The sequence below is a fragment of the Ursus americanus genome, chromosome 10 (genome assembly GCF_024610735.1).
Source record: "Ursus americanus isolate L20-20 chromosome 10, mUrsAme1.1.p, whole genome shotgun sequence".
Lineage (NCBI taxonomy): Eukaryota > Metazoa > Chordata > Mammalia > Carnivora > Ursidae > Ursus > Ursus americanus.
In genome coordinates, this window is record NC_142136.1 from 8067348 (window position 1) to 8139436 (window position 72089).

Genomic DNA, 72089 nt, shown 5'->3' on the forward strand with positions numbered 1-72089 from the left:
TTCTTTCCCTTGTGTTCTTTTTCACAAATTAATTTATTTTTAACAGCTTTACTGACGTGTAATTGATATACGATGAATTTCCCATATTGCAGTATATACACTTTGAGGAGCCTGGAGACATGCAGACACCCATGATAGCCTCGCATGTCTTCTTTCTGTCTTCATCCTCATGTGAAGAGTTTTTTGCTGTTATTTTCAATACCAACTCGCTAAAGTTTTGCTATGAAGAGCAGTTATTACAGGCAAGAGAATGGTGCTTATATTACAGATGCTGCACTCAAGATTCTGAGAACTGACCCACTTCCTGGAAACAGCGGAAGGAACCACTGTGTTTGAGGAGGTGCCTGTGACCATGTATAGTCGACAATAATGGTAACTGTGCATGAGGTGGCATATGGAGCAAGACAGGGTGGGGGAGGAGAAAAGTCTAGATATGGAAAGAGGAAGAGAGACGAGAATGGTGTACAGCCAGATGCCCATCGAACTTTATTTTTGTGAATGTGGTGTCTTCACGCCTTTCCAGACAGCATGGATGCACAACACACTTCCGCCCATCCTGTAACGCCAGCACCTAGAGCAGAGTAGGAAATCAATAGACACCTATTGAATATTAAACGGATAGTACTATTTATTTAACCTGCACACGGTGTTACGTGGACATCTGGATTTTCCACGTTGCAACAGCTCTAGATTCCTACAGTGAGCCCAGGGCCATGGATGTCAACCACCAGTTTACCATCTTTGGTGGCAGTGTTTCCAGACTTGTTAGACCATCTTTCAGCCCCTGCCCTGCTCCAGTTTCCTGGACAGTGAACTCAGCTGCCACCTTTGTTTCACAAACCTCTAGACCAAGATCAATGATCTGAGGCAGAAGAACCCCCAGCAAGTCTCTCTATCCAGCTGGCACCACACACACAATAAATTTAAAAATAATAATAATATAATATCCTCGCACTCTCACTGTCATGCTACAATGTAGCCTTAATTATTATTAATTGCCAATGGTATGCAATTACAATGGTACACTGAAAGATCCAATTTGGTCTTAATGTCTCTTGCTTATTTTATTGCTATGTGTTAGTATTAGGGTCCCATAATTAATATTAAAGTCAAATAATTCCAAATATAATTGCTGAACTATTAACACCTAATAATAATTAAACCAATGAGTTTGAATAAGAGATCACGGTAAAATGCACCCTTTAGCTTAGATGACTATTTCTAAAGCATAGATCCTTATCTTTCGTGGTCATTTCTTTTTCTGTACTATCCCATTTATCTTCCTCATAAATTAATCTCCATCAACGTTCTCCTCTGAGAATTTCCTCTGACCTTGGCATGTTCTTTTCCTTCACCAAAGATTGACCCACTATGAACTTAGATGAAAATATATTGTTGATTTTACAAGCTATGAAAATTGTAGCCTTGCATTTCCTGTGCAGGACCACCCTTCAGTCAGGAATGCACATGCTAGTAGTTCTCAGCAATTTCTTGGTTATATTATCAAAAAGATAGTGCACACAATAAAAAGGGACTTAGCAAATGAAAGATTACTTCCTTTTTTCCAGTATGGTTAAGTCAAAATTACTATTTGATAAAAGTATTTTAAGTACTTTACCATTTTACCCCAAACTAAATTAATTCATTTTGATTTAAAAATTTATAATGATGCATGAGGAAGAAAAATAGATACCTCAGTGTATCTGGCAATTCTGATTTTCTTAACATCACATGAAGTAACAAAATTCAATGTTTACTTGGTTGACATGTAAAATTTCTGCATAATTAATAAAAACTTCCATTAATGGTTAAAATTTATTTAATGAAAGTATTTTGGTAAAAAGTGCATTCAGTATGGTCTATGTAGGACTATTAGAGCATTAGTACGTGCCTGGAATATCTTTTTTTTTAAATTTCAATATAGTTAAGTGGCATCTCTTCATTTTATGCCTAGTGATTGTTAATTAGTAATAATAATTATGAGAATAAAATTTAGTTTTATTAATGATCCATTGCAAGTGTTTGTAACACTCTACAGGCAAAGTAAAACTTGAAATATGACTATTTAAAGAAGTAAGAATGACATTAATCCCTTCCTTATCTTATGGAATGTCATAAGGGAAGGGAATATCTCTGAGTTTTTGCAGGAGAGAAGTTTCTGCTCTGGTAATGCACTGATGCGGGCACTGTACTTGTCCAGGTTTCACACATGTTACCGCAAGCCTGCAGCCCTGGGTGGTGGGCCTGGGGGGAGGCCATCTGCCTCTGCGCACTCATCTTTTGCCTGCATTTACTCTCCTATCTGCTGAGTTACTGCACAACTGTAGCCAGCTTTCCATCATCTTCATTTTTATATAGTTTTATGCTCATATATATGACTCACTCTTCACCTACTTCCAAGCCTACACTGCAACATAAAACATTCAGGAATAAAATAGCGTCAAGTACATGAAGTGAGTTTATTCCAAAATTTGGATAATTATTTGCTTTGTTATACTTACTGGGAAGCAAAAGTGAAAAAGAGAGAGAGGAAGGAAGGGGAAGGAAAGAAGGAAGGAAGGAAGGAAGGAAGGAAGGAAGGAAGGAAGGAAGGAAGGAAGGAAGGAAGAAAAGGAAAAGGAAAAAAGGAAGGAAAGAAAAGAAAAAGAGAAATAAAGGAAGAAAGAGGGAGAAAGGGAGAGAGACGGAGGGAATGGAAAAAAAAAGAGAGAAACTGGAAAGACAATCTGCATCCCCCTCGCCCCCCACCTGGGCACATTGGCTGTGCTGGACACCCTTTCAACAGTAGCAAGGCCACTGAGGACTGTGTCTCATATCTTACCATGTCATGTTCACACTGAACATAGAAATCAGCCAGAGGTGAAAGTGTAGGGTTCCTCTGGTCTTCTCTGGCCTGGGTTTGGCCTGGGCATGCCCGTGGCTTTGCTACATTCAGGTGCTTTGGAAGGCCTTCCTTTCCCAACGACACCTTCTCCAGCGCTCCTCCCTGTGCGGTGTGCTCTCTGTTATTACTCTACCTGAAATCCTTTACCTCAGGCAGCAGTGGGGGGTCGTGTACCTTGCAACATTTCTGAGGAATGTCTGCAGGTTTCCTGCTCTGATTGAGTTCCACACTAGGCAAAAAAGGCAAGTTCGTCGTGTCAGTCCCGCAGGTAGCACCCAGACCGGCTGGAAGACCAGAGAAGCATGTTTGAGAGGAGTTGCTCTGCTGCCCCAGATCCAGGAGTCAGGGTCCCACGCTGGAAATGGGGCTGTTGCCTTGAAGACAAGTACTGGTCCAGGAGCAGGCGGGATGGCGCAAGTCCTGTGTCACAAAGCCTTCCTCCCCTTTTTGAGTTGCCTTGTCCTTGATTCATTGATTTCCTTGGTTCCTGTATAGGTTTGATTACTTTCCAGACAAGTTGATTCTGACAGTTTTTGCTTGATTTTTTAAAGTTCCTGTAGAGGGATGGGTTTGGGAACTACCTACTACCCCATTTTCATTGCCATCACTTTTGCAAGACCAATGAGACCATGTACACATGTACAACTAGAAATATATATATATATATATATATATATATGCACACATATATAATATTATATATAAAAAATATAAAAATATATATTATAAATAATATATATGATGTGCGTATATATATATTTGAGTATATTTACATGGGTGATTGTCTATCTCTTCAACATTTATTTATTTATTTTAATGATTTCTTATTATATTATGTTAGTCACCATACAGTACATCCCCGGTTTCCGATGTAAAGTTCGATGATTCATTAGTTGCGTATAACAGCCAGTGCACCACACAATACGTGCCCTCCTTACTACCCATCACCAGCCTATCCCATTCCCCCACCCCCCTCCACTCTGAGGCCCTCAGTTTGTTTCTCAGATTCCATAGTCTCTCATGTTTCATTCCCCCCTCTGACTACCCCCCCCCGACTACCCCCCTTATCCCTTTCTTCCCCTACCGATCATCCTAGTTCTTATATTCCATAGATGAGAGAAATCATATGATAATTGTCTTTCTCTGCTTGACTTATTTCACTTAGCATTATCTCCTCCAGTGCTGTCCATGTTGCAGCAAATATTGAGAACTCGTTCTTTCTGATAGCTCAGTAATATTCCATTGTATATATGGACCAGAACTTCTTAATCCAGTCATCTGTTGAAGGGCATCTCGGCTCCTTCTACGATTTAGCTATTGTGGACATTTAAGTACTGAACACTCTTTTGGGATATGTAGTTCATAATAATGAAATACTTTTGTTGCCAGGTGAGCTGGGGAGACCCTGGGCCCCAGGCCTTCACTCAGCCTGTCCCAAAGATGTCTCCAAAGGCTCCTGGTCTCCTCCAGAGAAGGAATTCAAGGACAGACTCAGCACAGTCGATGAGCAGTACAAGCAGGACCGTTTGTTAAAGGCAAGTGCACTCTCCAGTTGTGAGAGTGGGTGAGCTTGAGAGAGAGAGAGAGGGAGAGCTGTGACTACTTGGGTGTAGGCTTCTAATCTTGTATTGACAGTTGTTAACAAGGAAGTGGAACATTCATTACTTGGGGTGGGGACTTCTAGGAAGCAGGGTTTTGCATTTTTTTCTTCCACATTTGCTCAGGGGTCTCCTGTCATGGCACCCGCCATCTTGGGCCCATCTGGCTTGATCTGGCTTCTTACGGCTTTGTTTGGGAGCACTGCCAGGACAGGTCTCTGCCTTTCCTGAGAGCTGACCCTGACTTCCTCTTTGCTGGCTTCCAGGTATCCTGTTAGAACTTAACCAACTGCCCACTCTGTCCATTTGAGACACAGGAGAGAGATTTGTAATTATGGAACTCCAATTACCAGGGAATTTATGGTAGAAAAATTTCTTTCGAAATAATATTTTAGTCCATTTGTTCTTTAAAATGTCAGTTATTTATTTTGGCTCTGAATTCTTAGCTTCAAAATGTAACAAATGCTGGAAGTCAGAGGACCTGTGTGATAAATTTCAGCTTGTCGTTGCTGTTTCACACCAGCCACCCTTACTATTACCTTCTCTTCATCCTTAGCAGGAAATAGCAGTATCCTTTCTTTGTGGCATAATTTTAAAAGTCCACTAATCCTATTATCAAATATTGAAAACAGTTTCTTCAATAGATTGGCAAATAATGGAGAGAAGTAGTCTAGGTGCCTGTAATGGCAAGACTCCTGGAAATAGAACCGAGTAATGCATTCTGAACAAGCTCGTCTCAGTGGTGATGATTATTCATTTATAAAAGTGGTACAAAAAATCCTGTGCAACTCATTTAAACCATAAGTAAACTTTCAATAAAGGTCTAGTTTACATAAAGCATTTTAAAATAAACTCAAAAGCAATTTTCTATATGAATCATCTCAGTGGCTTACTGCTCCTTCTTATCATTTTGAAATTGTACTGCTACGTCGCTGCTATACACCAACAAAGGGGTACCCAGCATCAAGAAATAGCGTAAGAAACCAATTTAGTCTTTCGCATCTTTCATAGACATCCTGTAAAGTCTTCTTTAAATCATACCTCATTTAGAATTATGTTCCCAAAGCAGCATTCTGAGGTTAAATATTGAATTGAGTTCCCTTAATAATATCAGAAATCATGATAGTCTATTTGAATTCCACTGTTGGAACTTTTTCAACAACATGCCATAAAAAAATTATGACGGTTGGAAGAAATAGCCAATTAAAATTCTGCTCCATCAACAAAAGCATGAAGTATTTATATGAGTAGTATAATAGCAAAATATTTGATTATGAATAGGGCATATGTGTAAACCCTGGCCCATAATAAATGTTAACAAATGCTCCTGAAAGAATATATCGATAAATTAAAAATGAATGAACAAATAAATCAATAAATAAAGACAAGAAGTATGTATTATAATTCTCACCAAATCACCTTTTTAATAAAGAAAAATCTCTTTCCCTGTATCCTTTCCTTCTACCTAACTATCCAAAGGTTATTTTTATTATATTTTATAGATTATAAATTCTTTCATATTTATTAACTTATACTGAATTGCTTAAGTATAGCAGTTTTTATCTACACTATATGTAGAGAGAAAGGATGTACAGTTTGGGGAGTAAAATAACTTCCCCCAAATAAAATATTAAATATATTATAAGGACATAGGTTTTCTTTATGACAGTTCTGTTTGTATTCACATAAAAAGAAACAAAATATTTATGGGACAGCCATTATGTACTAGTGTTTCAACTGCTCTCCTTTAAATGAGAAACTTGCAATAATCTAAGATAAAAATTATTGCCCTCATTTTATCATTTTATGAGCCCAGCTCTATTAAAGGCATTTCCCAGTGTCATCTAGTTAGTGATTAACCAAGATCCAAATGTCTCCCACTTCATTAAGAAGCACAGCACAGTCTTAAAGGAAAAGCTCATATTCTTTCCGCTTCAACAAGATGGATGCAGTAAGAGAAAAACAAAAAACAAAAAACTTTTTCTCTACCTTTGTAAAGTTCTTAGATGAGATCCCTCTATAATGAAAGGCAGATGACCAGGAGAAAAAGAATCAAAGTTTGATAATGTGTATACCTCCTGTGTACATGGGAGAGACCCTGGAAAACCGAGTAACTCCCTTCAGTGGCCCAAGCCATCACCTTAAATCCATGTCCAGCTAAAGACAAAAGATGTTGGAGGGACCAGGAGGCAAGTTGTAGGAGGTGACCAGGAAAGGAACAGTAAATGAGGGTAAGGTTGTTATGCAGATTTAAGTCTTTGTTGTCTCCATTGATAAAGAGTTTCTAGAGATTTAGAGTTATCCCTCTCTTCCAGGTACAGAGAGGAGGACACCCTCCCAAATCGAGAGTCCCATAACAAATGTAAATGTCCCTTAAAAAAGGGTTACATTCATGTGGTTTTCAGACCTTCTTTTGTGTCTGTAGTTTCGTAAAAATAATCAACTCAAGATAATCCTTATGCTAAAAAGGGATATTGTGGGGTGTCATGTTCTCCTCCTCAATGTCACACATGATGAGAGAGCACAAATTAAAGGAATTCCCATGTTAGAAATGAAAGAACTAAATGAGGATATAACAGGTCAAACTTCAATGTAATTAAGGAAGACTGAGTTGATAAAGGGTCAATTTACACTGGATCTTCTATTCTGGATCTAATGTACTTCACACAATTCAATATGAGGGAGACTTACTAGGACTAAAGTTAAGGAAAACAAATGAGAGAGTATTTAAATGTGCAAAAGTACTACTTGTTAGCTAATATACGATGGAGTGTGACAGAAAAAGAGATTTAGAAATGTGCTCCCACATGTGTCTATCAAATGAAGAATTCACTGAAGCTGGCCTCCATCTTGTAGTTCAGATGGAAGAGTGAACACCGAGGTCGTATCACCCCCAGGCACCGCTGACTGGCCAAGGAACATGTTGGTCTAGGCTTCAAGGATAAGAATGCTTGCTTATCATTCAAAGGAATCTGTAGTACAGTAGTTAATCAGCACTATGAAAATCTCGAGTATAGAACAAGGATATTTCTCAGATTCCAAGTCTCTTGAGATGGAATAGACCTCCAGGGGACCAGGCAAAGTGGCACCAGAAGTTATTAAGTAACATCTGTTAACATGACCCTCATGGGCCTCCAGTCAATGACATCCACCTTCACAGGAGACCCTCGCCCCTAAATTTGCTTTTAAAAACTCTCACTTGCAAGCCATCGGGGAGTTCAGGACTTTAGAGCATTAGCTCCCCATTCTCCTGGTGGCACACGCCACTAAATTGTCTTCTCTCTCTCTCTCTTCTCTGCAGAAGCTGGGTGTCTGTTCAGTTTTTATTGACTTGCTAAACATCAGGAGCATGAACTCTCCTTTTGTGACGTAACTTCACTTCTGTGAAAACAGAATCAAAGTTTGCATTCAGTTGTCTAGAATTTTACTTCCAAAACTCTTTTGTTTTGGTTTTTGCTTTTGACGATATTATGCTGATGTGTTTACCAAGAACTTCATTCATTCATTCGTGGCATAAGATGGATGTTTGGAATTTACTTTGTAAAGAAATACCGTCACTGGTGCTGGGGCTCTCACCCTGGGTTGGGACCTCTTACCGATTCTCCGACAGGCAGTCCCAATCTCTGTTTGAATTTGGTGAGTCAGTTCTAGCACTAGACATCTGACGTTGATTTTATATAAACTCAACCCTTTTTTCTATCATTTCTGCCCATTGCCTATTAGTTTCACACTGAAGGGGGCAGAATATGTGACCCCAAAATATGCCATTTTTGCATGTGGGTTATTTTGAACTAAAAGCAATGAGGAGTCAACAGACTCAAGAATAACTTTTACCTCTCCCTTAACTACCTAAAAGAATTTAGGTAGGGGCCTGGCTCTGAGAAAGAGCTACTACCAGAGATCACTTCTATCAATGATCTATCTGTATGGCAGGACAAGCATCTAATACCAAACATCTGCTCTTCTTATTGTTCTTACTGTGAATTACTCTCCTCTTTGAAGCCCAGGCCTCAATCCCATTCCTTAGCTCAGGATGGCATACAAGCTTCAATTTCTCTACTTGTCCTTGGGTCTCAGATTCTTGTGGGCCATACATACGTAATTAAATTAGTTTTTCTCCTGTTAATCTGATAATGAGACCAGCCAAAGAACCAAGGAGGACATAGAAGTATTTTTCCTTCCCAGCAACATATTAAAGAAATACAATTCCTAAAACAACACTTTATTTTATTTTATTTTATTTTTTAAGATTTTATTTATTTATTTGACAGAGACAGAGACAGCCAGCGAGAGAGGGAACACAAGCAGGGGGAGTGGGAGAGGAAGAAGCAGGCTCATAGCAGAGGAGCCTGATGTGGGGCTCGATACCAGAACACCGGGATCACGCCCTGAGCCGAAGGCAGACGCTTAACCGCTATGCCACCCAGGCGCCCCCCTAAAACAACACTTTAAATTACTTAAAGACAGCTATGTAAGCCTTCTCTTTTCCTTCCCATTGTCTATATGCATCTAACCATCTCTGCTTCCTCCAAATATTCTTCCATGATTCTAGACCTCCTCTAAATTTATTCTAGGAAGTTGTGACAAGCATACCTCTGCTAAAATTTCATGGAGAAGACTAAGAAAAAAGTGAAAGAGTCTTTGATCTCAAGGTTTTAAGAGTAATTTTTTTTCCTAAAGAGAGCCATTTAAAAAAAAAAATTATCTTTAAGTAATCTCCACATCCAACATGGAGCTCAAAATTACAACCCCGAGGGGCGCCTGGGTAGCACAGTCGTTAAAGCGTCTGCCTTCAGCTCAGGGTGTGATCCCGGCGTTCCGGGATCAAGTCCCACATCGGGCTCCTCCGCTGGGAGCCTGCTTCTTCCTCTCCCACTCCCCCTGCTGTGTTCCCTCTCTTGCTGGCTGTCTCTCTGTCACATAAATAAATAAAATCTTAAAAAAAAAAAATTACAACCCCGAGATCAAGAGTTGCATGCTCTACCGACTGAGCAGTCAGGCACCCCTCAAGGATTTGAGATTCTTCATTTGCCTTTGGATATACTTTTTTCCTTACTGCCTTATTAAATTATAAGCCTCATCCATGCACTACCACTTTTAACTCTTCAAATACCTGGTTCCTTGTCTTCTTAGCATTTCCCATTATTGCAAATAATCTTGCATTTTTCTTCTCTCACTTCTGTGTTTCCTCTCTGATTGCCTTTGGAATATAAACTCTATATAGGCGATGATCTTATTTCTCTCACTTCTATGTATTTAGCACCAACAAGTCTTCTTGAAACATTCAAAATTAAACACATATTTACTAATTTAATGAATCTACTGAAAATATAAGATATGATCACACACTGTCACAATACAAAAGCTTTTGCATTAGGTGCTACAAAGAAAGTGGCAGCTTCTCAGAGTTTTAATGCAGGGAAGGAAGCATCTTAGCTGTGCCGTTGGTCATAATTCCAGGGCCAGGTTCAGTGCAGACGGTCTTAATCTGTAACAGGGTAAAGAACACTCTACTGAAGCAAAGGAAATAGATTTGAGCCTGTTGCTTAGAAAGGGCAAAATACTTAAAACTAGCTTTTGTGAAGAAAGTAATAAGGTAATAAAAATATGCCCAACAGGAAAGCTGGTCAAGAGTGAAAGCTTCGCTGAGCCTATATAGCAAGAATTGGTAGTAAACCCTCTTATTCACTTGTTCAACATTCATTGAACATCTCCTTTATTAACTGTCCTGACCGATTTCTTGTTTCTTTTTCAGGGGCTTAAATCTATATCCAAACAGTCCATCTTCTTTGCTAGGCAGCCACTCAAAGACCAAGGGTACTGAAAGACTTTCTATTTGGGCATAAATATGTAGCAGATGCCATATCATCTCTTTGGAAAACAATCTGAAGCTATGAATGATTACTAAATAATTTTATGCACTGTATTTTTTACAAGCATATAAAATTTTAGTGAGTTTATTCTCTCAAATACTTCAGAGACTCTAAAGTAGAAATCCTTCTTATGATAATGGGGCTTTATGGTTCTTTCTGTGAACATAAATGTATCTCTTTGAAGGCTCCCCTAAAACAAATTTACCAGTATTCTTCTACGTGATGTATATTTACGACTTTATAATGCTTAAGTAAAGAAAAGTTTGCTCAGGCTCGCTTGTTCTCGCTCTCACTCCTCTCTCTCTTCCAGATTCACAAGCTTTAGGAAATGGGGATAAAAAGTTATACATGTTGCTTATATCTCTGCTACCAACAAGAATTTAGAAAAACATTTTAGTAAGAGAAATAGAAACAGGGAATACAACTTGAAGAGATGACCAGACAGGAAGGCTCGAGAGTATGTCAAAATTGAAAGAAAAAGTAAATAAAAAGACGAAAGCAAAGGTCCTTCTGGTGGGTAGAAGGAATCAGGTGTGGATACTAAGGAGAGAGGTGAATTTCCTTTCTGAACCCAGATATTTTGATGTTGTGTCTTCTTTTCATTGTACATGATTTACTAGCAATTTAAGATTTCATAAAGATCTCTGCTACTAATTCTTTTTACCGACCTTGGCTCCTCTGAAAGGAATGCAAGGACCAATTTTACACAATTAGGCCCTTATTACCTCTGAGCACTTCTCTACTCTTCCCTTTGTTCAAACACTTTTCCAGCACACTGGCCTTCTTGCTCTAGCTGGTGCATGAAAGTCAGACCACATAAACTTACTCTCCCCTCTACCTGGAATACTCCCCTGCCAGGTAGCCATATGAATACCTGGAGATGCTCCTGTTCCTTGAATTTACGATGGCCTTTGTATGTATTCATTCTATAGTCAATTCCCCACTTGCCTCTAGGTACTTCCCCCTAAACTCTAAGCACCTTGCTTATTGCTGGAGGCACTCAATTAGCATGTATTCAAGGAAGGAAGAAATAAATGAATAAGCATCTTCCCCTCGTATCCTCTTGGTGACACATGTGTTACTGTTCAGAATGTTCTGGTCATGCCTTGGGGAAGTATGCATAGCAATTGGCAGTCAATCAAGGAAAAATGTTTCCAGCAGCCTTAAAACAACTGCAAATTTATTGCTGAAAATTCATCATAGGATCAAACCCCCAAAATGACAATTAGTACACAATTCATAATAGTCATTAAAAAGATCCACGGAACACTCAGTGAGTAGAATTTCCCTTGTGTTTTGATAAGAATAAAATTAAAGCAGACATCTCTTAAGGCATAAAGGTCAGTGGCGTATGTGAATTTATGCAATTATAAAATAGTGATTATTGTGCCATTCAAATGAATGGAGGAGAAACAAAAAGAGCTGTTGCATGGAGATAGCATGTCTTATTGGCCAGGCTGTAAGGAAACCATACTGTTCTATGCTCTTGGAGGAATGCACAGTAGTGAGCCACCATTGGAGGGGTATTTTGCAATATCTAGCAAAATGAATTTGTTCTTTGGCCCCTTAACACCGCTTTGAGGTGTTGTATCTCAAAGATATACTGTCCCAAATGTGGAACGTCCTCTGCTTGAGACAACTCTTTGTGGTAAAAAGACTGGAAACTACCCAACTGTCCTTGACATATCGAATAAACTATGGCGTACTTAAAATGGCATACAATGTAGCTGTAAAGAGAATGAGAAAAATCTCTTTACGTTCCTATTAAATTTTCTGCAAGATCATTATCAACTATCAAATGAAAAAAGCAAAGTGCAAAACTATGCATAGGATGATTTTATCTAAGAAAGTACTTACATTTCAAAAATGATTTCCAGATAATCGAATTAATGGCAGTCACTTAAACGTACTTTTCTCTATACATTCTCCCATGAACTATATACATAAAGAACAAGAAAAAGAACCAAAAAACTATACAAATTCTGTAGCAAGAAGGCAGGGAAACACTACAAATTTCAATTTCCAGAACACGGTCTCTCACGCTCCTCCTGTAACATTTTGCAGAACAGGAGCATTTCAGAAAAATTGCACAGAAAAGAGAAAAAGGAATTAAGCCCAATCAGCCCCAGGAGGTCCACCCTAAGCGTGGAAATATTGGAAAGGATCCTCAGGTGACTGAGGCACCGACTGTAGAGAGCACAGCAATGGGGTAGGTGGTCTCCAAAACACTGTCCTGGAGACAAGGTGGGATGAGGAAAGGGAGAGAAGCCCCAGGCAAATGGAATATTGAGTGAAAACTCTGAGCCAGAGAAGACATTTAGAATCCTGGAAGACAAAAGAAAACAGAAAAAAAAAGGGGGGGGGACACACAATCTTTGCCCTCCTGACTACCACCCCCTCACCAAGGTCAAAAAAAAAAAAAAATTACAAGCCAATAAAAAATTGTCACTCAAAAGGAAGGGAGGACACCAAGATGGAAGTTTCACTTCTCTGAAGATCATGTATTTGTAGTTTTACCTTTAGAAACATGCACATGTTTTACATAATCTGAAACAAAATTAAATCTGTTTCAAAAAATAATCCTTGAGGGGGTGCGTGGGTGGCTCAGTGGATTTTGGCTCAGGTCACTATCTCAGGGTTATGGGATCGAACCCAGCATGAAGCCTGCTTAAGATTCTCTCTCTCCCCTCCCTTTGCCACTCCCCCATTTTTCCCCATCTCTAAATGAAATTTAAAAATCCTTAAGTATCAAAAGCAAAATAAAATTATGTTGTCTCTTTATTTCATTGGTGACTTAATCAAACTAAATGATGTCAAAACACAGTAATTCAGCTATATATATCTGGTGAGATGTGCCCCCCAAAACAACAAGTGAATCCAAAGAATTCTTAAGCTCTTTCATTATCGATACCTTATAATGCAAGTGCGGTTAACACAGAGAGGATAGAAGAGGATGGACACATAGATGGTAGAGGAAATAAGTATATGGTTACGATTCTCAGTAGAAGCAACAGAGACACAAATGTAAACTCGAAGAAGTAAGAATTCAACAGTTTTAACTTTGACCTTAAAATTTCAATATGAAAATATTATGCCTATTTCCTTAAAATATTTCCTAGCTCTGCCTAAGGGAAAGCCGACAAATGACGACCAGCCCAGAAGCAAGAGCAATCCTCGTGGGTTCTAAATAGAGAACGCTGATTAGTATGCGTGATCCACGCCACTATAGTAACTTCAGCCAGCTGAGCTAATTTAAAATCTCAATGTTATATTTCCATTTTAAAATCAATAATGATGAGTTAACTTTATGTATATTAGGTTCAGAACTTAATGTATTATGCACATCCCATTATAAATTTGAACCATTATCAAAATCATGTTTGTACAAATATTTACGATTCAATTTCAATGAGGTCAATACACAAGTTTCTTTAAAAGTGCACAACCTTCAATTTTTTAAATACAATAAACTAGCAAAGAGTATCTTTAAAAAAAAGTGCACGAGACGTATGTTGCTGCCTTGACTCTCGTGTTTTAACTCATATTTGCCTCTGTTTTATCAATGAATCCCAGCTGAAGTGTCTGCTAATAGCAATTACCTCCCAGATTGAAGTATCTACACTTAGAGGACTTATCTGTGTTTTCTTTTGTCTTGTTTTTCAGTTTTAATAAATACAGGCTAATGAAGGAAAAGAGCACTTGGTCTGTGCTGTCAACAATGAATCTAATACTGAGACAAGCCTAATCCTAATTTGCTTTTGAAATAAGCATAGTCACACTAGGAAGCTATGTACTTATTCTAGCATATTGTTGTCGAATAGAACATTTTTGCTGTTTCACTAAGGAGTTGATTTTGAAGCTAGTTTGTGGGTCACGGCAATCAGTATTATTCCATTGTATATACACATAGCTGTTGTTACCCAGAGGTATGCTGTTGTTCTGCTTTGAAATAAGAAAAGGAAACAAAACAAAACAAAACTTTCCGTAAAGAATAAAGGGATAAAGGACCTTAATATTACATCTGCTGATAGGCTTACCTACTTCTCGATTCATTTCATGTTATATAAGGACACATATTTCTAGCCGCCGTGTTTATTTAAATGAAATTGCAAAGGAATCTTCAAAACCATCTCGATGAGTAGCAAGTCGAAACACTTTATATAAAAACAAAAGGGCTCGAGAAGAAAGTTGAAACACTTTATGTAAACATACCCCAGCTTCAGAAAGCCAACAACCAAAAACCAGGCAAGTACCAGAGTGTCACTATTATTTAATGGTGAGGAGTGACCACTGACCTTGGGACAGGCTACCTGGATTTGTACCCAACCTCCAACACTGACCAGCTGTGAGACTTTGGGCAAATAAGTTAACCCGTCGGTGCCTTACTTTCTTAGTTTGTAAGTAGTGCCTTCCGTCCCAGGTATTTCAAAGCTTAAGTGAATTAATAATGGTATGCAGAGCACATTTAGAGGACGGGCTACCGCATGGCAAGTATTAAATAGGTTAGAGTCTCCCTTGTTTCCTTTGCTTTGTTCAGTGGCCATGTCTTCATTGCCTTGACTGTGTTCTCTTCTCAGAATATGCTGGACGTATTGATCTTTCTAATTAGAATGTTTTCTAATGAGGGGTAAGAAATCACCTGATGAAGTGCTTATGTTTGCCTTCTGAGTTTCATTGCAGAAGACAGTCCGTATTTCCCAGTTGGATTAATTATTAGATTCACCGGAGTTTTGCAGGCCAGACGCATTTTCCCAGAATTGCTCAGTTTTCTACTTTGCTGCCTGATATACACAGCAAATGTTGCTGCAACGTCGATGGCCCCTTCGGTGATCACATTCCTGACTGCTCACAGCCACTGGCCCTGCGCTCTGCACCCGTCATCAGAGCCAAGATGCGGGGCGCCTTCTCCAAGGCAAGCCTGGCACCTTGCCACTTCCCTCCTCACTGACCGATTTCTGAATATATCCTTGACCTTTAAAAATAGTGGAGATAACTGCTTTTTCTTTTATAGGTATAATAGCATCTAAAAGTTATGCTCTTGAGTTCAATTTTAAGATTCCCTTTTCGCTTTTAAGGGCAGCTGATATTTTAATAGATTCCTTCTGTTTTATTACTTCCTTTTAAATCTGCTCATCCATCTCTACCTGTTCTTGTTTGCGTTGAGTTTTTCTTCCTATTTCCTCCAATTTTTATTATGAGTTGAAGACCTTTTTATTTAACAAGTAAGTTATGGTTAAATAAATCTAGAATTGAGAATTAATATCCATGTGGTACTGGCCTCATATATTCGATTCCATAAATTTTGTAAGTGTTATATTGTACTTAATGGGTGTATTCTAATGGCTTCACATACCTGATTCTACACATTTTAAATGCATTTATTCTGGGCTTAATGCACTATTGCTAATACACACCTAACAAGCTTTTACACAGTTTGAATCAATACAGGATTGATCTATATGTCTTCAGATTTCAAATTATTTTATGCTCTTTGAATGCAGTTTCATATTCGAGTGGTACTTTGATAAGCATTTACAATCCTGTAAAATAACTATTTTTCCCTTATTTTCTCTAGAATACCACGAACAACAAATCAGTGGAGAGAAATCACAGGAAGATTAGGAGGGCTCACAATCGGTAGTTCTTTACAAACGTGCTATCGTTCCTCCAGGAAATCATGGGTGATGTTCCGGAAAAAGAATTCAAACTGCACGGGACACATTGGTGCATCTCAAGGGTAATTTTTTAAAAAGATTTTATTTGTTTATTTAACAGAGAGAGAGAGCACAAGCAGGGGGAGAGGCAGAGGGAGAGAGAAACAGACTTCCTGGGAGCCCAAAGCGGGGCTCGATCCCAGGACCCCGGGATCATGACTTGAGCCGAAGGCAGGCACTTCACTGACTGAGCCTCCCAGGCGCCCCTCTAAAGTGTCATTATCAGACATCACGCTTCTCCTTCAAGTGTGTGGAAACATCCCTGAATTGCACTGGGCACTGGGAGCAAAGCCACTTCTTTACGTGGTGTTTTCTTCTCTGGGTCTAAGGCAGTTTGTTTGGACTTTAAAACTGGATGCTGGCCAGATGGGTTGTGCACTTGTTCTTTGTAGGCACAGCTTTGGCAAAGCCCTGGTCCTTGGCCTCAGCCCAGAATCTAAATCGCTAAGGTTCTCTGTCTGCCATCCGGGCTTTGAGGGAGTATCATGGGGAATCCACCCTTCCAATTTTTTTCAGGTTTCCCTGATGTATTTATTTCCTAGGCTGTTGGAACAAAGTACCACAGATGGGTGGCTTAAAACAGGAGACTTATTCTCTCATAGAGAGGCCAGAAGCCCAAATTAACATGTTGGCTGGGCTATGGTCCCTCAAACCCCTCTCCCGAGGCTCTTCCCTTGCCCTCTGCAGTTTCTGGTAGACTTCGGTGTGTTTCAGCTGTGGGCGCATGACTCCAATCTCTGGCTATCTCATCATTGGGCAGCCAGCCTTCTGTGTCTGTCTCTCATCCCTTCCTAGACCCGGCTTGTTGCATTAATGTCCACCTTAATGAGCTCATCTTCCTCAGCACATCTGCAAAGACCCTACTTCCAAATAAGGTTATAGGCACAGGTCTATGGGTTAGGATTTCAACGTAACTTTTAGGGGGACATGATTTAACCTATAGTGCCCAGGGTACCAACTGATTATTTTATCTCTAGCAGATTTTGAAACTTTACAGTGCAAGAAATGGCTAGCTGTACTTGCATACCAGTAACTTGATTTAGGTGATAATTTGTTTTGTATGGTTTTGTTTTATTTATGAAGATGGGTACATTCACTCAGTGGTAATATTTTATTGATCTCTTATAGGCAAGGTTCTGGGCTGGGTAGTGAAGGGTATACATGTAAGCTAGACCCAGACTTTTATTTATTTTTTTTAAATATTTTATCTATTTATTTGAGAGAGAAAGAGATTGAAGGAATGAGTGGGGAGAGGGCAGAGGGAGAAGCAGACTCCCTGCAGAGCAGGGAGCCCAACACGAACTCAATCCCAGGATCTCAGGATCTCCATGACCTGAGCTGAAGGCAGATGCCTAACCAACGGAACCACCCAGGCACCCAGACACAGATCTTTCAAAAGAGCTTACATTTTGGAAACAGGAAGAGGAAAACAAGTTTACAATACTATGGATTCAAAATAGAAAATAACAGTGCTCTAAAAGACAGGGATAACATGCAAGGAGGAAAGCAAATATGCAGTTCTGAGCTTGTAAGCATCTTCTCCGCATGCTTCAAATACCTCGGCGTTGGTGGCCTGGATATGCTCCTGACTTATACCAGTTCTTGTCAAGGCGTAGCCTGGACCACTGCTATTCCTGCTTAGGTGCGTGGCAACATAAATTACAGGAAGTGCGACTAAGCATTGTGACAACTTTAAAATAACTTTGGTAACTTTATTTTGGTGAATGCAACAATAATCATAATTGTAATAATAATTATGATCATAATTATTTATAATAATAATTATTATTATAGTTATTTATAATAATAATATGTGGATTTGTGTTTTGTATGTTTTTTCCCCCTTTTCTTATTCTAGTAATTTGGTTTAATTGGATTTTGTAAACATATAGAGCCTCGATGTACTGAAATTTAAAAAAGTAAGCAAATTCTTCTCTTCACCTACTTGAAATGCTCTGAAGCGAGGGCTCTTCCCTTGGAGCAGGACAATATTGAAATGCACAGTTTGGCGGGGCTTCGGGCCAAGGCTCCTTGTCACCCCCCACCCCCACCCCACAGACCCCTTGCTGCAGAGTTAAGGTGACTAGTAAGAAATTTAATACTTTCTGTTCGGATTCAGACTGGCCTAGATTGTCGAGGAAGTTATCCCAGGTATAAAGGTAATTACCTTCTGAAAGACAGAAAGATTCCAGCCTCACAATGCCCAGTTTCACAGCGGCGAGGACATGGCTGAAGGAACATGGGACTAATTGCCAAAACCCTGCTTCCTGCTTCCAACTCTCCCACTTCCGGGAGGAATGCCCTTGAACTCTTCTGCAACTTCACCCCCTAGAAATTGTTCCCCATCTACCACAGAGTATTTTTGCCACAAAAGGAGGAGAGTTGGCATATGGACATTTTCTGTGGTAGTCAAAGTTCTATACACATGGAGCGAATTACTATTTTATGGCCAGTGTGGTGTTGATTCTTCAGGGATATGCCAATAAGAAAAATGTTCTTTAAGTGAAATCTTAGGCAAAACCAAAGACGTGAACTTTACTTGAGTCTTTCTATAAGGATTTTTTGGGCTAAGATGTAATGGAGAATCTTTACGAGGTAACTATTTCCAGTTTTCCAATACCCTGACTTGGGGATGGACTTTGACATATCTTTCTACCACCCGTCAAGGATAAACCGTAAAAACATTCAAATACTTTGATATTCTGCATCTCTTTACCTTGTTAAGACTAAAGAGAAATTGAACGTGGTTACATTTTTTCTCAGAAAGGCTTTCAAAATAAGCATGAGACAACTGGTCTATTTGCAGTTCTTCTCAAAGCAGGAGCTCTGTAGTAAATATTGACTCTGGTAGTTTCTTGCATCTATGAAGATGTGTTTGGGTTTGTAGAGGTATACTTGTAGATAGCTGAGAAGAATTTTCCTTAGAGTTTTTTTTTGGTTTTGTTTTTGTATTTTTTACATTTCTCTCTAAAAACATACAGGATGCTTTGCTAGGTCAGCTGATGACCAGGAATTTAAGCCCGCATAATTCCTGTCCCTGTATGAAACAATACTGGCATACTTTCCCATGCTTTCCAATACCAAGATCAAGCAAAAATAGCTTATCTTTTTGCTCCAGGAATGACTTGCTCCCGGAAGATAAGATTCCAAAGGAACTAAACTACTTACTTATAAAGACTAAGTTTGCTCATCAAGGCTTGCTTCAAGATTCTCACCTCTTTGGGGTACCTAGGTGGCTCAGTCATTTAAGTGTCTGCCTTTGGCTCAGGTCATGATCTGGGGGTCCTGGGATTGAGCCCCATGTTGGGCTCCCTGCTCAGCGGGGAGACTGCTTCTCTCTCTCCCTCTGCCCCTCCCCCTGCTCTTTCTCTTTCTCTCTCTCTTTCTCTCTCAGATAAATAAAATCTTTAAAAATATATATATTCTCATCTCTTTAATGTGCCTGTAAAACCAAAATTATTCTATTATAAACTGTACATTTCCAACCTCTGCTACACCTTGAAATATCTACCTTAACATTGTCTATCCTGGGTTCTAAACTATCGATAACTACAAATGTTTATTAGCACTTCCATAATTTCTTTACTGAGACACTCTCCTAAGACTCGATGCGGTTTTCTTCCTACCGTCACAAGTCTAACCACCAGGTTTTTCTTCTGGTTGTTTGGGTAAAGGACAGTGAACGAGGTGCACCAAAATGATTTAATTTATATAGAATTCTAGATCAACACATGTGATAGTATTTTTCTTCACACTATTCTCATTTTCCCCCTAGTCTTCCTTTAAAATCAATATTATTAGAGACATCGTTTAAGCTGTTTCTTTGACGTGTTAGTTTCCTTCTGCACTGCATGGACGCAGAGGCCCCTTTCTTAGGTGGCTCGGACAGACTGGCATCCAATCCGGGCAACATAATATATTTCACCACCTGATGGTTTCAGTACCTTCCTCTTCTTAGGAAAAGCAAAGGTTAAAAGAGACATACATTGTGTCAATACTTGGATGTGGTCCTTGGACAGAGGGAATTTGAGCTCAGGCATGAGTCTCCTATAGAAAAAGAACTTGGAGAGTAGTTGTTGGGGACCCTGACATGGAGCAGCTACAGATTGAAATAACAAAGTGGAAAGACCCTAAATTTAGAGACCTATATCCAGGGTACAAGAAGCATAAGTTCTTCAAGCAACAAGACTGATCCAGGAATGAAGGGAGCCACTGAATGGCCCTTGCAGGAGATGTTTGGGTACCTTTGTGCCCTTAGGGTAATTATGGGAATTCCGAGGTCAAGAGACAGTAGAGCCACAGAGCAGTGGTTTCAAAAATATTTCAAATTCATGTAATATTTTTCTAAGGAGAATGTGTCTATGAATCAAGTCTCCAAGGACAGTTTTATTATTCACAGAAGAAAATTTAAGACCAAACTAATTTGCCAACACAACAACAAAAGTTTATAGCCGAGGAGGTAGCCCTGTGTTAAATCTAAGAAAAATCCCCCCGCAAAGACTAGGTTGCACACATTTACACAACTTAAGGGTCCATATTAATCAGCTTTGCATTGCTTTTCAGTGCTTAAGGGAAACTATAGATTGTACGTAGACTTTTTTTCATTCTTATCATCACCATCTCCCAGCCCAGAAGTGTCTGAACGATGAGACCATGTTGAGCAGGAAGGGCTGCCCGGGGTCCTTCTGATTCTACCATTACGCTTCAGAGATCCAAGGATTGGGTAGCCAGACACTCAAAAAGATGTATCCTCTTGAACCGTGTGCCATTTCCCCTTATGGAGCCTGTCTGGAAAAACTCACACAAAATTAATTATGGAAGTTACTAAAAGAGAGATCAGCAGATATTATTTAAAGTCACTAAAATGATCATAAATTTGGATTTTTTACCTTTGAACTAAACACATTTTAATGTCTAATTTGAACTAAATGAATATATATATTTTGCTTTCATTTCTTTTAGAGAAAATTTACAGGTTTTTCTGGACACTTTATTCCTTGAGTTATGGTTGACTAACTCATTGTTTTAGGGACTCAAGGACAAACTTAAGAAGGACAGTCAGCCAAATTATATGTTCTTAAAAAACAAAAACAAAAAACCATTCAATTAATTAAGAACATGGTCTACTATATCTCCAGGTAGGACAGTTCATTTGAATTTTCCATAAAAAGGGAACCCAAACTCTTGCCAAAATATTTATTATCCTTAACTCAACATGTATAGTTTTATCAAGGTCAACTTATTAATTAGTTCATTCACAATTTGTTGAAGCTTTTTCTAAATCAAACAGTTTTTACTACTAAAAACACATAAGTCTAAAGGCTGTCTTTGCCTTTATGGAATAAAAGATGTTCTAGATACCAAATGTGAGAAGTTCACTGATGAGGGTTATGATAATTAATTTTATGTGCCAACTTAACTGGGCCATGGGGTGCCTAGATATTTGGTCGAACACTGTGCTGGGTATTTCTGTCAGGACGTTTTTGGATGAAATGAACATTTAAGTCTGTTGACTGAGTGAAGCAGATTGTTCTCTCTAGTATAGGTGGGCCTCGTCTAATCAGGTGAAGGTCTGAGTAGGACAAATGCTGATCCTCCCCCCAAAAAGAGGGAACTCCTTCTACCCAAATGCCTCCACAGGCAACATTGGCTTTTTCTTGCCTTTGGGCTTGAACTGAGACATTGATTTTTTGGTGTGGAGACTGCCAGCCTTCAGATGAGAGCTACACCATCAGCTCTGTTGGGGGTCCAGCTTGCTGGTTGCGGGTCTTGGGACTTGCCAGCCTTCCTAATCACATGAGCTAATTCCTTATAATAACCATATATTATATCCTATTGGTTCTGCTTCTCTGGAGAACCCACACTAATAAAGAGGCTTACAGAGGATATCATGAGATTGTGGAGGAAAGATCACTTAATGAATCATAGAATAATTACATATGGCTTCTCAATGAATTAAAGTTTAACCTGAATTTTAATTTAAATATTTTAAAACTGTATGCAAATTGTAGTCTTCTTCTTCAAAAAAAAAATGCAGTCCACTTTGGTATCTTCAAATCTTTTTAACATCAGAAATGTCTTTCAAATAATATTTTATAAACATCTCCATCGGATAAAACAGATGTAACTACAGCTGCCCTCCTTGATCTGGAAATTCTGCTAGACTCCCAGTCATGTCTGCAAACACCACAGAATCTTCTCCATAGATCCCCCCCTAGTCCTTCATAGTAATTCACAGGTTAAAAATCACAGCTTGACTTCATCAGAGAATGTGTGTAGGGAGGCAACTTGGCCCAACTATATTTGACTAAACATTATCCCATGATTTAAATCATCTTACTTTACAACAAATTATAACACTGAAAATTTATAAGATAACATTTTTTTGAAGAGCAAGTGTTTTTAAGTACAATTATTCCACTTGTGTTTACTGCTGTATCTTTTCCATCTGTGACAGAAGAATTAGATAGAGCAATTAATCATACCTGTTTTTCTCTAGGTTGATGAAGAAAAAAATGAAAGGTATTTTACCCCTATCGGGGGAGATAGGCAGGGATTTATGTCTAGAGGCCCAGAGCTCTGTTCTTTCTTTCTTTCTTTTTTTCTTTTTTTGTCTTGATGATACTGTTTTGAAAGACTACGTAGAACAATCATAGAAACAAAGGACAGGCTGGTCCAAACAGTGCAAGGTTTGAAGTGTTGAAAGAGAGGGAATGTTCAAAATATAAAAAAGGTGGCAGCTCAAATCAATGGGAAAGACGCATTTTTCAACAAATGAGAAAACCGAATAGTCATCTCATGGAAAAATAATAATTTGGAAATTTATTTCACATCTTCCATTAAAATAAATCCAGATGGATCAATGATTGAAACAACTTGCTTAAGAAAATACCAAAGTACAAAAATAAAGCATGAGAGGTAGATGTGGTTTTAAAATTTTGTGGTGGGCATGGCATCTCTAAATACGAAACAAAACACAAAAGACAGCAAATAAAGCACTGGTAAATTTTAATATATGCACATTTTAAGATTCTTTCCAGAAAACTTCATAAAGCCAAAGACTAATGTTAATTTGGGTAAATATTTTCAATTCACATCTTAAACAGCAAGAAAATTTCCTTAATACATAAATACTCTTGGGGCTCCTGGGCGACTCAGTCAGTTAAGCATCTGACTCCTGATTTCAGCTGAGGTCATGATCTCAGGGTCGTGAGATCAAGCCCCCCCATCAGGCTCCACACTGAGCACAGTGTCTGCTTAAGATTCTCTCTCTCCCTCTCCCTCTGCCCTTCCCTCCTTTTTAAAATCTTTAAAAAAAAGTTTTGTAAATCTAAAAGAAAAAAAACAAAAAAAGCATCAAAAGACACAAAGGGCAATTTGCAGTAAGACAAAAACAAAACCCACAAAGTGTTCTGAAAAAAATGTACACTGATGGAAATATACATTTTTATAACTCCCGTGGATGATAATTAGACAACAACTATCAAAATAGAATGCACGTGCCCTGTGACTCAGCAATTCATTGTCCTGGGCATTGTTCTTACACATTTGTAAAGTACGGTATGAACAAGAACATTCCTTGCAGCCACCGTGTGTTATGTAAAACTACTTCTATGCTTACAGAATGGGACAAGTTTAATAAAGTATGCTACATTCAAATGATAGGATACCTTACTGTTTTATATAGAATGCAACATCTCCCAATGTACTGTTAAAATGAAAACTAAATCACATGTCATTTCTCTGTGTGGAAAAAAGGAATCCATATATGATGCTTGGAAATGCAGAGAAACATCTGGAAGGGCAGAATCAAGAATCACGAATGCATCCAGAAAGGGGTTGTAGCTTCTTGGGCAAGAAGAAGGGTAACACATTTCCACAGTATTTATTTTTTTTTTGTATGTTTTAAAACTTAGTGAATGTAAAACTTTTTTTGTAATACATGAATTTAAAAAATTGTAACTCCCCAGTGTTTGGAAACAACACTAAACTCATTCTTCATAATGCACACGGGTCAGAGAATAATATAATGACATACTACAGAATACTTAGAATCAAATAGTAACAAAAACAATAATAAAATAGACAAGAAAGAAAAAATAGTAAAAATAAAAAAGAGGATATTATCTCCTGAGGGAAAAAAATAACTAAGATCATATGAGGAATATTTTTATTGCAATAACATATATAAGTTTAAAAAAATCTAAATTAAACGAGCAAGTGATTTGGAAAGTGCATATCCAACAGACAAGTTAATCTAACCAAACACACACTCACACACTTGTGTGCACACACTTACTTAGTCCAAGAAACTCCCTTGTGAGTAAGCTACACTCTCCCCAAAATATAGAAAATAGAAGCATAGACTTTTAGGCACATGCTTTCTAACTTTTAAGGAACAGGAATAACGATCTTATGCAAACTCTTCTTCAATCTTATGCACTTTCTCCTTGCAAATGAAAAAAAAAAAAAGTGGGAAGATTCACTAGCTCATTTCACAAGGTTTCCAACACCAAAGAGAAAAAAAATTCTAATTAAAAACATAGGTATTTATAATGCAGCTGTGTGTTTTCTAAAAACATATCTTAACCAAATAGTGACAAGGCTATTACATTTTAGAAAGCTGAATAACACAATGTGTGCAATTAATAGATAAAAGAAAAAAATGTGGTCATCTTAATATATGCAAAATATGTTTCAGAAAAGTAAACCTTTCACAATAAAAACTTAGCAGAGTGGGATTAGACAGGATGTCATTAGCCTGATAAAGGCATTAGTGAAAAAAATTTTAATTGTGAAACTTTATGCATTCCATACAGGGGGAAAAAAGCAAGAGTATCTGATAATATGACAATCACACAACATTATATGAGAGAACCTAGCCAATGAATAATACAGTAAAAAGAAATACAAAAATAAAATGACAGAGTCACTAGTAAGTGATATCATTGTCAGCATTAAAAACAAGAGCATGAGTTAAATAAAATTGACCAGGTTTGTGAGACCAGACTACAATTTGAAATCTTAGAAACTTTTAGCAAACATAACTAAGTAAAAAATAAAATAGGAGAAGAAAATCCACTCAAAAGTGAAAAAAGAAACTATAAAATTATCTAGAAAATACATCTATTCAAATGTATAATACCTTTGGTAAAAATTCACAAAATTTAACTGAGGGACATTAAAAAGATAAATGCAAATACAGATAAACTCTGAAGAATAGGAAAGAGAACTTCTCATAAAAATACGCATAACCTAAGATGCCCATATCAGATGCATATTTCCCACAAGAAACAATGATACAGAAGTTCACTCTGGTGGTTCTGGGGGTGTGATTTTAGCCACAATGTGACGATTTATGACCTGACTTTGAGTTAAACAAGTGAAGTCGGTAAAAACCGTCCTCTCTTTTTCCATCAAAAGGAGAGGATAATTGAGGTTGGAGGAACCCCCAAAACTACACCAAGCAATATTGGAGTGAAACTCATTGCCACTAATCTTCCCCCAAGTGGGACCCCCAAAGTCATATGTCCTGTGGAAGAGCTCTCATTTTCTAAATGTAGCTTTTAGTCCCCTGTGACCTAAAAAGGACACATTACTGATATGAATAAAGATGAGTTGTAGTAAGGAAAACTACAACATAGGACAAAGGCAGCGTGTAAGCTCTCAGGTGCCCCTTTGGTAGAAACTTGATAACGTGGACCCACCACTGGTGGGAGCCCGTAAAGTCTGATGCCACTTTTTGTTGCCCTTGCCACTTCAAGCCCTTTTGAAGGTAGCTGGGTCTGTAAAGAAATGGTTGACACAGTATAACAAATAACTGATCCAAATTCTGCCTTTCAGATCGATTATATTCCTTGAAAGACAGGGCGAATTCCTAACACAGAGCATGTTGCTTTCAATATAAAATTGACTGATCTGTGCTTGTCCTTTGTGCTCACTTGCTAATCAATGTATTGGGCCCTTAGCTTGAAATTTCTATTAGGGATTTCTTGCAAACACCCATCTTTACTACAATAAACACATCTCAAAGCTTATCCTCTGTTATATCTTTCAAGACCCCAGTCTTTGTTCATTAAATACAAAGACCACTAACCTGATTGTTCATGATCAATAGTGGGCGATCCCCAGTCACCACAGCTCATGTCGTCCCATAGTCTGCTTTGAAGTGCGCAAAGGGCTTGTCTATGTATTTCATTCCAGAAGTATCCTGGTGTTTCGTTTTCATATTTAGAAAACCCAAACCTTTAAAAACAGTTCATGAGTAAATAAGCTGTATTATCAAGTAAAGGATTTCTTTTTGAAGAGAACAGACTACCCGTCTGAGACTTGACCACGTAGAGTTCTAACCTACAACTGTTCCGTAACATCCTGATCAAGTGGTTTCCAAAGGCTGCCAGTTACTCAGGCAATCTCCTGTTTCCATTTACAGATGAAAATTAAATCAGTCCTATAAATTTAAATATATAAGAATTCTCTTTCTCCATCACAAAGGTATTCTTTTTTCTTTCCTTCTAACGAGTTGAAAGATTGAGAACTCCATATTCATTTAGGTCCCTCTTCTCCACCAGGTCCTTCCTACTCTCCCCGGTTATTTGTGTTGACAGTCAGAACAGTGAGGCTTGTTTCACGGTAATATTCTGACAGTCATATTTTCTCCAGGCTGAGTCATCTCCATGCTTTATTCATTCTCTGGCTGCCTCTGAATTTGAATTTTGTCATCCTGTCTTCCAAAGGCAACGGATTGGGAGAACTCAGGCATGTTAGATAGTGGAACACAGCCTGCTCATCTTTGATAAAAAACTATAATCCCATATAACATGGTGTCAGCCTGCTTTTTTAATTCCTTCATTTTCAATCTGATGAAGAATGGATCAGCCCCCTTAACTGATCATAACATATACATGCGCTTTTGAAATCATACACCTTGAGTGATAAATGCCATAACTTAACTGATACTTTAAGGATGTGTGGCAATGAAATCCATTTTTCCCCTTTTGTATAATTTTGCTCACTCTGCTCCCGGTCTTTTTCTGTTGACAGAGAGAGCAGTGATTGCTCAGGTGTGTATCCTATTCAGGTGATGTGACACAGAAAACCGAATGTTAACGCTAGCAGTTAGCCCTTCACCTCCTTCCAAAACCTCTGTATCCAACACCAGTATTGAGAAAATATATTCCAAGTTTTAAAAAAGAGATGAAAGTAAATACCCATTAGTCATGGTTCCAAATAAAACCCAGAATCGAAAATCCCTAATCTGAATGCCACAGACATCATTACCCCGCTAAGTTCTCAAGTAAGGGGCTAATGATTTAGAAAATACATTGTAATTACTAAAAGGAGCTGTATTTCCCCCAAGGCCTAGCCGGTCTCATATCCTGTTTCATAAATCCAGATCACATAGAACCTTTAGTGCTTCTCTTCTCCAGCGGGGGCAAAAAGAGCAGGGTACGGAGGCATAGGCTGACTGCTGTCTTTCCACTAGCAGGGAAACGCTGTCCCTACTCTGCACTTTGCAAAGCACTTCACAATCTGGAATAAATTCCACTTTTCATTTTTCCACATCCACTACATAAGTTGGAAGAAAAATGTTACATAAAGAAAACAATATTGCACCTGTTATGTTCAATACATAATAATGTATTTCATCGATAAAAAGATCACATATCTTCCTGTGTTGCCTCTCCATGGACTGGGGAAGCCCACTTTGCCCCTAACCTCTGGCAGAGCATTTTTTCCCTTGAGGGGGAGCGGACAATTGGGACGGTGTAGTATTTTAGCAATTTATGAATACCAGAGATTCTCAAGTATGACCCATGGCCCTCTAAGACAGTAGCGGATCCAGTTTGTGGTTCCAATTCATTGATTCTCCCACTATACAGTGAGAGTAGACAGGATAGGTGAGCTGTGGGCCTTCCACTGGGCTTATGTTGACTGCATTAAATAGGTACATGGCTACCACCCTCCAGGGTGAGATGTGTAATCAACACACTCTTACAGGTTTTCTCCTTTTCTTCCAATGGTTTTTAAATCTTGGACCCAAATAACTAGGCTTACTGTGCTTCCCCATATAGGAGAAGGACCATTGAGGAAGAATTCTGCTTGTCCTTTTGGGAACTTTTTCCTGGTAATTTGTTACTCCTATGTATCTATGGTCAAAATGGTAGATGGATCAGCTCCTACTGCCTTTTATTGACTCTGACTTAGTATCTCTAGAAGCCACATTGCATCCTGGTTACTGTGCAGAACTGTCAGGTGGTAGAGTAGAAGCAAGGAGGCTCAGTACGGTGTGATGCAAAAATCTAGGTGAGAATGTATGGTTGGATGGTGATGGCTTGGATGAAGGTAGTAGTAGTAGAAATGACAAACAGATGAGTGGATTCCTGCTACTATATGGAGGTGCCATTGATAGTACCTGCCAATCAATGAGATGTTTATTCGAAAACCGGGATACAGGAACAATACTTCCTATGACTCTGACCTAAGCAACTCAATAGATGGTGACATCATTTGCTGAAATGAGAAGATTAAGGAAGGAAAAGTCTTTGGGAATATGGAAAGAAATCGATTATTTTGTTTTGGAGAAGTTAAGTCCAAGATGTCTCCATGGCGTCCATGTTCAACTATTGAGCAGGCAGCTGGACACGTGAACTTGCTGTATATACAAGGGATGGAGATATAACATTAGGAATCACCAGAAAGAGACTGGACCTAAGGCCATCAGGCAGGGATGCATATGGGAAAGCACGTAGATAAACAGAATCTAACACTATGACTTCCCACTCCCCACCAAATCAGTCCTTGTTCTTGTTGAGAAATCTGAAGTGCTAAGGGAATGAAAGTCTACTTCCACATATCGACTTAGCAATTTGATTACTCACTTATACACACACAAAATCATGTATATGCCACATGGCTTATTTCAGCTCACATTCAGCGTGCGGAATAGCAGTCAAATGAATGAATGGAATTTCAAACATTTCTTCAATATCTGAAGCCCACGATATCTTCCTATTGAAATCATTTCAGCACCTCCAAAAATAGCTCTCACTAGCCACATCTTACTATAGTTTTAGGAAACACTTAAGACACCCAAGAATACCATAGCATCATTCTCACATCCACACAGGGTGGAAACAACCAAAATATCAATTAAATGTGACAAACAGCAGTTTATAATCTAAGTTCCAATTACTCTATTACAAAATTTTTCTACAAAACATGTGTGTCAAAATCAAATATACATTGTAAAGTCTAGACTTGAATTTTCATGACCAGCTGCAGAAAATTATTGTAATTTAGAGGGGAAAAAAGAAGATATAAGGAGAGTGAAACAAAAGGATTTTCCAGATTTCGGAGTCTTCGGGGCATTCTTTCTTCTGTGCCAGTAAGTTTCATCACCAACCTGTAGAGTTGAAATGAGTTACTTGAGCTGTTGCTACAAGGTTTGGCTAAACACATGATGGTTAGAGAGCGAATTCTAGAGCAAGGATGCTGGTGTTCAAATCTCAGCTGTGCCAAATATTTGAAATGCGTGCTTAAACAGATTACCTAACTTCTTTCTTTTTCAAATTGCTCATCTTTAAAATAGTTACGATAATAACGCCTAACTCATGTCTCCATGCAAAATTTGCCCATGGAAACACAGCTGCTCAAAACCCATCCCTGAGTCCATGTTCATTCTTGCCCATCCCAAATACGCCGTAAATCCATCATTTCTCTGAGACATAACTAGAATTTATTCTGCTTTTACCTTTTACATTTCTTCTTCTAGGGCAATTCTAAAACCCATAGTAAAAATTTAAATGTGCCAAAAAAGCCCAAGGAAAGGGGGAAATTGTGCTTAAATAACTTTTATTTTACGCAAAGATTTTCTCCAGGTAATTTCTCTTTATATATAAGACGATGGCTTATGTAGCCCTTATCGTGTGCCAGGCATTATTCTAAGTACTTTGTAAACTATATCTCATTTGGTTTTCATAGCTACCCTGTGAGATTGGCCTGGGCTCAATGCTGCTTCTAATTTCAAACATAGGGCATTGTACATTCATTTAAAACAGTTGCTGAAAAATAAGATGGTAGCCTACCATTGTTGAAATCTCCTGACACTCATGTAAGTTTTATGAACTGATACTGCCTTTATCACAATACAAATTAACATATTAGTGATTCCAAGATGACCTATCTAATTTTAAAACCTAGCCTTTCCCAAACTAGCCACAGTTTGATGTTTAGTGTGCATATTTAATAAGTTCTCACAGTGAGTCGTCCTCTAAAGAACTGAGATTGGGAAATGCTGACTTAGATACTCTTTGGGACAGGTGGACCCTCTTTTCTTTTATAGAAATATTCTGAGAAGGAAAGATTGAGTTTGATTCAATGAATCTTCATGTAGAAATAAGACGGATGATCTTTTTAGGGGATCTGTTTTATGTGTGAAAGGAGACTCAGGTGTTTCTGGGAGTGGAGATGAAATCATTGGCCCACGTATTAGCTGACTTAGTCAACTGGATACTAGTAGGTTTCTGATGACTTTTCATGCTGCTGAGGATTTGAAAGCATGGAGGAGACTTTAAATACTCTATGTGGTCCATGTTCCTTTTACATCCTCCACTTGCTCCCCAAAAACATAAGGAATCTTGCAACAAAGCCCCCCCAACACACACACAATAAGTAAATAACGTGTGTCTCTGACCCTCCGTCCTGCACAACCACCTTGCATTATTATGATGATTATAAGGTGAAGACTTTTTAATATTACAAGGGTATCTCTCATGTACTTTACAGCGACTGTTCTAAACATTTACTGAATGCACAGAAAGTCTGAGCACACGGTGTGCACTCCAACACACTAGTTCATCCACTTGCAAAGTGTTCCTTGTTTACCAGGCATATTATTTCGTTTGATCATTACATTGATTTTGTGGGCTAAGAATTATCATCTTCGTGTTATATAGGAATAGAAAGAGGCTCAGAAAGAAATTTCAAAAGAACCCAAATCATAAATAACAGCCAGATTCAATGCTTGGTCTTCCACACCCAGCCTTTAACTAGAGTTCTACAGCAAAGATCTCTCCCTCTGAAGCATGTGATTTTTTTTTTCTTGTCTTCAGGATTTCGTGTCTTTCCAAACAGACAGACTTGAGCTGACATCCTGGATGTCCCTGTCATAGAAATCCCATATGTCCCTTAGAGTTTACTGTAACATTGCTGGCTAAATGAGATCATACCTGACTCCATCCTGGAGCTTTAATTAGATCTTCCATTGAAATGATGGATTTAGTGGGATGCTATCAAGTCCATCTAGCTGGGCAGAGTTTGGGGCAAATTGCTGTGTTGGTTTAAGTAGACAAGAGAACTGGGAGCAGATAGCAGATAGATCTTATTGTTAGTGGCACATTCTAACCATCAGGGCAAAAATTCTCAATTAAAAGCCGAAGTTGTCATTGGGATGCAAGAAGGCATTTTTCTGGGGACCAAAGCTGAAGGTATATTCAATATTTAAAGGGCTCCATGACCCCAAAAATACCATCCACTGATGGAGAAGAAGCATATCAGCCACTCCTATCTTCACCCCCCACACCTATTCTGGTTCTGAGCGTTAGAGTGACATATGCATGCCAAGTACAAGGACACACAGTTATTATCAGACCAAGAGACTAAGGAAAAGGATCCCTGTGGGGTATGGACACTATGCCCACTCCTCATGATTCCAGGGCTGTTTTCCTTTCTTATTCGATTTCTCCCTCTCTCTCTTTGTTTCTCCCTGTGCGGCTTGTATTGAAAATTTGGCCTGGTTCAGTCTACCATTTGAGAGAAACTGTCTTCTATTGAAAAATTCTGCAGTTGGCTGTCTGGGAAAGTTCTGCTTTGGACAAATGGAAATTCCCCTGTACTTTGATCAGGCTGTTCTTAGATTCACCTCTCTCTCTCTTTCTGTCTGACATAAGATATTACTTGCTAAAATTAAGATGTAAAACTAAGAAAAAGAGGTCAAGTTAGAGGTGAATAAAGTCCTTGTTTGTTTTATGCTTGTTTTAACCCCATGTGCTAAAGTCAAAAGTGCAATAGAGAAATTTGGAGACAAGTCCTCCAACATCTAGGGAGAGTGTGAATTTAATTGGAAGCATCTCCTCTGCATACCTCCCTTGGAAGCTGTGGCAGCTTGAACAACCTGGAAAAGAATTCATGATCTCAGATTCTTCTCACCTCTGCCATCTTTCCACCATTGAGACAGGAAGATCAATGATAACTATTAAACTGCTTATGTGTAGGGAGGGTTGAGTAGATGCTGGTGTGGTGTGACAAGTATGGCGCTTACATTGACCATCCGGGGGGAAGGTTTGTTCTGTGTTAAAGGCAGGGAGGGTCACCCAGGAAGACAGGAACTCAATATGAGAAAAGGACTGGTCTAGGACACAGCCACTTTCCAGCATCCATTTAGAGGTTAATTAAGAAAGTCTCATAAGCCTCTGGGACAAAGCAATGGGGAATTAATTTTATGTCCTTGGACACAATTGATTTTCAGGAGGCCACAAAATTGATGCCTAACTGCTGGAACGGCATGGTCGGAATTCTTTTTCCATAGATGACATTAGTTGTTGGACTCTGGTGGCAGCAAAGCAGCAAAATCAAATTAAGATCAGTAGCATTAATGGAAGAAGAATGTAGGTCACAATGTCAGTCAAGCAGAAAAACAAAGTCTGCAGTAAGTTTAAAATAATAAAACCTGCTATCCACTTCAAAAGACAGGGCAGCAGGTAACTGGTCTTCTGGGATGGATATAGGAATTTCACTGTGGGTCTTCTGGGACCTATGAGTTGAGGTGCACAATGGGGGCCATTCTCACTCACCCATTGTCAGAAGAGGGAAGCCAAGCCCAGGTTTGGGCATTAAGGATACTGGGGGGGGGGGGGGACAGAGAAAATTGGTTGGGCTGAAGATAGAAGCAAAGAAGAGAACTAGGAATGGTTTCAAAGTAACTGAACTTTGGGATTAGAAGCAGAGTCATTGGTTTTCTCAGTGTCTTGAATCACTTGGGGAAGTACGGCTTGCACACATATGCACAAAATGAGCTCTTGTTTGCATGTGGTTGGGAAATGGAAGGTCCGGTGGGTGGATTCCCTGCTTAAAAACTGTATTTCAAACATCTATTTGATATTTTAATGTATTACACAAATGGCCTCCGTGAACTATTTTTATTCAATTTAAATAATCTGCGATAACAAACAGAAGAGGTTTAATTTAATGTGCTTCATGTAAGTGAATATTGGGAACACAATTGCTCAAGTTAATATTTTATATGCAATTAGAAGTTGTAGAAGGACTCTTGCGACCTTGTGGTTTTGAGTTTAAGAACAAAAGGCACATGATGCTGAACACTCAAAACCACAGGGGGTGAAGAGCAGTCATCAACTTACGGAGGAGAAATGCAACCATAAAACAAACAGAGCTGTCAGAAGTTCCCACAGTCAGTTTCCAGGTACCTCTTCCTATGTGCTTAACCTGAACCCAGTTGCTTAAAGCTTTTAAGCCTATGCTTTTCTCCCTTTAAGTGAGGATGATTATGATTATTTCTATTTCATGGGGCTTTTGTGAGAGTCCATGAGATCACGTGTACGTGGTACTCAGCACACAACCTGGCACGCAAGTGCTCCTGAAAAGACAGCTGCTGTGGCAATTCTGCTGTTGCTTATCCAACATATGTGCTCCCCCTTTTCTTGTACTAACAGAATCACGGTTTTGTTGGCAATTGTATTATGCCCACTAAAAACTGTTTTCCAATCTGTTCTGCAGATAAAGGTGAGCATGTGAAATGGATATGGGCAATGGAATGAGTGTGGCATCATGAAACCATTTTGCCTTTACTCCTTCCTTCCTGGAATCACAGCTATGTTGCCTGAGCATCAGCTGCCACCTTGTGACCATGAGGCAATCTGGAAGATGAAAGTCATGTGCTAAATCTGATGAGGCATAAATATTGAAAAATGTTAGGTCCCTGATGACAGCATGTACTGTCATTGTAATCCTTGATTGCCTACCTGCGATAGTTAATTTTATGTATCAACTTGGGTAGTCCATGATACCTAGATATTTGGTCCAAGATTATTCAAAATGCTTCTGTGAACGTATCATTTTAGATAAGATTAATATTTAAATCAGTAGACTTTGGGTAAAGCAGACTGTCCTTCATAATATGGGTGGGCCTCATCCAATCAATTGAAGGCCTTAATAAAAAAAAAAAAAAACATCGATTTCCCCAGGAAAAGAAGAAATTCTTCCAGCAGATTCCCTTAGACTCAAACTCCAACTCTCCTCTGGGTAACTCCCTCTATCTATCATCTATCTATCATCTATCTATCCTATTGATTATGTTTCTCTGGAGAACCCTAATACACTCATTAAATAAAATTAAATCTTAATTTAATTAAATACCTATTTTCTAGATCTCTGTTACTCTCTGTTGAGCAAAATTCTTTGTTATACATGGACCATTTTTATTAATGGATGCAGTGTTATCATGATCACCATTCCATGTCAAAAGGCACAATTTTGTATCCACGCTTAAATTCTGTTGGGGTATCTTCAAACTGGAGACTGGCCATAGAAGAAAGAGGTAGAAACAATTTTTAAAAAAGAGCAAATGGTGGGAATGAGGTCCCACATTTAATTTCCAAAAAGCAGTCATTATCATGAAATTTGCATTTGAGCCCACTATTACTCTGAAATCATGTCTTAACACATGAGGGTAACACTTATGGGACAAAAGATATCAGGCACTGAGGAGGAGACATATATTCTCACTGCAACCAGCCCATCGCTCTCCTACACGGAGGCCGTGCTAGCAATGTGGAGCAAAGCTAAGATGTACATGCAGTTCTTTGCGCTCCATATCTACCCAACACAACTCAAGGGTGATGCTGTTGACCACGTTGCATATTCTGGCAATTTCATTCAGGCTACATCAAATAGTGCTATCCAAACATTTTTAAGTCTCATTTCCCTTTCTTTAAGCACAGTTTTACCTATTTGCACAGTATAGGTGATATTTTAAAATGGCTTTGTTCTGGAAGCCTCTCTGGTGAAAAGGTCTGCCCACCTGACCTCGTCTGTCTACTTCATGATCCCTGAGGTATTCTTGTGGGACCCCCTAGAGTTCTACCTAGTCAAGATTTTAACAATCCCCGATCTACAGATTTCACTGAAGAGCTATGCCCTCTGAGCTCAGTCTTGGAGCATTGCAGAGATTAGGCTCACGCCTTTTTATCTTGATCCCAGTTCAGTTTCATGTCTACCATGTGCCTCATTCTATTTATTATTACCTCTCGATTCTATGCCCAAGTTGAGCTGTCTTCAAAGACTTTTCCCTTTTTGCCATTTTCATATTATTCATCCATCCATTTGTTGATTTTTACAATAACAGCAAGAGTGTATGCCACATGAAATGATTCCCATCATAAGTCATTTTAAATCATACTTGTTGAAAAGGCATGCTAATTGCTCTGGAGGAGGAGTTAAGACTATCACAGATCTAGGAATGCATCGTGAGCTACTTCTATGAAGAACAAGTTGACCAGAAACCTGACAGTGATGGATACTTTTTTCTTTTGGTCAATTGCATCCTTCTGCTTTTGAAAGATAGTGTGAAAGGTGGCTCATTTGAAACTTTGTGTGTGTGTGTTTTTCCTGGTTTATCATATGTTAAAGAATACATTAAGGAGTAGGTTTTATGCTTGAATATTTTTAATGATCCTATCAACACACCTGACCCATTATCATATGGTACTGCAAAGATGTCATCCTTGAAGGTTGCAGGAACATTCATATCATTATGCTACTTTGTGATAACATATGGAATAAACATATGAGGATATTAAAATGATACTCACATTGATGCATCCATCCAGACAGATTTCTTATACAAAATACTCCATGCCATTCATTTTAAGGTATGTTGCTAAAGCTTATTTTTACGATATTCTAAAACACGGGAGCATAATAAGTTACTTGGTACATTTCATTAAGGAATTAGAGTTGTTTTCAGTTTGAACATGAAGGTAAAAATTCAGTTTTTGCTATCTCATCTTGGAGGTCATTGAGAAAATAACAAATACAAAAGAAAAAGTCACTTTCAGTGAAACAAGGAGACAGCTGGGAAGCCAGACACCAAAACAGATGGAGTGGCTACCAGGAAAGATACGGATGAAGCTGGCATCCAGCAAACAGTGGAGCTAATCCACCAACAGGGAAGACTCCATTCTGATGGATCCAAGCAAAGAAAGAGGACGCACAAGGCTAAGAAGCAGAGAAGCGAAGCACACACTTATTTGCAAAAATGCTAGACTGCCATTGAGGTGGCTAGTTTGAAGCCACAAAGGAGGTGGAAGTAAATGAGGATTCATGGAGGAACAAAAGCCATGTTCACAGAATTTGTACTCTCTCTGTGTCAGGAGCTGAAAAGCGAGGTGTTGCATTATGTTTTTCACAATGAGCTGTTTATCTCATTTAAGTAGGTATAAGAAAAGCAGGATCAACCTCAGAAAAAAAAAAAGAAGCAGAACTAAGAAAAGAAACAACAACAATCAAAACTCCAATTAGCTTGGAACACGTGCAGGCAACTCCCACAACCAATCACTCGCAAGTAGCTGCTGGGGGCCGAGGGGGTGGGGAAATGTCTTCTTTCCACGATGTATAGGGGTTAAAAGAATCAACATGGAATGTATGCAACTATATTACGTGGGGAAAAAAAAGGAAAGGGAACAAAAAAATGACAGACTGTTCACAACCCATTGTCTTGACGCTGTGAAAGGTGAAAAAAAATGGATGCACTTTGTCAGGGGTTTTGGGGTTTTGAAGTGGAGCCAGGAGGCCATTATGTGTGTCTTTACCAGGTGGAACCATGAACTTTTGCACAGGGTCAAACTGCCAATATTTCAAGGATTCTGCAGAAATACCTGCAACTCTCTACCGTACCACACCTTTGTAGAGTGAAAGCCTCAGCAACCAATTATGTTTATTTTGAGGTATGATGGAAAATCAGAATATATTGATTTTTAGTTAAGTAAATACTTATTGAACTTGTAAAATAACTTTACACAAGAAAGAATGACTTTAGCTCTATTTCTTTGAAGGCAATAGAAAGTAGTGTTAAGAGCAAGGACTCTGGGGTGCCTGGGTGGTGCGGTCTGTTAAGCATTAGACTCCTGGCTTCAGCTCAGGTCACAATCTCAGGGTTGTGAGATCGAGCCCATCAGGTTCTGTGCTCAGCTTGGAGTCTGCTTAAGACTCTGTCTCTCCTTCTGTCCCTCCCCTCAAGCTCTCTCTCTCTGGAATAAATAAATAATCTTGGGGGGGGAAAAAAAGGAACCAAGGATTCTAACACTCCTGCCTGGGGTCATGTCCAGTCTGCCATTACTTCTGTACCACTGGCAGGTTCCTTAAACTCTCTGTGCCTCAGTTTTCTCATCTGTAAGGTAGACACAATTATAGTAGACTACATTATAGGTCTGCTGTGAGAATTGAGTAAGTTAATATAGATGAAGCATGGAGAATACTCCCTACTACATCCTCAATTTTCATTGAGCATTCTTTATTGCTATTATTTCTAATGCTAAGATAATCTTCAGTCTTCTTATAATGGTTGAATAAGTTAGAGCTATGTCGTGCAAGTCATGATCACTTTTGCCATATATAAAAATCAAACTGTAAATGCAGAATGATAATGATTTCATAACATTTTCAATCACAGGTTTTGGTAGAAATTCTACAAAGTCCATAATTTAGTTTTGCTTAGATATATACATGCATAGAGTCGTCCATTACATGACTGCTGTTTGTCAAATCAATTTGCAAAGAAAAAATTTAGCCTTAGTAAAGATTTTTACTTAAACATGAAAAAAATGTAAAGAGAAATGAATCAGGATCACAATAGAGTGTATAGTTCTCTCCATGAAGTAATCCTTCCACACTACAGACGAAGTATGGGTACATTTGATTAACAAGCTTTAGAGGAATAGGTAACAAACAATTGCATAATTAATTTCATAAACTAACACATTTCCTAGTAGAAGCTATTTATTTGATTCATCCGTGGAGTCCAGCTACATTTTATATCACAGATTTCTGTACGGAAAGAACAGAAAGAACGGGTATCTTCATTTCCTTCAGCTTGAACCATCCCAAGTCAAGTCAGGCCCTCGCTATCCTCTCTTTTTGACGTGTTAAAAAACGTATTTCTGAGTTCTCTCTCGAGTTGTATCACTCTACCTGGACTTATGAGTAGAGCAGCCCCATCATTCAGTCGTGGAACTGGCTGTACGCACGTGGGCTGTGTCTCTTTCTACTAGTGACTGTAGAAACTTGCAAAGAGAAAACAGTTTGAGTCAGGTTTTTCAGGTCCCCCATAACTTCAGAGCTGTTTTTTCTTTCTTGTTACATGTCTCACCCTCAATAAATGCTTAAAAGAAATACCAATGACTTCCTGTTGCTATCTACAAACAGCATGAAAATTATTCTTTTTTTCTTTTTTAAAGATTTTATTTATTTATTTGACAGAGAGAGACAGCCAGCAAGAGAGGGAACACAAGCAGGGGGAGTGGAAGAGGAAGAGGCAGGCTCCCAGCGGAGGAGCCCGATGCGGGGCTCGATCCCAGGACCCTGGGATCACGCCCTGAGCTGAAGGCAGATGCTTAATGACTGAGCCATCCAGGCGCCCCGGAAATTATTCTTTTATCTAAAGACTTGGTCACTGGATTCGCAATTACGCCTGTGTCTTCCCTGAATCTGATATGGCATCGTCGTGGGAGCCGCTCTCCTCCCCAGTTTACCACTGATTACTTGTTTAAAAATTGCCATTATTTAATAAGATATTATTTTAAAACAAATTATCCTATGTTAAAAATAAAATAAAAAGCTTTGTCATTTCTCCGTTCATCACGATCAGGGAAAAGTACAGTTAAAGACACCAATTGATGATAATGTTACAGAAAAGAATTGTCATTCTCTATTAATTTTATTGATATAACACAATTATAGTAATAAACTCTATTATCCTGCTTCTACAGTCTACAGCAGGAATAGCAGGGGTCCTAAGAGTCAGGTTTCATGCCATATGTGGCCAAGGATATGGACATAAGGGCTCTGGGAACAATGGGACAAATGAAAGACCCTTCAATTTGCTATTCTAAATACCGGGTTCATATGCTTATTTTCTCACTTCTTAATTGAATGAGTTTGGACAATTTACTTCTCTTGTTGTTCTGTAAAATAGAATCAATGCTGATTTTATTACTGGGATATTGTGGCAATATAATGAGATTTTTTTTCTAAAGCTGCTTTACCGAAGTAAAATACTTACAATAAAATTTACCAATTTTGTGTGTATAATTGATGAGTCTTAACTAGTATATAGTGTCACATAATCACTGCTACAATTATAGTATAGATCATTTCCATCATTCCACAATCCTTCTCGCCCCTGTACAGTGGATCCCCCTCTCCCCACGCCAAGTCCCAGGTCACTGCTGATCTGCTTTTCCATCACTTGAGTTGTGTCTGTTCTAGAAATTCATTTAAATGGAATAATTTACTGTAGAATTTATGGCGTCTGACTTCTGACATTTGCAATAATGTTATTGTGATTCTAGTTGTGCATATCAGTGCTTTCTCTATCGAATTATCTATCTGTTTGGTGTTTATTTATATTGAAGTATCCTATTGAATGGATATACCACAATTTGCTTACCCATTAATTCTTGATAGCTGAAGTTCGAAGCTGTTATGAAAAGCATTATGTTTTGTCTTCCTATAGGCAAATATAGGTTAAATAACTATAAATAGGGATACCGGGACTCATGATAAATGTGTTTACATTTGTAAGTAACAGTGGAGCTGTTTTCCAAAGTGGATCAGCCATTCGAAATTTCTGCTAGCAATGTAAAAACTTTCTAAGTGCTTACATTCTCAAAATTCGATTTCAAAAAAAATGATTTTTGGGGTATAGTGATCTCTAATTATGGCTTTAATCTTCCATATCACCAGAGATATTGAAGATCTTTTCATATGTGTATTTGCCTTTGTGTGATTTCTTTGGCAAAGTGTCTGTTTAAATACCTTGAACATTTATTGGATAGTTTGCCTTATTATTAAGATGAAATGTTCCTTATATATTCAAGACACAAGTCTTTCATCAGATGTACATTTCTTGTGATTTTAAAAAAATTTTTAAGAATCTTGCACATGCCTGTGCATTGTAGATATTCAACAAATATCAAGATGATCTGATTTGGGGGCCCTTGGCTGGCACAGTCAGTTGAGCATTTGACTTCAGCTCAGGTCGTGATCTCAGGGTCCTAGGATCGAGCCCCTCATGAGGCTACTTGCTCAGCAGGAAGTCTGTTTCTCTCGCGTTCTCTGCCCCTCCTCACTACTTGTGCTCTCTCTCTCTCTCAAATGAAAAAAAAAAAAAAAGGATGATCTGATTTTGAAGGAACTTGAATCTGAAAGAATCTGACTCGAAAGTAGTCCCAACCCACTTGACCAAAAATATGAGGATGTGGTTGCAATTGCGTCAAATTGTTTGATGTGCCTTGTTATGAAATAATCCCATTGATTGTTTGTGGAATCAGACCTAGAACCTTTATTTTCACCCAAATGTAATGAGAAATCCCAGAGAAATGTTTTTGTCACTATCCATTATCACGAGGGTGCACAGTGTCACGTCCGGCATTTGCAAAACTTGCTTCATGTCCCTTATTTAAATCTCATAATGTCGTTGTACAAAAGAGAAGCAAGTAACACAGCACTGAACAGCCCAGACTCTGGAGTCTGGCGGCAGGTTTGCTCTTGGCACCACTGTTAGTAGCTTTGTGACGATTTACTTCACTTCTCAAAGCTTCAGCTCCATCATCTTCAAAATGGAGAAACAAACACTTCTCACCTCATAGGGTCATTGTGAAGAAAAGCGACAACACATGCGAAACACTCAGGGTGGTGGTGGCCAAACCTCAAGTGCATGAAACAGTTTAGTGGATTATTTAGAGAATTTGTGTCGGGTTCCATGAAAATGTGAAGGTCAGATGCTACCATAAATTATCTGTAGACCTGAGCAGGCAGGCAATGAGAGACAAACCCAGGCCTTCATTCCTGCGGCAGTGTTACTGTGACAGAGATGTCTGAGATTTTACTGTTTCATGACATGCAAATTAACTAATATGTCAAGCTTCTTGGATCTCACATGAGCTGTGGTGTCACTTCTTGGGGTGTTAAGACAGTAGCCTTCGTAATGCATCTAAAATCATCTTCCTCCTTTCCTGCAGAGTACACACTGACCCCTTTTGTTTTCTACTCCAGAAGGAGAGAAAGAAGAAAGAAAGAAAGAAAGAAAGAAAGAAAGAAAGAAAGAAGGAAGGAAGGAAGGAAGGAAGGAAGGAAGGAAGAAAGAAAGAAAGAAAGAAAGAAGAAAGAAAGAAAGAAAGAAAGAAAGAAAGAAAGAAAGAAAGAAAGAAAGAAAAGGGAAGAAAAGAAAAGAAATAAGGGAGGGAGGGAGGGGAGGGGAGGGGAGGGAGGAGGGTGGGAGGAAGGGAGGAAAGAAGGGAAGAAGGGAGGAAGAAAGAAAAGAAAGGTAAAATGCATTTCCTGTATTGCTTTATATTTTAACAATTTAGGTGAAGTAGACAGAATCGTTCCTCGGGGATTATTACTGGCACATGCACAGAGCTTAGAGCAAAGAAGTCGGGTGGGCTGTGAATCTCCGTGTGGGCTCCCAGAGTCATGCAGGCCCACCGGGAGCAGTGTCTACAGACAGCTGGAAAACCAGGCTTCAGTGTCAACGGTATTCACGGCGGGCAGCGTCCCAAAGAGCTAAGTTTACCTGAGTTATGTTCCCTTGGTCTGTGGACTGTGATTGCAGGTCAGGTTTAGGAGATAGTCCGTTAAAGATACCTGGGCAATTTAACGTAATTTAAAATAATTCACGGAACAAATTAAAACTTTTAAGGAAGGGTACCTTCATGTGTGTCTACGTAGAAATAGGAAACATGTAAAACATTAAGATCTACGTACCTTAGTACTATGTGTGTGTGTATGAGTTTTAATAATGCATATTGCACGTGTATTGCTAATTTGTGTGCCTGAGATTCACTAGCAAGCCCACCCCTGGGATACTGGTAACATCTTTAGCCAAGCGTGATGAGGACCCTGGGCCCAGACCCACCCTCCTCTGTTTCCGTCTGGTTCTGGGCCCCTCCCATCGGCTGCTATATCCCTCCTTGGTTCAATCTCCTCCCTTAATGTCCAGACTTTGTCTGGGCTCAGGGCTAATACATTATCGCAAGCATTCTCAGGCTGCAGGACTAAAACGTTCCCAAGTTAAATTCTGAATGCACATAGACTTCATCAGCAGTGTTTGCAATGTGTAGCGACATTTACTTCTCTTTCCTTTTGCTCGAGTGTCTTTAAATGTGTACATTGCTGGGGATGTTTTGTAAATGCCCTCAGGAAAAATGTCTGGCTCAAAATTTCCATGAATTCCTGTCTGCAGCTGAAATGGCAGAAGTTTTAGAGCTCCGTGGCTTTAGGGAAGCAAAGAAAAAATTTCCAACGAGTTTTCTCTTCAAATGCGCTCTCCAAATAAACATAGTACTTTTTATGATTGTGTCCTATTAACCCTTCCCCTTCACCCTCCCAGAGAACCTCCGCTGCTTCAGGCCTCTTGGCCAATCACTCAGGGCCCATCCAAACAATGGCACTGGCTCTTGCATCCTGAATTCTCAGAAAGAGCTTGGTTCTCTTCCTTTCCCACTTTTTTTTTTAATTGTGGAAAGAACACTTCATATGAGATCCATCTTCTTAAGAAAATTTTAAGTGAACAATGCAGTATTGTTCCCTAGAGCCGCAATGTTGTATGGCAGATCTCCAGAATTTATTCATCTTGCATAACAGAAACTCTATATGCATTGAACAACTCACCCTTTCTCCCCTCCCCGCCCCCCTCCCTGGCCCCTGGCAACAACTATTCTACTTTCTGCTTCTATGAGATTGGCTATTTTCGATACTTCCTATAAGTGGAGTCATGCAGTATTTTCCTTCTCTACTGGCTCATTTCCCTTAGCATAACGCCCTCCAGGTTCATGGTGTTGCTTATTTGTTTGTTTTCCAATGTATGGAAGGAGAGGAAAGATCTGTGGCCATCTGTGCTAATGGTCTGCCAACATACGATCTTGCTAAACATTTTTATTTACCCATACTTATGCAGGCCTCCTGCTGGGCACCTCGTGGGGTTTAAAGCTCACCTCTTCCTCCCTAAATTATTTGAAAAGGTGGAATTAATGCTTGGGGCAAAGTGCTCAAATGGAAAATATTAAAACCCAACAAACAAATAAACCTGGATTTGGCCCAGTATAAATGACAGCCTGAAGTAAGTCATAAAGCAAGGATGATTAGAATTGAAATGTCTTCTCCTTTTCTCCAGCAGCTTCTTTTTTTGACATAGAGGACAAGTCACATTCAAATCAATGGCATTCAGTGAAAATGTCACCAAATTTTCATCAGTAAAACAAGAGCATTTCACCCTTACGTTTAAAAATCTATATTAAGTCCTGAAAATAAAGAGTTGAAAATCCTGATCAAGCAAAACCTCAACCAAGACAGCGTCTCATGATTGGTGTTTACCCTGTTGGTTGAGCCCCCACGGTGAGGTCTACCAAGAATAACAGGCCCATTGATTTAATCCCTTTCTGGCAGGCCCTTAACTGAAATTTAATTATGTTGCTTTTTGTCTGCAACCTTCCCCCAAGGTTTCTGTGATATTCGAATACCTCCTTTAAGTGTTATGAAAAGCGCATTAGAGGGTTTTCCCTCTGATTATTTCATAACATAACATAGCAGTTCCTTCTGCCAGGGAGCCCACACAACTGTTTTCAATAAATGAAACAGTTTTCTTTTTTTACATTTTATAAAGTGTAGATTAAACATTAATTAGTTGTAGCGGACTTTCAGCATTTTCCTTTTACAGTGATCTTTTTAAGGCTAGTTCTCAAACAGCACAAGTAAGGTCCTATAATGTGTGAACAATGGCGCTGCCTTAGGCTTCATAAAGGGCGAGGATACTTGCTTAAGTCAATCTTAAACTGTTTTGCAATGAGTTCATGCTGAGCAATTATTTCTATGTTCTTTAAACGGTGGGAGTTTCAAAGGCATGGGGGAGTGTGTATTTTTATAGCTAGAAAAATCTTATTAAATGGGTATGGCTTTCTGGATTTCTTTCCTTCCTCTTCTCCAAACTCATAAAATTGCAAGAGGCCAACCCAAATGTGTACTAACCACAGTAGCTTCCACATCTTATGGTCACCGGTGTCAATTTTTTGTTTACTATTATTGGCACGTCACGGGCTTCATAGCTCCAAAAATAATTGCAAATGAAAACAAACTTTTGTGTGTGTCCTTTTTCTCCCCAGCAATGTGTCAGCCTGGGAAAATGCTCTCTTTGAAAAGAAAGCAGAGCTGACATATAATTGTTGCCTTTACCCCAGCTGTTACTGACATTACATGCTGAACCTTCCTTGGAGACAGAAAACCAATTTTGATGTGACACTGTGAAAAGTCACCAATGGTACTTTACAAATAGTTCAAGGTCACAGAAATCATGCCCGAGACACTCTCAGGTAAACCTCTGGAGGACTTTTCTTTCTTGGGGAAAGCTGTGTTTTTATTGATTTTGCAAATTGTAGACTTAAAGTCTAACAAAGGGAAAGCTATCAAGAGAGAAAAAAAACCCCAACTAAATACAAAATCAATGCTTTTATGTTGAAATCTGAAAAAGCAATTCCATGCAAGTATTACGGCAAAAGAGAAGTTAAAAATGTCATGTTCAACTTTTGAAATTTGTATATGGAAATAGACAAACTTAATATGACTATTAGTAATGGAACCTTTGGTAAAGGATTTAACTTTTATTACTTAAACATAATTCAAGTTCTTTCCCTAAAAATTCTTGTCATTCAGAGTATCCTACCCATTACATAGATATATGAATTTGGTAGTCTCATTTCTTTACTGTAACTTTCATGATTCAATCAGCAATTTAGTACCTAACAATATTCTAATCAATGCCTAGTTTTGTTTTTGTTTTGCTAGTATCAGCTACATAAGTAGTACTTGTGTGAGTTTCATTTCTGGTTAGTAATTTCTGGGATAAACTTACTTGCTTTTATTTCTTTCTGGCCCTTTGCACTTTCAAACCTGAAATATCTTTTTAGTTGTTAAGACATTGAGTCAGCTAATCCTCTAAGGAAACTCAACATTAGTAACAAAGCAAAGGATCAAGATCTGGGTTCGTATTTTGTTTTGGAGCTTGCTGACCATCGAAGCTACACTGACCAATAACCAAAATGGTTAATATGTATTCAAAAACTGAACTGAACTGGCTTCGTGATCATTCTATATCCTTGTATTTCTGTCCCTTCATTCTCTCATTTCAATACAATAAGGAATTTATACTTATGGGTCTATGGGTTGGGTTGGGTTAATAAAGATCAATTTCCAAACAAAATACTAGTAGGAAAAAATAGCCATTTGAGAAATAATGGACTCTTATCTATGTTCTCTTGTATAGTCATCTTTTAATAATATTCTCTTTATTTGCAAGCTTCAGGGCAAGAAGCAGCACATTTAGTTTGTAAAGTTTATGACTCATATTCACATTACTGCTATTTCAGAGACAGAGTTAACTTTTATGCATCAAGTCATTTGGCTTTGTTCTAAATTAAGGTAGAAAGATAGAAGATAGATGATAGATAATAGATAAATGATAAATAACAGCTACATGATAGATATAGAGATAGATGATAGACGGATAGGTAATGGAGATAGATACATGATAGATGTATAAGATATGTAACAGATAAGTTATATATATATATGTGTGTGTGTGTTTATATCTTTATTGCCATCTTAAAAAGTATTATATCTCCAATTACACAAATGAAGTAACTGATCACAATAAGGTGATCAGCCCAAGTTCATGTGAAAATGAGAAGTAAGTGAAAAAGTTGGAATTTGAACTCTAGTCTATTTGGCTTAAAAATTCATATTTGGGGGCGCCTGGGTGGCACAGCGGTTAAGCGTCTGCCTTCGGCTCTGGGCGTGATCCCGGCGTTATGGGATCGAGCCCCACATCAGGCTCCTCTGCTATGAGCCTGCTTCTTCCTCTCCCACTCCCCCTGCTTGTGTTCCCTCTCTCGCTGGCTGTCTCTATCCCTGTCAAATAAATAAATAAAATCTTTAAAAAAAAATTCATATTTGGTACATTAGACCAAACTAATCCTTAAAGGAAATTGACAATTATACAAATCACTCTATTAATGATCAAGATGTGATCACTGTCATTTGAGATATAAATAGCTTTACAGAAATTCACATCTGTACCATTGGCATCAGAGAAAGATTTAGGAGAAAATATTCACTTTATTATAAACTTGAAGGCAAGGTAAGGAGTAGATAGAATAGACATAGAACATCGAGGCAAAACAAAATCCAAATGAATAGAACAATGGAAGAAACGTAATCCTGGAGACAATTCATTGTTTTTCACCAATAGCTTACCATCCAATTGGTTTAGAGTAGAGGATGTCCTATTAGGGGACACTTGGGTGGCTCAGTTGGTTGAGCGTCTACCTTCTGCTCAGGTCATGATCCCCAGGTCCCAAGACTGAGTCCCGTGTCAGGCTCCCTGCTTGGCAGGGAGTCTGCTTCTCCCTCTGCCTCCTGTTCCCTCTGTTTGTGCTCTTTCTCACTCTCACTCTCTGACAAATAAATAAATAAAAAAATTTTTTTAAAAGGTTGTCATATTAGGTTAAAAAAAAAAGAAAAAACAAAAACAAAATGTATGTCTAATGAATTAGGTTGGCATCATTGCAATGATTTTTGCATTAGAAGATTGATGTTTTTAAAAATGAGATCACCATTTAAGGTTATTTAAGGTAGGAGAATGAGTGAATGGCAAGGTTAATCTTTCAGTTGGAAACTAAAGAGGCTTGAGGTGGGAAAATTGAGGAGGTGGTTGTAATAGCTCAGGCAACGTGTAAAATGGGTGTGAACGAAAATTTTTGGTTATAGAAAGTAAGAGAAAAGGATGGGTCTAGGTCCAAGTTTTGTGACAGGTATGATGTTCCATGTTACAGAGAATGATGACAATAATAAAATGGGAAATTCAGCTGTGAGGGTGAATTTTTCACTGAACAATTCGCTTCTTCTTTGTGTCTCATGATATTCAGAACATTGCTTGTTCTTCATACACATTTCAATACCTATAGTTGGCTCAATTCTATAATTACCATAACAAGACTCTTCAACGTAGGAACCCCAGGAGTGAAATAACATAGTGGACAGACATGAAGTCTTGTTAGCAAAAAGTTTTAATCCCAAGTCTAGCCTCATGACTGGGAGAGTTTACCCTAATTCAGCCATAATGTTTTCATGTAGAAAAAAGGAGATGCTGTGCCCATACATGTCTACTTTGAGAGTTAAAGGAGATAACAGAGATAAAGAGTATAGCATGATGACTAATAGAAAAAGTTGCTTAGCAAATACTGAATTTCTTCCCTCCTTTCATATACTGTGAAGGTCACAGTTTTATTTAGATTAGAGATCTGCAAACTTCCTATAAAGGAGCAGTGTCCCTAAGGGTTGGCTCAGGCTGTTATAATAAAATACTATAGACTACATGGCTTGTAATAGCAAAATTTATTTCTCTCAGATTTGGAGGATGGAAGTTTGAGATCAGGGTGCTGGCATGGTTGGTTTCTGCTGAAGATCTTCTTCGGGCTGCAGATTGCCCTCTTCTTGTATCTTCACATGACGGAAAGAAGGTAAGAGCTCTCTGGGGTCCCTTTTATAAGGCACTATTCTCATTCATGAGGCCTCCAATCCTGTGACCTAATCACCTCCCAAGGGCCCCTCCTCCTAATGCCATCATCTTGGATGTTAGGATTTTAATATATGAATTGGGGGGTAGAGAACATTTAGGCCATTGCAGTGAGATAGTAAATATTTTAGAATTTGTTGGCAAATACAATCTATTGCAATTTCTTGATTCTTCTATCGTAACTCAAAAGCAGTCATACATAATGCATAAACAAATATGTCTACATTCCAATAAAACTTTATCTTAAACAAGAAGCTTGATGGATTGGCCTGTGGGTAGGATTTTGTCAACGCCTGACCTACAGTTAAATATTCTGGAGGAGTGGAGCTTGTTAGTTTGATCATATGTAATGGAAAGATGATGTCGAGTAAAACCATGTTATAATATTATTAATATTAATAATTTAAATGCTGTCATAGAACTTAAAGTCTACACGAAAAACCCTAAAGTAATTACATATTTTTACACATACTCTGAGTCCTCAGAATAAAGCACCTTCCTTGACATGGGGAAGTCAAGAAGGATTCTCAGAAGAGTTGAAACTTGATGTATGTCTTAAAGAATGATTCTGAGAACATCAGGAAAAAAATAGGAAAAGAAGGAAATGTCAGACATAAAAAAATATGTGGAAAATCATGAAGACAAAATGCTATGAATGGTATGTTGAGAGAAGGATTGGAATTTTGACATGAATGCATGCAGGGTACAAGGGCCACGATGGAGATGAGGCTGGAAATGTAGGTTGAAGATAAATTATGAATAAGTTTTTGTACAATAGGATTTTGTATCTCTTCCTGAGATTCAACAAGGAGAAAGCAGGAATTGTGGTAGTCATCAACATTGTTCATCAAGTACTTCTGGTTTTCCCTCTGTGGAGAGGGTAATACTGTAAGTCCCCATTTCCTTGAAGTTAGGTGTGGCCATATGACTTGCTTTAGCCAAAGAGTAAGAGCAGAAATGGCATGCATCATTTCTGGGTGGGACATTTTGAGCTGGGGTGCCAACTCCACGATCCCTTTCTCTGTCCAGGGTGGTCATAGAATCACCAGAGTAGAGACGGAGCTCCCCCTGACCTGGTACCTGAGTGAGGATGACGTAGGGTAGAACACACCGCCCAACCTGTGACAGTTGTCCAGTGGGAGGGAGCAATGACCTTTCACTGTTTTAGGCCACTGGGATGTCTTAGGTCTGAACTGTTCTATTTTCTTATCACAACCTACCTTCTTCTGACCAATATGAATGTCTTTAAACAATGAAGTAAAATAGCTACACAAGGAATCATTCAATGTCCCTATAACTTATGATTTAGAATATCCACATTAAAATTTGCACAATACAGTTATTTAACATTGTAAAACTTAATTTTTTTAATAAAACATAAAAAGAAGAAATATATCAGACCATTGGTGGTCTGAAGTCCCTAATCCTAGGTAACTTATCAAACATGCTGGGTTTGGCCTAAGCAAATTAATAAATCATGGTGTCAAATGTGACTACACAGGTCAACAAATAACATAATCAGGAAGTTATTTGATTTAGTTTACTTTAGTACTAAAATTGAACAATATCATTTATCTGTGTCTTTCTTTGTTCAGTTTAGAAAAGTCCTAACATTTCAGAATGATATATTATAACAACACTAAAACTGTTATTTTTGCAAATATATATTCTCTTTTATAATACAAAAATATGTCTTTTTGTTGCAATCAACATGTTTGGTACAAATAACATATTCCACCTCTTCTTTGCTGTGCCAGGGAAATCCTCAAAGGAGACAAACCCTTGACCATGTGTGTAATAGCTTAAAGAGAGGTGCTAAGGAATGGCAGACACATAAAAGGTGGCTGTTGTATTTTATTCTCTCATATTAGGAAAAGCAATAGTGCACCAGAATTTGTATACACTGTGAATCTAACTCCCTAGTGTTGATGTTTGTAAAGTTTCAGCAACTCAGGAGAAAAAATCCAGATCAACAAATTAAGTTATGTTCACACTGATTGGCATGGACAGATGCAATCCTATTCTTTCTTTCCACCAATGGTACCAGAGGTCACATCTCGGAAGAAAATGGAAATCTCTGCATCACAACCTGACACATTCCATTTGGTTCCCAAACATGATTTACCTAAGTAGTTATGAGTATGACACAGTCAATTTAGCAAACACAATGGTTTGTTCAATAACATTAGCTATCTATGAAAATACCCCCACCTGTTTTCTAAAGAAATATCGTAAGATGTATGTATAATTAAAATTTTAGACAGTGTTTGGCTCAGTAGAATGCAAAGAATACAAGAAAATAAATTATATATATATTTTCTCCATAAGATATAATGAGTAAAGAGTAAGATGTCTGTGTTTTTCAGGACACATTTGTTTTATTTATACGGAAATAGGCTTTGGTGGTCAAAGCTAGTCAGACATTATTCTTAGTTTAAGGAAGACAGTATCTTAATAAAATATTAGAACAAAGCTGAAACACCTTAACGCAGCCTACAAGACTACACGAACTCATCCCTTTCCGATTTAATTTCATGCCATTCTCTCCTTCTTCATTTTTATTAAAATGCATTAGTTTCTTTCTATTTCCTTTAGAAACCAATTCTCATTTCCACCTGAAGGCTTTTGCACTAGGCATAGCCTGAAATCTTCTCATAATTGACTCTTGGCATTTCACTCTCTGCTCCAATGTCCTGTTGGAAAGACTATGACAAGAGTCCCTCTTTGCCTGTCCACTCTCTCATGAGGCTATTTTATCTTCTTTTGATCAATTATCACTATCTGGGAAATTTCATGTTTATTTAGTAGCTTATTATTTGCCTTCTCCTACTAAAATAGCAAATATTACAAAAGCAAGAATGTCTCTGTCTTGTTAACTATTCTATCTTTATGTTCCACTTATATTTGTTGAACAAAAGGAAAATCTTTTCCCTTTGTACTTCCCTAAATTCATTTTTTCTTTTTCTTTATATTTCCGTGAGTTTATTTTATTAGTGATTTTTAAAATATATCTTCTTACCTTTTACCTTGCAACCACCCATAAGAAATTTATATCACTTTGTTTTTATACAGAGCTGATGTATATTTTCAGAAAGCTGATTTGGCACATATAGGCAAGCATGTAACTGGTGTGTGATTCACAGCTCTGCCTCACGTCTTAGAGGTGACTTTATAATTTAAAATAGAATCATTATCTTTTATTCTTTATCATTAAAAGCATGAAATAATTTCTGAATTTCTTGTCTTTGTACTATTGAGAGCATCAAGGTACTTAGCTACAAAGATCTTTGACTTTTGTTGTGGTGACCATATTTATGTGTGTTTATTAACTTTATGCTGGATATTTCCATTTTTAACATATTGGAAAAGAGAGGACCAGAAGGGTGGTTATACCTTATCAAAATGTATGTCCTTAATGAATCATAAAAAATTGTTAATGCTTAACCAGTATCAATGTGATATTTTTATTACCATAATAACCACTGAGACTTTTCTGAAAGATACTAAGCACAATTAAATTCTATTGTGTGTTCATTATACTTAAATGACAGAAGTTGATATCCACTCAGAATTAATGTAGTAATATTCTTTAATAATTTACCTTTCATGGAACATAACAAGTAGCAACTTCATGTAAATTATTATACTATTTTATGAGGTATTAAGACTATATGATTAGAAAGCAGGGAAATAAAAATCTTTAGACAGTGAGTGGTTTTCCTTATTCCCACAGTCCAATACTGGTAAGGTTTCCTCTTGGAATTAGATTTGAACTGGAAAATGCAGAATATGGTTTTTATACAAATGAGGGAGGAAGGCAACTCTAGTGGAAGAAATGCCATAAATTGATGTATAGAATTACCATAGAAAGATGAGACAGGTAGTTTATCTAAAACATGGGTTGTATGGAAAGATGGAAACATAGTTGAGGTAGTTTGCAACATATGGGTTCTAAAGTTTATTTTTCAGGAAAATGGGGGAGCTATTAAAGTCTTTTGATAAAGAGAATATAGGAACACTCTTGTGATTTTAAAGTAATAAATATATGTTGAATTGCTAAACCAATAAAGGAAATGATAATTCATATGAATGAACACTCCCCAAGCTTAGGAAAACCAATTTAATAGTGATATGCAAAAGACAATTAGCAGAGTAACAATAAATAATAAAGATTATTAAATAACTATTGCTTTGTAGAGAGAACAAACGGGATACTGGAGACTTGAAGCAGGATAGTAGGTATTTCTGTTTGGACTGTAGGATTAGCAGTTGGGACAAGTGAAGAGGAGAATATCTAATTCTTCCTGGATTATATTACTATGGTAAGGTGTGAACAAAAGGAAATAAACCAGCCATAATAGCTGGTCTCAAAAGAGAGTAGTTAGAATAGCCTCTAAAAAGGTAGCCATCTCAGGTATGACAGGGAGCACCATAGTACTGAGTGATACAATTAATCCGAACACCAGACAGCACTGGGAAATTCATGCCATAGATTCAAATCAGAAACCTACCGAATGGCAGTCCTTTCAAAGACACTGTCCAACTATAGCAGATCTTTCACCTGAGGATGAGCACAGGTAAGAATTAGATTATATACCTAAGGACATTGAATAAAGAAGTGTCCCAAATGTAAACTGGGGTTTAGTGTGGGATCCCCAAAACAGGAGGGGAATGCTTGGCAATCTGAGAAGATAGTAAGGATACGTTAGCTAATCTGAAACCAAATCCAGGGGATTGAGCCAGATTCGGGGGGCAAAGAGAGTGCAGGATTTGTAGCTTTGTGTGCTTGAGACTTTTCTGTGAACTACAAAAAGGAAAATAAATTAGTGCAAATGGACCCCAGAAAGATAGGTTGGCTTCCAGCTCCAGTGTCTGCCATAAATCGTGGGCTTCATGACTTATGTTCAAACCTTGTCAGATTGTGAGTCTGAGGGTATTGAAATATATCCAAAATTGGTCTAGATTGCTCTAAGAACTAGGATTGAGTGATGAATATGGGTGGAAAATTAAACTAAAAGAAAAAAAATGTGGGCACTAACAATGGAGGCAGTGGGAATAAAGAGCAGATCAATATCCAAGGAACTGTGAGGACATAAACAATGGGAGTAATCAAATAGGTCCATGTTTGCATGAGGAAGACCGAGAAGAGAGAATTGGAGCCATGATGTCTTAAGTTTAGTTGGTGGAAAGAGTAACCAGAGATAAAGATTCAGCACAAGAAATCAGTTTGGTGGTGGAATGTAATGAGTTAAATAGTGGTGAAGGTGAGTTAAAATATGGCTCTGGTTTTTAATGTGGCACCAGAAATACAGAAGCATAAGTAAAGATAGAGTTTTGTGGAGAGAAAAATCGAGAACGTCGATACAGGACAAAGTATGGGAAGAAACTTGTGTTGTGACATCATGTAGGGTTGAAGAAGAGTAAGAAGAGTGAACATTGGAACAGAGAAGCCACGATCACAAAGGCACAAAGATAAATTGGTGATATAGCATGAAAAGAGAATTTCAGTCACGATTGAGTAATCAAAACTGATACATTGAGGGAGTAACTGAGTCAAAACTGAGAGAAATCATTTTCATGTGGTATTTGTAGGGCCATTATTAACCTATAAAAACATTTCTTGGGGCAAGTGGAGATAAATGTCAAATGTTAAAAGGTTATCAAATGAGTTCAAAAGGTAAGAGAACATGGACAGCAAGTGTGTGTTGTCCTTATTGTAAGATTGAGTGTGATAGAAAAAGACAGAAGAGCAGACCATCTGAAAAATGTGAATCTGATCAACAGTATTGGAACTTGTTGGTGGGCAGGAAGGGAGAGGGCACAGGCCAAGACCGAGGACCAAATAGAAGGAATACATTTAGAAGGAGGTCGGTGGCTAGATCCAACAAGGGTACTGACATACAAAGTAGTGTTGGAGAGGAACAGAGCAGCCGAGAAAGAAGAGAATGAATGGGGGAGGGGTGAATAGGCCTTCTGAGATAGTGAAAGGAAACTCAGGCAACTTTCTCTGGATAGCATCTGCCTTCTTACTTAAGTAGAGGTCAAGGAGGGATTTCTCTTAGGAGTTGAGGATGAAAGTTTGGAAAATTGAGATTAATAATTGTTCTTTGGAGAAGAGACTTTGGGGAATTTAACTGGGAATTAACAAATGATAAGGGAACTACAGGCTAGCACTAATAAATTTATTATACATTCCATTCTTAAGCACTTAGGCTACTTTTTAAGATAATGTTACATGGTCAGGATGAATTGGGTCTCATAATGATAGTCAACGAGTTGTTCAAAATGCAGCTTTATTTTAGTTTTCTTTAAAGTTCTATAATAACATTTTTAGACCCTTTTGTTTGTTTTATGACAACTGATAAATTGACATTTATCCCGAGGTGTATAGTTGCTTATTTATTTACTTAATATCATTTATGTTTAAATAAGTAATTTACTGGCATATTTTTTATGGACTGTGTCGTATGAATTTTAGATGGAATATAGTAGTCCTGTTGCTGAAAAATAATCAGATCGGGGGAAAACCAAGCGACACTCAGAGAAGTAGGAGAACTTGGCTTTATTTTACGCCAGCAGACCCAGATGAGCTTACGCTCAAAATTCTGGGTCCCGGGTAGCAGGGTTACAGAGCTTTTATAGGGAAGTGCAGAAGGTTTGTAGTGGGAAGCCTAGTTACAGAAGCAGAAAATGCTGGTTATCTCTGTACCCAGACGGGCTTCTGGTTATCTCTCACTGTTGTTAGTAACTTTCCATCTGCTGGGGACTGCCGGCTTGGGCCTGCTCTGGGTAATTTTCCTCTTTAGTCCTGCCTTATGCATGGAGAATATGCTTCAAGACCCCCAGCGGATGCCCAGAACAACAGCTGGTACTGAATTCTATATGTACTGCGCTTTTTCCTATACATACGTACGAATGGTGAAATTTACTTAATTAATAAATTAGGCATGAAAAGAGATTAACAATAACTATTAATAAAATTGAACAATTATAGCAATGTTGTATAATAAAAATTGTGCAAATGTGATTTCTGTCTTTCTCAAAATATGTACTTGTACTGTACTCACCCTTTTGGTGATGATGTGAGATGATACAATGTCTGCGTGATGAGACGAAGTGAGGTGAATGACGTAAATGTCGGGGTGTAGCGTTAGGTTGCAACTGACCTTCTGATATGTCAGAAGCAGGATCATCTGCTTCCAGTCTGCAGTGGACCTTGAATAGCTGAAACTGCAAGAAGGGAATCTGATGATAAGAGAGATTACTGGACTGCGGAGTTTAACTGTCATTATTATTTTGTCCCAGAGATTCCTGCCCTTCCACTGGAAGCAGGCAGAAGATTTTGTTTGCAGACCTACCTTCAGCGATCTCCGGAATCATCTTTCTCTTTCTCTTGTATCCTCTCATTCTGCTAAAGTATTACCTCAGGTTGCTTTTGAAGGAAGGGTTAATAGGACACAAATTTTATACATCTCTGACTGTTTGAAAATGCCTATATTCTCCCATCATTCTTGATTAATAATTTGAGTAACATAGACTTGTTGGTAGAAAATATTTTCTTCATAACTTGGAAGGCATTGCATACATTTCTCGTTTGTCCTGCCTAATCAAATTCTATTTCTAGCAGAGACAATGGAGATTCTGAGAACACTTGCAATAAGAGATAGCCACGTGTAGCTCAAATGAAAAGTGCGATTTATTTATCTTTTCAGCCGCAATATGCCAGTGGATTGCATCTTTTTTGCTCTTTCCTTTTTTTTTTTTATTTTATTCATTTATTTAACAGAGAGAGCCAGCAAAAGAGGGAACACAAGCAGGGGGAGTGGGAGAGGGAGAAGCAGGCTCCCACCAGAGGAGCCTGATGCGGGGCTCGATCCCAGAGACCTGGGATCACGCCCTGAGCCAAAGGCAGACGCTTAATGACTGAGCCACGCAGGCGCCCCTTTTTTGCTCTTTCCTGAATGAAGATCTACTTCGTCTTGATGACTGGGTATTGGCATCGTTTTTGTTTTGCATTTTTTTTTTTTTTTTGCAACTGATATAGTCTTAACTGTACTGGGTCACTAATTTCATATCCATTAAGAATTTTAAGTCACCCACTTCTTTATGAATAATAATGTAAATTTTGCTTATTATAGAATGTGCCTGCAAAAAGATTCTGTATGAATTTAAATTCTATTTTGTGGTAAGCTAATATGCATTATAGTTCCCGTTTATCTCATTGGACTTGGGACACATACTGAAGCTATAAAACAAAATTTCTTAATATACCAGACATTACTTAAACTCAAATTAATGAGTTTTAAAGGATTTATCAAATATACCCCGGAAAAAACTGGTCTGTATAAGGATTTAATTCGGTCTATGTTGTGTTATACAATTTATATATTTGCTAAATATGCTAGAAAAAAAGAGAAAAAGAAACTATAGCTGCATTTTAAAATAATTTAGTCAGTCCCCTATCTTATTTTCCTTAGTGAGACATTTCTAGGCAGAAATAAATGTATGTAGTAATAGCTATTACTAGTTTCTGGCCCAGCCATTACTGGTGGTATGGCTGTTGTTTCATGGGAGGATTTCTGAATGGGATGTAAGAGAAAGCATTTTCCCTGCCAGGCCTAAGGTAAATTACAGATGCACCAATCTCAATATGAAGTGGGCTATCAGGCTAGAGAGACATTTGACAAGACACGAAAGGGAAGCCACTGAGAGCAAAGGTTCAGGGATTTGTTTAAAAAGTAATTTATTTTTGGCTTCATGCCATCTTTGAAAATCTTTCCCCAGGCAATAAACATTAGAAATTTTATTATCATTGCCTCAGTCTTGGCTTCTTTGGGAATCAGATAGCTTGTCTCACTGTAGCCTAGGGCTGCCTTTATGGCTTCCTCCAGGAATAGTGACCCTGCCCTGCAATGAAAGTCATCAGGTTAATCTGGTACTTGGAGTGACTTCCCCTGGAGATCCTAATTCTTACATTAAATTTTATTTTTTTCATTACCCATCTTCCTCATTAAAATTCTTTGCATTAAAGCCTTTCGAATTATAACATATTCTGTCCCATGTTTTCTGAGTGAGATCCTGGACATGTGCTCACATTCTCCAGTAGAGATCCTTTGGAAACTAAATCAGAATAAACTCCATTTTTTTTTTTTTAATTTCAGTCATATCCCTTAGTGATGAGACCTACAGCAGGTTAGTCAGAGAGCCAGAACTGTCTTGTAGGTACTTAGTACTGTTTTATGAACGAGGAAGTTCTGTTATTTATTTTTTTTTATTGACAGTTTCTTGACCAGTGCTATCATTGCAATAGCATTCCTTCTTTAAAAACAACCTTTTCAACAGAGCATTACAGAAAAACAAACAACAAATCTACAAATACTTTATTTTCCTCAAACAAAATAGTCTCCTTTCTTATTTACAGATTTATAACCAAAAAATACTAATAAAATCACACAAGTACATTATATGACCTTGTAGTCATAATTTTTATGTGTTGTATTTTCTACAGTTTCATTATATCTTAGAAAGATAATGCAAAAGAAAAATGCACAGTAATTCAGATGAGAAATTCGATTTTTCCCCAGAAAGAGAGAAAGTAGGAAGAGAGAAAAAGTATCGAGCAGGGGTACGATGTTCGCTCTTGTCTGCTAGAGACTTCACTGAACGTGCATCAGTCAGGGTAAGACTGGCAAATCTGTTTTGGTTACAGGCAGATTTAATATAGGGAACCAAAGACTTAGAGCAATGAGAGGAGTTGGGGGAGTGCAGGCCAGCCACTGCTTTCGGGAATCAGAGATTACAGAGACTGTATCTGATGATCCCAAGTATTTGCAGCACCTAGATAGTTCAGGAGACATTGGGAGTCAAAGGATATGACCAACTGATGACCTAAGCCACCGAACCAGAGCCTTCCTCATTGCTCACTATAGTAGTCAAGAGTCAGGAGATTTTAGGGTAATGTGATCTCAGGCCTCACCCGGTGATGTAAAGTGAAAGCCAAAGGCAATGGCAAGAGGCTGAGTTGACCAGATGAAATCTGCCAGGGATGGGAGCTCAGCAGTATCCACCAATTTTATTTTAAATATGTAGTAATTGCAGTTCACAAAGGTTTAATGCCTTTGAGTAGTGAATGATACCTTTGTAATAATGTATATAATGTGTTTGATTATATGAATTATATAATATGTAAATGTGTGTGTGTGTGTAGAGATACGTACAGGGAGAGAAATCACTTCTGATAGGTTTTATGCCATATAATGCATGTATTTTAATCATGAATACAAACCATTTGTTACAGATGAAGTAACTGACATTCAGAGCAGGGAACTTGCCCCTGGGCACACAGCCAATAAATGCCAAGTTAAGATTTGAACCCACTTTTTTTCTGATTTCAAAGTGTGTGCTTTTAACTAGTGACATCTACAGATGGATGCATTTCAAGAGATGTGTAAGATAATATAATGTATTAAAGGAAACAAATATTATTCTTGTTATTTGTATTTGTTTCTATCCTTAAGTATTAGGAAAATGGTTTACTTGTATTTCATATGTAGATTGCCATGAGAGCTCACACTTGGGCCATACAATACTTTCATGTTATGCAAGATATCCAAGAGAAGAGTGGAAACTCTCAAAATCTATAAAGTTGGCAGTTGGGTCCACTTTCTTCTAATACTTTCGTAGTAGTTCTATCTGGTGCAAGTTATCATGGCTAAGACCGTTTTATAAAAATAAGAGTTCCACATACTCAAACCTTTACAATACTTTGGAATCAATGTGCTAATGTTACAAATATTTTATACAATTATGAAGTCCACTGGGTAACCCAGGGAAAAATAATTTAGTTTTTGCATTTTAGAATGAGTTGCATGAACTTCCAGTGTTGGCTAAGAGACAGTAACCTCTTTACAATTTTGAAACGGTGGGTAAATATAAAAAGAAACTACCTAGAATAGTCTTCTACTCTCAAAAGTAAGGAAAACCAAGCTGACTGCTTAGTAAAGTCAAAAGCTGAAGCAGCAACCTATATGGGTGAGATCCCAGGGGTTTTTATTTTGTTTTATTATGTTTGTTTTTCTTTTCTGCCTTGGCCTTGACATTGACCTGAGGATGAGACCCTGGCAAGTTTGCATGGGCAACAAAATCTTCAAGGGGTCTTGTCTTTCTGGACATAGAACCAGGAATAGGGGCCACAGTGAGCAAGAGAGTGTGAGGGGGTGATTCCCTCCCTTCTCCCTTTTACACTCTCCTGGTTCTGGCTCAAGGCTAGAGGCAGTCTCACGCACCAAGTTGCAGCAGTCAGAGCAAATGAAAGAATTTAGTGTCTAGAGTATGATGTTTAAGATAGTATTTAAGCCTAGACATCTTGGCAGGAGAATGGGGAAGAAGCTGGATTGTGAGGTTAACTGAATAAATAATTAAATTACTAAACAAAAAGCAACATGGCTGGATCTCAGTGAGCAAGAGAATGGTACAAGGTGAGATTCAAGGGAAAGGCAGAGGCAGAATTATTCCAGGCTTGGAAGGTCAAGTCAAGGACAATAGCAAATTCTTATATGGTGCTTACTATGTTTGAGACACTATTCTAATTGCTTACATAGTTAACTGGTGTAATTTTCTTAAAAACTCTATGACAAAATGTATTTTTACCATTAACATCCTCATTTTTAAAAAGATTTTATTTATTTATTTATTTATTTATTTATTTATTTATTTGAGAGAGAGAGAGCGCATGAGGGGGGAGAGGAGCAGAGAGAGAGGGAAGAAGAAAGAATCTCAAGCAGACACCATGCTGAAGCACAGAGCCCAATGCGGGACTCGATCTAACACCCTGAGATCATGAACTGAGTTGAAACCAATGGTCAGATGCTTAACTAACAGCCACCCAGGTGCCCCAACATCCTCATTTTAAAGATAAGCAGATTAAGGAACCAAGAGATTACATGTTGAAATTCACTAGGAAGAGCCAGGAACAGAATCTATGCAGGGGATCAGCTTTTATTCTAAGTGTAATATTACACAGGGTGATGGAGTACTAGTCAGTGAAGTAATAAGTGTCTCAGCTTTTCAAAATGTATTTCTAGTTATTATGTAGCAAGTAGATTGAAGCCAGGGAAGAATTAAATGGGAAGCCAATAAAGTGCAGAGATGGTAATAGATCAAATGGAGGGTTAGCATTGAAATCATAGAGAAACAGATGATTCAGGAAATATGTTGTAGGTGGACCCAATCCAGCCTGCTAGTGAATTACGTGGAAAGTGTCAAGGACAATTCCTAGGTGTCGTGTTGAACAATTAGTTGGCTAGATGTGTCTTTTACTGGAGATGAGAAACGCTAGACCCAACACAAGCTAGTTTATGGCACATCACATGACAGAGAGTGATGACACTTACATGTAATATTCAAATAAGGCATTAAGCATCTCAGTGAGCATTACCAGGACTGGAGCCGTAAGTTTAGGTATCAGAAAATACTGATGACATTTAAAGTAATAAGAATGAGTTTGATGGCCTGGAGGGAAAGGATAGAATGAGAACTTTTTTAAAAGTCAAAAGTCAAGCCCTTACTAACTCCAACATATAAAAGATGATAAAGGAAGTATTTCTGGCCACAGAATGTTCTGGTTTTTCTTTTCTCTCTTAACATTTTTCCCACTCATTCCCTGATATTTAATCTAGTAATGTGATGCTCTCAGGCTATTCTTGTACTTATAAATCAGTCCCAAAGCACAATGGTCATGGTTGATCAATGTTCCTTAGAAGTTAAATGAAACATTTAAGCAACTGGTGAATAATATCCCCCTGGAATACCTGTAGAGTCCATTCCTCCATGACCTTGGTTTCGCACTTCTTTACAGAAGCTCCTGTTCCCATAAAAAAGAAGCCACAACCAAAAGATTGTTAAATCAAGGAAAGATCTCTAGCTGGCTCTTGTGTCTGTATGCACTTTGTTGTGGAAATGTTGGGCCATTTGGTCTTTAATCTTAGTCTGCCAGTCTGACAGCTTTGAAATTGCTGCAGAAAAGTTCACTGGAAGAGATAAATCAGTGTATCATCTGCATAAAAAAGACAATGCATCATCATGGTAAATAAGATAACCAAATGAAGCATAGGTACTGGGGAAAAACTCTCCTGGGCAGGCTCAATAATAAGACTAGGGATTTTAGGAAAGTTAAAGAAACAAAAGCCATATGCATAGAAAGTAAAGCACATGTCATCATAGAAGTAGTAGACATTCACACACACACACACACACACACACACACGAATGTAATCATGGGCTTCAAACATTCCTTGAAAGTGTCAAGACACCCTGAGTCTGAAATTTGTTATGGAATAAACAAAAATAAAAATCACAGACATAGAGTGAAAAGGTCAACATAATAAACATAATAAGCTACTTTCTCAGATAAGAAATCTTTTTAGGACCAAATTAAATTTGGCATTTCAGTCATAATTGGCTCTATCTGATCCCAACGTCTAAATAAATCTAATTTAAGAAATACAATATGAGACATAAATTGGAACTATCATACCATAATATGTAGTAACATCTTTGTTTAACAGCAGGGTAGGTTTGAAAAAGAGCAGAAACCTGATTAATTGTCTGAAGACGAGGAAGCTGCTGTGTTACTGGAAGGATAAGTAGCCAACTGCCATGTCTCCCAACCCATGCTGTGGAAACATGAGTGCTCCCGAGAGCTGCACCACCTCCCATGAGCTGTCACATGCGCCATATTGGACGTTCAGATTCAGATTGGTTTTGTGCTCTTATTCTTACACTCTTGGTAATGAAAGGCATTATTGAAATCTCAGCATATACTGTGGAAACTGGGACAGACAGGTTAGAATCAGCAGAGGATTCAATGTTAGGAGAAAGATTGATGGTGGCCAGAGGTGGCTCACTACAAATGTTCTCCATTTCTTTAACCGGAAAGTAAATTCAAATGGTGGAACTTCTGCCCATGCACTGTATCTGAGAAATGAATTAACACTGGAACTACTATTGTCATTGTCTTTTACTCCATTTTTCCAGAAACATTAAACACCTTTTATAAAAACCAAATACTTGTCTGGGGAATGTCACAATGCCATAAGCTGGTGAACAGAGCCACGGAACAAGAATGCAAGCAGGCTGCTGGGCACAAGGTGTCAACAATGAAGTAAAATGGATTTTAAAACCATGTTTTCAACTGTGTAACAGCATGAATGCATCTTAAAACTGCCAACAAATACTACGCTTAGGCAACACTAATATTTATGATGAGGGAACAGAAGGCAAGCTGAGGACAAAGCAGAAGCTGACAGCCCACAAGCCCTCCCCCAGATGGGATGTATGTGACATTCCTCAGGCACTCCTGGATGCCCTAAAGCTAAGGAAAGGAAAAACAAATAGTTAAACTTACAGAGATCACAATCCTGCAAGACTTGAGCCTCCCTCAGTTTATAAATGTCTTAGCAATCTACAAGAACCAAGCATTTCTATCAATAACCTAGCTTCCAGAAGGAAATGTAGGTACAATGAAATGTCCTTATAACCTGCAGCCCATTGACAGATACTTGAAGAGGGAAGAATGTAATGTTCCTCCAGGAAGCTCCCAGCTATCTTACTTTTAATGCCTTGCTAGAGGGAAAACAACCTTCGCTTGACAAGGGCAAGCCTTAAGGTATCCTATGAGTCTTCTTTAACTTACGAAAGTTATTTGGAAACCTCCCATTTCCTTACCTCCCCTAACCCCATAGTTTATAGTCAGCCACCCCTCACAACCCCGGTGCAGCAGCTCTTTCTGCCCACGGGTGCTGTCCCCGTGCTTTAACAAACCACCATTTTGCACCAAAGACGTCTCAAGAATTCTTTCTTAGTCTTTGGCTCTGAACCTCACCTGTATTCCAAAACCCCTTCATTTAGACAACTCCTTAACATTGTAGGGGAAGACAAACTGTATTTGAAGAAAACAGCCAGTATATCTTTGAGGAGAGAGATTGTGTGGCATCAAATTCCAGGAACACATGAAATTCTAGAACACAGTAGTCCGAAATCTTCAGCTAATTATAAGGTGTATAGTGTTAATTTATTTTACTTCCCTCCCCACATCCATGTTTTCCCTTTTGTGGGCTTGCACTATGATGTAGATAAATTGGAGTTCTCAGTACCCCATCCTGGCACAGAGTATCCACATTCAAAATCCTTCTACTTCACTTTGACCCCTCCCTTCCAACCATCACAGCACATACTAAAGCTTTGCCTCCCTCTCATTTCCTCCGAGCTCACTCTTTTTCTAGTATCAATGCATGATTGCAATTCAGTCTGCTGAAGGCAAGTTTTAGAATCCAAAGTTTACACTCACTTCTCAGCTCTGTTATGTAGTAGAAATGAACTCTGAGCTGTCACAAAGCCTCTCTACATTATTTTCTGTTCTTTTAAGTGAAAGCAGCAATAATACTAACATCAGAGTTGTAGTGAAGATGAAATGAGGAAGTGCATATGAAAACAGTTTTCTGCATACAAATGTCATTATTAGTAATGTGCTACTGCACTTAGGTAAGGATGCCCATGAGGAATAACCCTAATTTGAAAATTTCAGACGTAGTAGTCCATAGTTAATAATGGACTTTTTGTGAAATTCCAGAATCTGCATGCTGGGTTTTGGAAAACTTTTCAGTGTTAGGAGAGATCCACCAAACCTTCAGTGCGACAGCTGAAACCAAGACAAGACTGTGGGTTTCATTTATTTTCCCTATGTAGTATTTCTTGACCATTTTTATTATGTTTGATTCATTTCCATGTTTATGAGTTGGCTTCCGCACAACAGGATCCAGAAAACTTCTCAAGAACTTGAACTCCCAAGGGAACAACTCAAGTTTGTGGATTTTGAATGTAGGTCCATTCAAAATTCATTTTGATCTCGAGGGTAGTGGTGGCTGGGGCATCCAATGACCAGGCAGCAGCAAGGAAAGCCCCGTGGCACAGACACAACATGAGGCAGGGGGTGGCGGTTATGGCACCTTCCACATCCCCCCATGGGGTGGTGGCAGCACGAGTAATGCCGCACCAGTTCAGCTCTGCAGGAAGGATTTGGGTGTTTTGCCTGGAAACCTAGCCTGAAGCTTGGTTCTCACATGCCAAACAAATTGTGAGCCGCCCAGTATCCTTTTGCTAAACACCATTTCTGCTTAATCAGCCAGATTCAACTTTGGTTCCTGGCAACCAAGACCCCTGACTAATTCATCTTTTCATTGCCAGTTTGCAGCCACTGAAATGATCTTCAGAGCCAGGGCACAAGCTGCAAGGAATAAATGCACAAAGGGATTTGGAGTAAAGGTGAAATGAAGAGAGAAGCACCCAGCAACTCATTTTAATTGGAGAAGGTGTGCCAGAGTAGAGGTTGCGTGTGGCGCTCTCTCTTTCCAAAGCCTGATAAGCTCAGTTACCCACAATTAAGTAAGAAGACAGCGAGAGAGGCATGCGGTGAGACAGGACACAGCACATATGTAGAAATTCCGTCTGGAAAGAAGCTATGTCCGGGTGTTCACACTGTCATGTGCAGCCGCATTGGAATCAAATCAACAAGGAGCTGACTTCATTCTGAGAGTATTACTGTCAAAGCCACAACCAGTCTGGACTAAAAGAGACTGTGTCCATTAGAGAAATAAAAAGACCCTTGGTCCCTAGTAGTCGACAAGCCAGAAGCACACTGAGAAAGGCTCTCATACCCAGGGAGGGCATTTTCTCCAACTTCAGATGTGGCCAAGCATAGTAATGGAACAAGAAGAGCCTTGAGAAACCGTGGATGGGGAAGCTCTCTCATAAAGCAACTGGAGTGCAATCAGAGAAGGTTCCCCACCCTTGAGGTAAAGCAATCAGATCACGGGTTTAGTGAGCGGGTTTGCCATGAACAAACAGTTGCTATTTGTTACCTGTTGTTCCCCTTTGGGGATAAGAGTAATTGTTGTGGCCACCCTGCACCTGTCCACCACTGTATATTGGGATTACTAAGGAGAGGAGAGACTCCGTGTCTCCTGTGTCCAAAGTCTCAAATCCCAGAGGACACTCCTGTGAGCTGGGCATAACTTGAAGTCTTGGGCTTTGGTTTGGATCCAGTGACTGGATCAGAGCCTTTAGTGATCTCGCTTGAGAAAGTGGTTAGTGTGCTCTGCATGTGGGAAGGACAGTGAACTTCATATTTTGTGATCAAATGGGTAAATGGTGATAGTCAATCCTGCAGTGACGTTGCCCACAAATACTTTGAACTTTTCATCAGGCGACGAAATAACCATGTTTTCTGTACCCTACAAGAAAGGAATTGTCAGTAAACTTCTCTGACCGGTGAAATGTGAGGGACATGTAAGAATCACTTTCGGGAGGATAGTTAAAGGTTCGGTGTGCAATGCACTAGTCTCTCCCTCTGCCACGGAGACGATGTTTCAGAGAGTAGGCTGTTCCATCAGCACAGGACCCAAAGTGGCTGTGACGCAGAAGAAAACGCCCAGTGACCCTTGTTAGACCCACAGCAAGAGCAAGAATAAAAACTTTGACACTTTAAGCCACTGAAATCAGGAGGTTGTTTTGACCCCAGTGTAACTGAGACCACGCTGATAGAGCTGTCATTAAACACAGTTTCTAATCATGTTCTAGCAAACCGTGGATACACCAGAGAGAGGAATAGGGAGGAGGGAAGACAGACATACCATACAAAAAATGAGAAATATGCTTTCTTAGAACTAAGTTTTGAATCAAATATAGGAGCCAGAACTAGATAGCGACAGGATCTAACCTTGCAAATACAATGACAAATCTAAATGCAATCTTTACATGTGTTCGGAAGGAAAATAATAGGACTGGTTAGAATTCAGGCTTTAATTCTAATTGGCATGCACAGATAGTAAGAGTGAGAACCACAGCACACGATTCACTCTTCCAATTTCTTTTTTCTTTTTAATTAATTTATTTATCTGGGAGAGAGAGAGAGCATGTGTGTATGAGCAGGAGGGACAGAGAGAGAGGGAGAGAAAGAATCTCAAGCAGACTCCATGCTGAGCATGGAGCCCAATGCGGGGCTCAATCTCACCACCCGGAGATCATGACCTGAGCCGAAAGCAAGAGTCAGGGGCTTAAGCGACTGAGCCACCCAGGTGTCCCTCACTCTTCCACTTCCTATGTATATGTGCATAACATCTACACCCACATGCAGAAGGGCGATGAATAAATATGGAAAGGTCCTTTTGAATTAGAAATATGTTGACAATATTAAAAATTCTTTCAATTGTAATTTGACTTATAATGTGAATTTATCAACTCCGTGAAAATAAACAGGAGCCCTTCTCCGCCAAGTTTCAGCCTGTGTTCAAAGATAGCATCAACTTTTGAGCATCCTACCTACTCACTCACTTAGTCCTTTCCCTATCACTATATTCACCCTCCTGATATTTACTTTCTCTTAAGAGAGTAAAATTCCCAACTTATTCTGATTTACATTATTATTTTCTTAGCAGTTACCATATTTTCAATGATAACACAGAAAAGCAAACCTGTATCCAGCCTTTCCAGAATTAATACAGGTTTTTATTTTTCCAGGCAGGTAAAAAAGGTAAAGAATCTTACTTCATTTTTCTAAGCAGATAGTTTGCTTGACTAACATACAAAAGAAGTAGATAAGCCTACCAAAGCAGGAAAGTCAAAAAGCATGTACTTCGATTAAAAAAATCAACCCCCCCAAAAAAAAATCAAAACCAAAACAAGACAAAAATGATCACAGAATTAGGAAATAAAGGAGCTATATTGTTTTGGTTGAAGAAATGTGCTGGGGAAAAAAAAAAAAACAAAACTAAATGCTCATGTCTCGGAATAAAAAAAAAAAAAAGTAAAATCTCATTTATCATTTTGATACATGCTTTGAAAAGAGACCAGTGAGAACATTCCAAGCTTGTGAATTGCACAGCTCCTCTTTAAACCCATAATGTTTATTTTGTTCTCTAGATTTTTCATTTTAAACTTGATTTTCAGTTTAAAGTGCAAGAAACATCTACTGACAAATATGGAATTTATTTTCTAAGTTAGGGCATAAAATGATTAAGGTCCAAGCTAATGATGAACGTACGTATTTATGTGCTGCTTCTTAGAAAGACTGACTCTCTCACATTAGTCTAGATGATACCAATCTCCTCCATCAGTCATGGAGCAAACCAAGTTCAGTATACATGTCAACGGAAGGAACAGACATTATTAAGTAAAAAAACGAGGTTATTAAACAAGCATCAGGGAGAACTCAATTCAGCTGATAAAACAAAAATGGTTTTTGAGACCAGGTCAGATACAAAACTTGAATAGCCGGAGCTGTTTCATCCAGCATGAAAAGAGTTAAAACTCAGTTCGTGAACAAACCTGGTAAGATTGTTAAAATGCAGAAAATTAGACTGCATTACTAGTGTGTCAGAGAAGATTCCTTTTAAAGGCTCAAGGCTTTGCCCTCTCACGGATGCCCTTTCAGATCTGAAAGTTCCTGAATGTTCTAACCATCATTTCAATATCCAACCAAGAACATTTGTGATTGGTTAGTTATATGATAAGTTACCACAGGCAATCGCTGAAAATGATCTTGAAAAGGTATAAAAGAAAGGAAAAATGGCAGATATAATATCATATTTAAAGAAATATAATCTTAAAAAATATTCCTAGGGAGAAGATCTCAGAGGTAAAATCAGAAGCTTTAAAAAAAGTAGACTTCACTACAGATCATTGCTTCTTAACCAAGGGCAATTTGGATTCTCCTCACTTCCCAATCCCTAGGACTTTGGACAATGGCTGGAGACATTTTTGCTTGTCACACTGAATAGAGGCCAGACGTGATGCTAATATCTCACAATACACAGAACAGCCCTCAAAATGAAGCATTATCCAACACAAAATGTCGGAAGAGCAAAATTGAGCAACTCTGCTATGGATAGTTCCAGAATTCCAGAACTGTACATATTCGATATGATCCCAAACCCAAAAAGAAAAAAAGAATAGTAGATTCTGGATAAGTTCAGAAACGTTTCCTTAAATACAAAAGAAAGATAACTTTCTTCTTAGGATCACTCATATAGTATTGTATCATGTCAAAACACCTTGAATGAGAATGAGTGCTTTGCATTTAGCCAGACCTGAGCTAAAAAATTCATTTTGCTAAATAGGAGCTTTTCGCTTTGGGCACATGCACGAAAGTCTCTAATCCTAGTTTTCTAATCACTGAAAATAGACTCTAGGATTTCAGCAGTGCTATAAAGAGAAAATGACAATATTCAGAAAGACCACATAGAGCAAATAATAGCAATTGGTATTATTATTGTCATTATCACTATTTTATATGGGATAATATAAGCCACTCTAATCCTAGGCACTTAAAATGGGAAAAGTAAAAAACATACTGATAATGTCCTAATGGAAGCTACCAATAAGAAATAGAACAAAAAATGCATTATTATTCTCAAATCTCACATTTTCTAGCTGACTTGACTCCTTTGAGAAAGTGCCTTCCATGTAGCAACAAGGGAAACTGACCTAAAGTCAACCTGTCTTCCATACGAACTGAGAAAAATACTGATTAAGTAGATACTTGGTGTATTTTAAACTGATGGAATTCTTTGATGCAATTGGGGGAGTGTCGTGTTATGTACAAACCCTAAGGTGAACCCCAGTCAGTCACACTTTCTACAATCACTTCCCCCTGAGTAGAGGTAGAAACCGTGACTTGTGTCCACCAAGAGAATATGGCAAAGATCATGTGTCACTCGCATGTTTATGTCACATTATATAAGGCTCCATCCTAGCAGTCTGGGGAGAGAGATTCTCTTGCTGGCCTTGAAGAAGCAAACCTCTTGTGAGCTGCCTGTGGAGAAGACTACATGGCAGGAGTCTACAGGCAGCCTCCAGAAGCTGAGGGTGGCCTCTAGCCAACAGCCAGGAAGAAGCTGAGACCCTCAATCATACAGCCAAAAGGGAATGGAAGTGGATTCTTCCCCAGTCAAGCCTCCAAAAAGAACACAGCCAGGCCAACACCTTGATTTCCCCTTGGGTAGGCCCTGAGCAGAGGGCTCAGTTAAGCCTTTTCTGGACTCCTGACCCTAAGAAATGGTGAAATAATAAATGTGTTAATCCATTAAGTGTGTGGTAATTTGGTGTGCAGCAATGAAAAGCTAATACAGGGGGACTGGCCCATAATATAGACAGTGTTCCTAAAGTAAAAGTAAAAGCTTGAATATTTAAAGTATGATGAATTATAAGTAAAAGTAGAACATGAAGGGGCTTCATGGTTCATGTATCCACACCAATTAAGCATGATAATTCTGTCAATCCTATCGTCTTATTTTACACACACACACACACACACACACACACACACACTGGTTTATAGGAGACCAAACTAGAAACAGCTATGAAAATATTTTATAATTATTTTACTGGAAATTTGCAACTGGCTGTACAAAATATATGTTTTTAGCTAGAATTCTATATCCTATGGATATAAATAAGAATCAGTGCAGCCAACGTACTAAGCAGAAACTCTTTTAATTGGCAATACTCCTACAACATATTATCATGCCAGTAATCTGATGCAATATACGAATACTTAAAAGTTATTAATGCCATTGTAAGTATTATAAGCACATGAAAGTCAACATGAAAAATTAGAATACATCTATTCATTATCAAAACATAATATCAAATTAAATGGGCTTAGGAAAAACTTTATTGCAATGAATAACGTTGCAATAAGTCAAGGTCAAGCTTTAAAGGAGTACGTGCTACATTATACCTTACATTTTTCATCAGTGGCATGGAAAGCGTGTTTTAATTAATTCAAGGAATTTATTATTTATGGAATTATATATAAGTATAAAAGAAAGTCATGTAACCCGACGGCAGGAGGGAAAAGAAAAACATGAAGCAGTGTTATACTTCTGCAGGTCGTCGATGTAAGCAACATGTGGAAGGCAACACTGAGAGCGAAATGGAAGATGCCACTTGTCTGATGAAGAGAGAAGGGCGTCGCTTCTCTCTGAACCTCCCCGTGGCCGTCACATGCTTCCCTTCATCACGTTTAAGTCCAAAGAGGAGTTCTAAATGAGGACTGGTGATGTCACTTGTCTGAGAGCTTTCAGGCCTTAAGTTCTTGCTTCAGCTCATAATAATATGATTTGGGGCAGTATTTCCATGAACTGGTTTGTTTCATACAAATGCGCCGGGCTGTTTGATGACATAGTGACATGCTTTTGCTGTTGTAATTAAAACACACATCCAAATAAATAATTAGATTTAAAAAAACCTCCCTAATAATTTTTGACAAGGATAAAGTAATAGTAGCCATAAGGATTTGGTCCTGGAATAGGATTGAAAAGAAACATAGGGGAATAAGTCAATCTGGATGTACTATAGTTTTTTTGTTTATAAAATGCAATAACTATATATACATGTACATATATACATATGTGTGTGTGTGTGTATATATCTATATATATATAGATATATATACATATTTAATGTAGGAATTAACTTAGATAACGTTGACAAAAACGTCAGGACTTACAAACAGAATGGAATTCTTCAGGGCCACTGGGTAACTCAGTCGGTTAAGTGTCTGACATTTTATTTCGGCTCAGGTCATGATCTCAGGGTTGTCACATCAGGCCCCATGTCAGGCTCTGTGCTGGACGTGAAGTCTGCTTAAGATTCTCTCTCTCCCTCTGCCCCTCACCCACCCCCCACCCCGTTCATGGGCTCTCTCTCTCTTAAAAAAACAAAAACAAAACAAAACAAAAATCAGAATGGAATTCTTCAGACATTACTGCTCTTGCTGGTTTTATGTTACCCAGACTCTAACCTAAACCACAGCCATCATTCACTTTGATACAGACAGTCACTACCAGAGACCTTTCACCCTACACTGCGCTTTGAAGGCTTTCTATAAAAATATGGTTTTAAAGGAATATATGCTTTTAAGTGAAGATGCCAAGGCCATAGGTGACCAGAGAAGATTACATGTCTTCTTCCAACTCAATGCGGTGGTGACCTGAAAGTTCTTCTGGCAACAAATCACCGCAGGGCAGCATCAAAGGGAAGAAAACCCAAGGTTATACTACTTCGGAGATCTCTGTGGATTGGAAGATTCATGACAAGGCAAGAGACTGAAAAGCAAAACCTACAGATAAGAGTCAAAACCACTGAATTGTCCTTTAACATTCTGGCCAGTCCTCCCCCAGGGAAGTGCCATGTTTGAGAAGAGCAGTTTTCTCCTTCGTGGCACAATAGGAGGTATATTTTGGCACAATACGAGGGAAACATTGGGTCAGATGACACAAAATACTTTCTTCTATGATTGCTGCATAATTACAGAAATACAAGGGTGTAATAACAGCCCATTTTAAGGACTCGTGGGTTTCCTAGTGTCAAAGTCAAATTATCGTGGTGTTAGTAGTATTACCAATTCTACCAACATACGACTTTACACGACTCAAATGAGATAGATAAATTCAGATCATCTTACAAGGCAATGCCTCCTGTAGTTCTCTCCGCCTTCTGAATGTGCAGTAGTGAAATGGCATAATTCACTGAGTCTCTAGAGTGTCATAGTTTAATGGCATTTCACAGCCGTGGCACATCACATTACATTATGTTCACAGTGTCACCACGAAAGCCACAACACCATAAAGTGATAACATCGCATAATGAGACATACAAACCCAATGTAATGTGACGTACAAGGAAATCAATGCAGCATATCACTAAAAGCACCCCAGTTTGGAAGGGGATACCTATGGGCATTTCAAATGAATTTACAGATCATTCATTTCCTATATAATTCTACTGTATTTAATTTCTGTGCATCTGCAGGCTTCCGCAGAGAAATCTAATGTTGAATTTGCAAGCTGTGCAATTGCACAACCATATTTCTCTTCCAGAGGAAGCCATGAAGGAAAATGTAAATACCTAGCATAAGCTATTTGAAGGAATTTAAAGAAGGGCAAGTATTTCTTTTGAAAAGGCTGTTCTCTTTGCAAAGATTGTGTAAAGGACTGCACATTTCCTAAATGAACTGGCACAGTTCTGACCTTTCAACAAGAA